The 72089-nt window shown below is 33.9% G+C and overlaps 4 protein-coding genes, 1 long non-coding RNA gene and 1 pseudogene across 8 annotated transcripts in view; 3 read left to right on the top strand and 3 right to left on the bottom strand.

The window, feature by feature from the left end:
* Window positions 1-3073: 3073 nt before the first annotated feature.
* Window positions 3074-3451, bottom strand: LOC132034722 (protein ALP1-like). Its single transcript, XM_059425086.1, has one exon. It carries the CDS (start codon window positions 3449-3451, stop codon window positions 3074-3076), a length of 378 nt encoding a protein of 125 aa, XP_059281069.1.
* Window positions 3452-15424: 11973 nt separating this feature from the next.
* Window positions 15425-17191, bottom strand: LOC132032844 (uncharacterized). Its single transcript, XR_009408608.1, has 2 exons — window positions 16986-17191; window positions 15425-15986 (listed from the first exon to the last, which is right to left on the bottom strand). It is a non-coding gene; the product is annotated as an uncharacterized LOC132032844 (long non-coding RNA).
* Window positions 17192-18166: 975 nt separating this feature from the next.
* On the bottom strand, window positions 18167-40637 carry LOC132034723 (uncharacterized; annotated as a pseudogene).
* Window positions 40638-49426: 8789 nt separating this feature from the next.
* LOC132032840 (transcription repressor MYB5-like) lies at window positions 49427-52195 on the top strand. Its single transcript, XM_059422605.1, has 2 exons — window positions 49427-49912; window positions 50987-52195. Exons 1-2 carry the CDS (start codon window positions 49623-49625, stop codon window positions 51579-51581), a joined length of 885 nt encoding a protein of 294 aa, XP_059278588.1. The 5' UTR covers window positions 49427-49622; the 3' UTR covers window positions 51582-52195.
* Window positions 52196-57157: 4962 nt separating this feature from the next.
* LOC132032841 (BTB/POZ domain-containing protein At3g05675) lies at window positions 57158-63320 on the top strand. 3 transcript variants are annotated; one of them, XR_009408606.1, is made up of 4 exons: window positions 57158-57313; window positions 59241-60282; window positions 61201-62120; window positions 62231-63320. XR_009408606.1 is itself a non-coding variant. In XM_059422606.1 (3 exons), the coding sequence occupies exons 2-3, from the start codon at window positions 59379-59381 to the stop codon at window positions 61203-61205; spliced, it is 909 nt and encodes a 302-aa protein (XP_059278589.1). In that variant the 5' UTR covers window positions 57158-57313; window positions 59241-59378; the 3' UTR covers window positions 61206-63320. The 3 variants fall into 3 exon arrangements, 1 of the variants encoding a protein (XP_059278589.1); XM_059422606.1 differs by having other exon boundaries at window positions 61201-63320; XR_009408607.1 differs by lacking the exon at window positions 57158-57313 and having other exon boundaries at window positions 58281-60282.
* A 7439-nt stretch (window positions 63321-70759) lies between these two features.
* The window catches only part of LOC132032842 (cytokinin riboside 5'-monophosphate phosphoribohydrolase LOG8-like), a 6299-nt gene continuing 4969 nt past the window's right edge, over window positions 70760-72089 (top strand). Inside the window, exons 1-3 of one of the 2 annotated variants that reach the window (XM_059422608.1) lie at window positions 70760-70983; window positions 71144-71241; window positions 71895-71925. In XM_059422608.1, the coding sequence (XP_059278591.1) occupies window positions 70768-70983; window positions 71144-71241; window positions 71895-71925 (345 nt within the window). In that variant the 5' untranslated portion in view covers window positions 70760-70767. The remainder of the gene's footprint in view (window positions 70984-71143; window positions 71242-71894; window positions 71926-72089) is intronic. The other variant, XM_059422609.1, reaches the window with a different exon arrangement.

Genomic DNA, 72089 nt, shown 5'->3' on the forward strand with positions numbered 1-72089 from the left:
ACTGTGCAGAAAAATGCAAAAACTGAAGCCAAAAATGCAGAAACCGTGCAAAAATGATGTAAAATGCGAAGCGTGCGTAAAAATGCAAAATCAAGCCAAAAATGCGTAAACCGGTGGCAAAAATGATGCAAACTGTAAAAATGATGCGTAAAAATGCAAATCGCAAAAATGATGCAGAAAATGCGTAAACTGCGGCAAAAAATGCAAAATCAAGCAAAAAAATACGAAATCAAAAAATGATGCGTAAATGCAAGAACCGCAAAAAATGATGCAGAAACTGTGCAAAAATTGAAGCCAAAAAACGCAGTAAATCTGTGCAAAAAAATGAAAAAATGCAAAGAAAAAATGATGCGAAATCGTAAAAATGCAAAATCAAGCCAAAAATGCGTAAACTGCGGCAAAAATGATGCAAATCGGTAAAAATGAAGCGTAAATGCGTAAATCGTGCGGTAAAAATGATGCGTAAATGCGTAAAATCGTGCAAAAAAATGCAAAATCAAGCAAAAATGCAGAAATCGTGGCAAAAAATGATGCGTAAAATGTAGAATGATGCGTAAACGTAAGAAATGATGCAGAATCGGCAAAAAAATGCAAAATCAAATCAAAAAATGCGAAAATCAGAAAAAAATGATGCGTAAAATGCATAAACAGGTGCAAAAATGATGCAGAAACTGTACAAAAATGAGTGTAGAAACTGAAACTAAGATTTGTAGAAACATACACAAATTACCATACCATAAGAAAAGTTCAAAATACATGATTAGCATTCATATATAATATTTACATTTGCGTCCTTATGCTCTTCTCCGTCACATATCAAGTTTATAGAGCGGAGGCATCAAAATATAATACAACCATTAAACCTTTTGAAGATCATGAATTTAGCAAAAATTATCAACCCATGGCCAGCCCGTACAATCATATTATGTACTTGGAAACCTATCATTGACAACCATCCACACATATAACATTGACATCTACATCCTCATGCTCTTCCCGACTACATATCAAGTTTATAGAAAGCCGAGGCTTCAAAACAGATACAATCATTAACCCTTTTGAAGGTTGTCAATTTAGCAAAAATATCAACCCATGGCCAGCCCCTTACAATCATATTCATATATTTGGAAACATGTCATTGACAATCATCCACACAATGTTTTGACGTTGGAGTTCACCCATTCGTAAGAACAAATCCATTTTTCTAACATCTAAGTAAGCCCTATTGATGCTTTGATTTGTTGATCTGGACTATACAACTCTTGATAGGTGGGATGAAAGGATATCTAAAACTTTTCCACGAATTTCGCATTCATCACGCGCCCCAAACATGTCAATTAAAGCACCCATTGTTTTGCCGTGATTTGTTGTAAATTCCTTCATAACATCAACTAAATCCCTTAAAGCTGTCTCGTTAACATCTTCAACGGTTCTTTTTCTTTTTTTGCTTTTCTCTTTATCATTGACATTAGAAGAGGAGCTTCTAGTATTTTTACCTTGTTGTTGGTTTTGTTGGTGTTCGGAATTTACATTTCGTGCTCTATCTCGCACTTTGAGAAGTTTCACTAGGTCTATGAGCATTTTCCGCTTCTCCGGGGCTACATCGTAGTTCATGTCTAGCATCTTCTTCATCATCTTCATCATCAACTTCAATAAGAAATCCTAATCTCATGTCATTAGAAACTCCTTGACCTTTGCTCCTAACAATTTCCTCAAAAGCATCTTTCGGCCCTTCTGCAAACTCTCCCGTTGCTCTATCTTTTCCAAATATTTCTTCCCAATCCTCGAACAATGGCCATGTCTTGTTTTGCATTCCTTTGACATTTGGATCAGCCTATAATAAAATAGGATAAAGCAATATATACAATCAACATACGTACTTTATAAGTATACAAATTAATACCACAAACCAAAGCAAATTGATGCAAAGAAAAGGAATAAGTCCAAGAATAGACATGATATTATAGTCTTGACATAAAACAATATTACTTCCTTTAGTTAAGTTAGTCAAGTTCACAATCCTAACATAGAGCTAAGGCAGTAGTCTTGACATAAAACAATATTACTTCCTTTAATTAAGTTAGTGACTTTAGAATTTGAGGACAAGCATAGTAAAGAGCCAAACTACTAAAGTCATATCTCTCTTTTACTTGGCATATGCAATAGAAATCACATGTTAAGAAACTTTATTAACAACATATTCGATGGCAGAAAATAAAATTTTCATTACCTTAACAAACTCATCCCATTTGCTTGGATCATCAACTATAATTCTTCCTTCACCATATTGAAAGCCCAAACCACTACGACTTTTTAATAAAGCTATAGTCCCGTAATCCTTCTTCCATGTTTTCATTTTAGAATTAATATGTGGTTGAGATTTCAATCCACGCTAGGATGGATTTTGTTTAAATAAAGCTCCAATTCCGTCATGTATCCGGCCTAAAGGTGCCATTATCCGCTTTCTAACCCTTGACACACAAATCCTTTAAACCATCAATAAGAGTGCGTTCTTCTTCTAGTGTCCATGACCTTCGGCTCGAGGTGTTGCTCGCTCGACCTTTTTGATGCTTGGTCAGAAGATGATGTGTGATTACTCATTCCGTCAATATGATCTTGACCAAAGCTGATCAAATAAACAACATAGCAAGAAATGAGCAAGTATTTTGCTATTTGCAATTAAATAATTAAGAACCTTAACAAGAAGATGTGAAGTCACTTACTAACTTATGACTCACTTATAAATATTTTATCCATCACCAAAAAAAAAATATATATATATATACAACTAAATTGTGCAGGAAAACTAATAATGTGAGACTAACTCATAGATACACTGCTTATATTAAGAAGTAAAAACATACGTGAAGATTCACTACTTGTCTTCAAAAAGATATTGTTAGATATACATTAAGGGGAATTGTCTCCACAAACAGCAATGTAAGACATACAAAAAGATTCACTATTTGTCTTCACAAAATATCACTAGCTACTACATCTTCCAATGGACGAAAACCATACCAAAAGTGTACAAGCACCACAAAATGACAACATAACTTAAAAATTACAAAGACTAATTGCTAGATCTTTCATTCCACATAGACTGAGCTAGCTCATCCCTCCAAGTGGTCCACTCATCGGATGGTTCAACGGTATCAATATTTGCATGTTCAGGTTCGTGTTGATGCTCCATGTTGAATTCTGTTTCCGTGTCTAACGGATCAACTTCCATCTCTCTTCGAATGAAATTGTGTAACAAACAACATGCACTAATGATTCTAGTATGAATCTTAACCGAGTACCACGAAGGACTTCTAAGAATTCCCCAACGTCCTTTCAGTACACCAAATGCTCTTTCAATAACATTGCGCGCCCTAGCATGTTTCATATTAAACAACTCTTCTCGGCATTGAGGTGGTGGATTGTCACCTTGCCAATCCCTTAGCCGCATCTATATCCTCGATAAGGGTATTAAAAAACCATTTCCATTTGTATATCCTCCGTCACATAAATAATAATTGCCTAAAAAATATAAACAATAATATAATTACTTTAAAATACTATTCTATTTTTGAGGTAATAAGAATAGACAAGTCTTTTTGTATAAAGCATACCCTCGGGTACTTTCAAACCATTCCTTCGTACAACAAGATCCTCGCAATACACGACCATCGGCCGATCCCTCCCAACCAGGTAAGACATAAGTAAAGTTAAGATTTCTATCACAAACCCCTAAGACATTAGTTGCTATATCTCCTTTCCGTGTCCTGTATCTTGGCTTATCTATAGTTCGAACTCTAATGGGAATGTAAGTACCATCCAATGCACCTAGACAACCCTATAAAATAAAGTAACAAAATACTTACATGATAATGTTTTAAATCTTTCTATAGTAAATCAAATGTTATATTGAAATTTACCTACCTTAAACCATTTCCATCGATCATCAGTCTCATCTTCGGCCAACCGGATTAGGACTAACAAGTAAAAATGGAGTTAGTTTGAGAATAGCTCTTAGACATTCATTGAAAGCTTGACTTACACTCCACCCCGATCTAATATAATCAACTTTGATAGACTCGTTCTTCTCGTGATGAGCCAAAATATTTAAGAACATTGCTAGCTAATCTAATATAATCAACTTTGATAGACTCGTTTTCTCGTGATGAGCCAAAATATTTAAGAACATTGCTAGCTTTTCGTTTTTTGGACATATTGTTAGTGTCCGTCAATCCTCCAATATTCGTGGCTAAAGAAGCTAAAATGTGAAAGGCATTTCTATCCATCCTAAGCTTATCAATACATACAATATCACTGTCACGAATGATAGAACTTAGATGAGACATGATTTTAGGAATTCTAGCACCTGTGCTATATCGAGTGACCCGTCTATTTCTAGATTGTCTTCTTAAAATTATGTTGTAAATAGCCATAAAAAGACAAATAAAGACAACATATGAATGCACCATAATCTCTCAAGGATGATAAAGCATTCGACATCGCACAATTGTCGAGGATCCATGATGGCTATTTGTCATTTAAAAATTGCAAAATCATTATTAAACTGAGTATATATACTGAAACATAGATATTACATAATATAAAACCGAGTTCTTGTTTTCTTCTCATGTACAAATAAATTTCACCATGGTGTTACTCCTGAGAGAAACTAAAAAATAAGACCTGCTACTTTATTCAATGATCAATAAACATACAAAATTAAAAAAATAAAAATTTACAAGAAGAGGAAAGTAAAAAAAAAAAAAAAAAAAAAGGACAAACTTACAGAGATGGATTTCTTGGAGTATCAATAAGTTGGATTTCTTGGAGTATCAATCTCCCACTCCATTTACACCGAGTGACCAAAGCTCGTGGGAGAAGTGAAGATGAGAAAGAAATTTCTAAACGTACGTATATAAGAAAAGTTAAGGGGCAAGATGGTCATTTGGAAAAGTTATCCCAACATATATTAGTACGGTATTAGTAATACCAACTAGAAAAGGGGATAATATTATCCCAATTTATGGTATAATTTTGTACAAGATTAATTAATGACTCAAACCAAACACGGTACTAATTTAACCAAAAAATTTAGTACCAGCATATCCTATCTAATACCCTCTACTAAACGACCACTTAGAGGATAGTGACAAGATTGTAGTAATGTCGTTTCTATCATTAAGTTCACATGCTCCACTTTAATTAGGGGTTTGATTTTTCAAATTCTTTTTGCTTTTGAAATTGCTTTTGGCAATCAAAAACATGTATGCGCTACAATTTGCTCATTAAGTTTTGTAATAAACTGACGCAATATATACACATATATATATACACACACCCCAACTCCTTTCGTCCCAATTTATTCCAATTTATGTGGCACTATTTGACTTGGCATAAAGTTTAAGAAATAACGAAACACTAAAAAGTAAAGGGTTCCACACATAAACTGGGACAGAGGGAGTATAAATTGACGCAAAACATACTTATATCGCATATATCCAAAAAATTAGACGTTTTGTAAGTTAAGATTATCTAACAGCTTGAAACGGTCAAGTCAGTCGAATAAGCTGATCATGTATTTTACTTTTCCCTTAGAACTTCATGTTATACATCATACACATGTTTAAACAACATTTTGCGATTTTAAAAAAAAATTGAACTTATTGACATGAATACAAGTGCAACGCCAAATAAAGGTCGAAATAGATTTATATTCATCAATTTGAGTTTTTATTTTCCCCTTCAAATTTTGGATAATATATCGAATATATGTTTTAATATTATTTATGTTATTTTAAAATATCTATACTATTAGCATGGGATACACGTGCAACGCACGTGTGCAAAACTAGTGTGGCAGAAATGGACAAAGACATGGCATCTCACTTGAGACTGCGGATCTCAAACGTTTTGCAAGAGATCAAGCCCATTAAGCCCCAAATTGCGAAAATTTATACAGGAGCACTAAGAGGTTTAGTTAAAACTCAAATCCTGTATAACCGAGATGTGATCGAATTTGTTGAAGGTTTTGTTCATTTTCTTCAAGGATCTATCGCAGTTATAAAATGGTGAGGCATCTGATGTTTCCGTCACGCCCCGAACCATGGTTCGGGCGTAACACGGCACTCGGTCTTTATTTGCTCGATCGCATGAAAATAGACCGAGCGAACCACATCTTGCCGAATCATCAGCGAGGCATACTTGAGCGGAATATAACGTGGTTGTACGATGAGCTTTTATAAAACATAGTAAGTCATAATATTAAACATAAGTACTTGATTAAGTCATAAATGCGGCAATATCATAAATGAGCCAAACTCGGCTAACCAACTCCCTGAAGTCTAACATGACACTTGTCTTGTCTATGAAACCTCTAACATGAGTCTGAAACACGTAACATACTTGTTGGGACAAGGCCCCCAGCATACCTTTAGATGCAAAACTAAATAAAGAAAGACAATGCCTAAACCCCGAATGAGATGGGGCTCACCAATAAGCTGGTACGTGCAAATCCTACTGAGCAGAGGCGTTGTCCTGTAAATCCGTACCGCATCGTGGAAATGTGTGCCCCGGCAATAAAAGGGGACGTCGGCCACATTGAATGTACTAGTATGTAAAAACCAAAATAAATAACATACGGGACATGATAATAACATAACAGACCGAGTCGAAACATGATCATGAACATGAGTACATATACATATATAAATACGTGTAAAGTATCTTGAGTAGGGAGAGTAAGAATATAACCGACAACATGAACCGGTACTTGCGTCCTACCGCGAACACTCATACTTTGGGGATACGAGATTTAATAATATTAAAGGATTCAAATATTATGAGAGATTGTCCTAAGCATGGGTGGAGCAATCCTCATCTCTACAAGCTACGTAGTTTCAGTCGTTTGAAGCCTTCTCGTAATTAATGCAACTCCCAAAAATATGAACATGTAAAATAAATGGCACTTGTCGCCACATGGTTTTCATGAATATAACTTCACAGCATGGATATCATAAAACAACTTGTAAACGTGGTTTCATGAAATAACTTGTATTTAGCATTTATGTATCGTATCATAGTACGAAAGTGATTATATAATATAGTTGCATGAAAACTTGTAGACATGTAGGATATTCATGAAATAATCATTTTAGCTAAAACATGCGTACGCAATAACCCATGGAATACAAGATATGGGTTTTCATGGATTACGGATCGATTCTCAATAATCATATGGAGTTATTAAGAACACAAAGGATAGAATAATAGCAATTCATGCATAATATAATCACGGACAGGGGCTCAGTGGTTATCGTGAGCATGGTATAGAAACCCTAGTTTTAGTAGAGAATCATAATTTATGGATTTTGAGGCGTGAGGAAGAACAATGATGTTCCCACACGTAGATAGTAACCCAACATACCCGATAATGCTCCAAACTCTGAATCAAAGATTTTAACTTTGAAGAAGATTTCAAAATCTTGAATTTCGAACCTTCGAGACGGGTTTTCTTGAAACCCTAGGTTAGGAATGATGATTTAATTTCTTGTTTAGATTACAAGGATATATATTAAAATTGACTTGGAATGATTAGAGTAGAGGCTTACCTTGGTGTTCTTGATGATGGGAGAGAATAGAAGGTCGTTCTAGGGCTTGGAGGTGTAAAGAACGAAGTGAAAAAGCCTTAAAACGAAGTTTTATAATTGTCTTTAACCCATTTACGCCCCTATTTTACGTCCCGTAAAAGTTTTACCGACCGTATGTCTCACCTTCAATCCGTCTCCAGTGATTCGTTTTCTCGTCAAACGAATATACGGCCCGTATAATTTTCACGCCCCGTATATTCCACCGTATATCTAACACTATTTTAGTAAAATGTGCATAACTTTTTTGTACGTATGTCCGTTTGACCTCCATAATATACCGTTGGAAAGGTTTTTCAAGGATCTACAACTTTCAAGAAGGAAATGTTCCCAAATTCCTTACATATTTTTCCGTATACTCATTTTAATTGAGACGTGGTGCAAACTCACTTGAAAACGCTCCGTAGGGTAGCTTCCGACTTTCCTTTGCTCAAGGACTCTTCTCATGTCTTGATTGGGTTTCAAACACCATTTATACACTACTCAAATTGGGTTCATTATACCCCCGTCTTATGAGTCAAATCTTAGCCCGAATGCACGAGGTGTTACACTTCCTTTAAAACAAGGTCTACTTGGGAGCTTTCTCCAAGCATCAAAGCAATTGGTAACTTTGCTCGTTTATCCACCTGATGATCTATGTGTCGATCACGGGAAATTGAGTGATACACTTATTTGCGTTGAAGGTCTTATTGCTGAGGTAGCATCAAGTGAACTCAGTATTCCTTGAATTGTTAAAAAAGATTGACCGTGTCATGGAAGATCTAAAAGACATGATTTTGAAAGCGCCACTTCCATCGACATGTAATTTCCCGAGGACAAATGGATTAGGCTTTATTGACTCTCTCTTGCAATATCTGAAAGAGCTGCTGTAAGATGGAAAGTGTGGTTCTATTGTGAATGATCTTATTGAAGAAGCTCAGAAGGATTTTGCTTTCTTGAGATCCTTCTTGGATAAAGTTGAGAAGAAAAAACATGAGTTTGAGGAAGTGAAGAAACAGGATCATTGGACAAAAGTCATATCTCTGGCATATCAGACAGAATGCATAATTGATTGCCTGCTTACCGGAGATTATCCTGTTTGGTATCTACATTTGTTATGTAAGATCACAACAGAAAGTAAGCTTGTCAAAAGGATCATTTGATAGAGTTCCATGCTACGATTGTGCGAGAAGTTGAAGTCCCTATCGAAGAACAAGCACCAAATCCAGTCAGACAAGTAGTTGAGACCACACAACTTGATGAGGTAGTGGTGGGTTTTGATGAAGAGGCTGACTTTCTAATCGACCGGCTCACTAGAGGACCAAAGCACTTGGATATTGTGTCTATTGTAGGGATGCCTGGTCTTGGAAAGACTACACTAGCAAAGAAAGTTTATCATGATGAAAACATAAGGCGCCATTTTGACGTCCAAGCTATGTGTTGTGTTTCCTAAGCTTATGACAGGATAAAGTTGTTGCTCGAGATTTTGAATCAAGTTAAAAGTTCCAATCAAAAGAATGAGAAAATCCAGCAGATGTTTTACGGAAATTTTTAATAAGGAAGAGGTACCTCATCTACATTGATGACATACGGAGTGTTGACAACGGGAAGACTTGAGAGGATGTTTCCCGGAAGATGAAAACAGAAGCAGGATTTTGTTAACCAGCCGACTCAAAGATGTGGCATCAGAAATTAAACCTGATAGAGCACCTCTTCAACTTCGTTTTCTTTACGAAAAAGAAAGTTGGAAATTAATGAAAATCAAGCTGTTCAAGGAACAAAACCTGCCCACCAGACCTATCTAAAGTAGGAGAAAACATCGCAAGAAAGTTTCAAGGATTACCTCTTCTTGTGATTTTGGTAGCTGGAGATTTGTCCGGGATAAGCAAAAATGAGGAAAGTTGGAGAAACATTGCAAAGAGTATAAATTTAGATACCCTCACTACTGCAAAAGAGTGCTTGGATGTAATAGAACTGAGATATAAGCACTTGCCAGATAACCTCATGCCCTGCCTTCTTTATTTTGCATCATTTCGGGAGGATGAAGAAATTTCATTCTCAAACTTGGCATGGTTATGGGCTATTGAAGGATTGGTGCCAAGCATAGAGGCAGAGGCTGTAGAGCTTGTCACCGAAATCTTACTAAATGATCTCATTGGTAGAAGCTTGATTATGGTGAGCAAGAAAAGGTCCACTGGAGGAATCAGCACATGTCACATTAATGATGTTACACCCCGCATCTTCGAAAAAACACTTATTAAATTTGAAACATAAGTACGTTGAGTTATGGTTAAGTAAAACCACTTTGGAATATAAGGAGCAAGCATTATTAAGTATATTTAATGAGTGAAGGATGTATATAAGGTATACCGGAAGGTTTTATAACGAAATGAGCGGAAGAAATAGAGTGGTACGACTTTGGAGAAAGGATGGGTAAAATTTCGTGTGAAAATTTTGGTCCAAATTGAGGGAAGAATATCTCTTAGCGTATGAAGTGTCTTGAAGTGAAACAAAAGCCTAAAATAAAGTTCATCGAGTCTATTTTCCAACGCAACAAACCTCTTGTCGATAGGACATCGGAATAGAGAATTATGGACGTTACAACTTTGGCTGATAGAGCAGAAACGCGTGCTACAGTAACTGCTACATACAGACCCCCCCCCCTACAGTGGCCCCGACTTTTGAACCTTATAAAAGGAGCAAAACCCCATATTTTTCACCCAAAATCAGATTTTAAATCTCAGCAACATAAAGGGCAATTATGTCATAAAAAGTTGAGGGTTTGAGTGATTTTCAAGTGGCAGAGTATTAATCGAAGCTCGGATATCGCATAGATGTGATGGTTTTGCAGTGGATTCAAGGTGGATATTGAAGATATCGCTGTTTTAACAAAAATAAGGTATGAATCTCTCATTACTTTTGGTTTATTTACGAAGATAGAGTGATTAAATGGTTGTATAATAAAGTTGTTGATTGAGAAATTGGACAAACATCGCGTGGGATGTTTTATGGAATATTTTGGTATTGATGATGATGTTGTTGATGTTGGTGCTATTCGTAGTTGTTGTTTTGTTGGTATTGTGATTTCGGGCTAGGGATATAAAGAGGGGAGACGCCGCCTTAATTTCGCAAATTTTAAGAGGATTTAATTTGAAGGCTTAAGACAAGCATATGATAATGAGCCTAACAATAGTATGAATGATCTTATGTAGATTGCAATTTAAAGCAAGTTGGAAAAGTCGAGAAGTAAGCTTCCAGTATGTTAAGGCTACTTCCTTTCTTTCTAAAGGCATGATTCTTTTTTCCTATGGCGAACGCATACATGGATTCCATAATATCCTTATTTCCAAAAAAGCTCGAAGTTCCCGATTCTCAAAGTTCTTAGCGATGATTTAAAGATAGATGTTTCGTGATGGTAATAATGATGATGATTCCATTTCTTAAGATTCTACTATTGAAACCTCTCTTTGACTATTCGCACAAAGACGTGCTTTATTCATGAAGATGATACTTGGGTTACCATAACCCTAGTGTAGTACTCCTCTCTAGTTAAAAGCTAGTATAAGAATAGTTGAGTTATATAAGATGATTGAATGTCAGGAGGTATAATTAGTGTATATGTTCATTATAGGCTATTATGCCGCCTTCGAGTTATCATTATATGTATACGCACCGGTCCACAGGTGTCATGGAATTATCGCACGACCGATGGGTCACGGAGTCGCGCATACCCGCCTCGACCGATGGATCACGCAGTTGATTATACCTGACCTACGGTCACGGAGTTGATTATACCGATCTACGGTTCAGCTAAGTTGATTATACCGATCTACCGGTTCGCCGAAGTTGATTATACCGACCTACGAGTCATGTGAGTGCCGATTATGCCCGACCTACGGGTCATGGAGTTGATTATACCTGACCTACGGGTCATGGAGTTGATTATACCTGGCCTATGAGTCACAGAGTTTATAGAGTTATGTTATCTATGCCTGACCTTCGAGTCACGAAATTAATCTATAGAGTGATGTTATCTTGCTTCGGTAGCGAGAGGCAACCTGCAGAAAGACCCTCCGCATGCTTTCTTAAAATAACCAGAGTGTAGTTTGTTATTTCATTTTAGGTGTTATCTTGCCTTACATATTCAGTACATTACTTGTACTAACGCCCCTTTTTCTGGGGGAGTTGCGTTCATGCCCGTGTTCGGGTAGCTCCGACGAACGATTAAGCTCGATGCCTTCCACTCGGCCGGCCGCCGCACTCCACTGGTCCCGGAGATGCGGTCCCTTTGGTGGTATGCTATTTTGACATATATATATATGGATGTGACGGGGCTTTGTCCCGTCCTTTCTCGCACCTCGTATTCCTGTAGGTATTATGTAGCCACGTTGGCTCTGTAGTTGTTCAGCTTACATAGTAGCCTCGTCGGCTTGCCCAGTAGTGTATATATATTTTGGGTGAGTGTGTGCCCAGTTCAGACGAGATAGACAGCATTTGTTTATATATATCCAGATTACGGCCTCGTGGCTGGTTGATATTGTCGGTGTGCAGGTAGGCCTTAGCAGAGTTTCAGATTTAGAGTGGTTCGCTTAGGGCCTAGTTTGGCACCGAGTACCGGTCATGCCGCTCAAAATTTAGGGCGTGACAAATGATATGTTGCATAATTTTTGTGTGTCAAAAGCTAAGGAAGAGAAGTTTATGCAGATTACAAGCACCGGGAAAACTGATTTGTCTAGTTCCTTTTATGAGCACCGGAGGCTTTGCATTCATCATAGCCTTTATTGGGCAGGGAGGATTGGGAATCTGCAAGTTCGGTCTGCATTTTTCAGACCCCTGAAATCTGGCTGCCAGGATTTTTTTGATCTCGAGAACTTTAGACTTCTAAGAGTTCTACAAATGGAATGTGCTGTGTCGGAAAGTTTATTCCAGAGATCAAAAGAGCTGATTCATCTGAAGTTCTTAGGAATCAAAGGCTATGTGGAATCTATGCCATCATGGATATTGAACCTTTCAAATCTAGAGGTATTGCTTGTAATAACAGTAGGAAGTGGTACAATATTGCCGATGTCCATCTGGAATATGTCAAGGTTAAAACATGTGCATGTACAACCTGTTGCATCTTTTGATGGACGCATTCCTCACAAATCGACAAACATATGTTGCATAGAGACCTTGGCCACTGTGTCTCTCACTAATAAGCTAGCAGCCTATATGATCAAGAAGGCAACCAAACTGCGGAAGCTCAAATGCCACTGTAAAGAACCTCTCCAACTCAAATTAGATGCTCTTCAACTTGAATCACTCAGTGTGAATGGAATGATCTTGGAATTCAGCTTGCCCTCGACGCTAACAAAGCTAACTCTATCAGATGTTTTGTTGCCACAAAGTGAAATATCTAAAATCGGGAGATTACCAAATTTAGTGGTTCTCAAGTTGGAGCATAGAGCATTTGAGGAGAAAAATTGGGATATTGAAGATGACGAGTTTCCGACCCTCAAGGTTCTTAAATTGAGGTCCCTCAAAATCACAGAATGGAATGTCTCCAATGATTCCTTGCCCAACCTCCAACGGCTTCTGGTAGAAAGCTGCTTCCATCTTCAGGAAATCCCTTCTGCTATTGGAGAAAATTTAAACCTAAAGATGATTGAAGTGAAACGATGTGGTGAGTCGCTTGAAAAGTCAGTCAAGGAAATTAAGGAAGAGCAAGAAGGATATGGAAACGAAGAGCTCAAGGTCCTTATATACTCCTTAGATTCATCAACTTGACGTGCATATGGAAACGAAGAGCTCAAGGTCCTTATATACTCCTTAGATTCATCAACTTGACGTGCATATGGAAACGAAGAGCTCAAGGCTCAAGGTCCTTATATACTCCTTAGATTCATCAACTTGACGTGCATATGGAAACGAAGAGCTCAAGGTCCTTATGTATTCCTTAGATTCATCAACTTGACATGCATATGGAAAGCTGAAACAACTGGTTCAACAGGTAAGTGACGCAAGCTTATTTGCATTATCTCCTCAGCTTGTACACTTAACATCTAAGAAGTGCTTCTTTGTTGCGCAGAGGCAAAAAATTGTGATTGAAAGATGAAGGAGACATCGAGCTTCAGCACTGATCTTAAGAACCAGTAGTTCCCTTATGCTGTTTCTTTGTTCATTAAGCACAATAGCATATCCAGCTAGATGGAAGCTGGGGAAGTTGGAGACATTTTTCTTTTTTGAGTTGTTTTTGTACCTCAAAATAATTTCTTTGGATGGATTCACTGCATTGACATATGAATATTATTTCTTTCTATGATATTTTCTATGCTTGCACATTGATTCTTCATGAAGAAGTTACTTTTGTCATAGAAATATGAGATAACTTCAGGCAACTGGATGTTTTATGTGGGAAATGGTAATGAAAACTGTGGTGAATGATTTTGTAAATGGTAAAAATAACATGGCATCATGGGTTAGGAATAGCTAGCTCGAATAATGGCACAACATAATCTCAAGGAAGTTGTATCTATTCTGAATTTTGTTGCGTTATTGATAGGTTTGCCCTATCTGTAGCTTCAAAACATTGATTCTATGTGAAAAGATATCCAAAATGAGTTGGAACTGCTGCACTCTAATACGTCTCAACTGTCTTATTATGTCTAAGAAGATAGCTACCTAACTTCATCATACAATAGCTCAAAACAACAAGGAATGTGTTGTAAAGCATTCAGGAAGAGCCTGTGGATAAATTATAACATAATGTAAGAATTTACCACCAAATGGCAAATAAAAACCTATTGAATTCTATATTGATCATTAGATATGTGAATGAGTCATCAAATCCTATTTACAGTATATAAAAGAAAAAAATAAAAAAGGAAAAAGCTCAAATATGCCATTGAAACTTTCCGAAATGACTCATTCATGTCACTCGTTAATAACGGCAATGGCATAAATGAGCTCAACTATTACAATGATAAGGCAAATTGACAATAACTCATATGTACTACAAGGAACATTTACAAGACTTCAACCCAAGATCACACTGTCTAAACAAATCATGCTAAACCAAATTAATTTCTCTGTTCTAAAATGAATACATCTATCAGGGACCTGAATCACCAGCTACGAGGATTAGACTTGATGCTGAACTGAGCAGACAAAGCAACCCAAGACCAAGTGCAACGACTGCTTTCATATAGCAACTTCATCAGAATGATGGAGGACAATAGCACGGTAGTTATGGCGGGGGAACTGAGAAACAGTAGTGATACTTCTAGCTGGATTCCTTGCTCAACATATCTAATAGAAGCTTTTTCCATGAAAATTAAAGCAAGCTTTCACTATGAATCATAGGCGAATTCAGAATTTGGATAACATAAACAGTTCAGAGCAGTTGTAGTAGTAGCACCATCTATTCATAGGTCCACTGATTTGAGATTCAAGCACAATATCTGGAAGAATATTGGATTATTGCAATACGGAACATATAAGAAAAAAACAACAAGATGACAACCATTTAATCTGTTATATGCGCATAAAAATTAACAATTTAAAGAACAAAATGACTAGAAGAAAACTTCTACAAGGATGAGTCTCCCGAAAAAGAAAAGAAAAAACTGAAACGCTATACATCTGTCTGCTAGGTTGTCACGTGCACCATAATTTTACGTGCTCCTAGTTGTGTTTTGAAGCGAAGATCAACTGTAACAGGCGTATCATTCACGCTTTACACAGAGGACAAAGGGAAGGTTCCACCTTTAGCTTGGAGATTTTCATACGTTGCAACACATATATTTGCAGGAGAAAATTGAGCATGGGTGTAACTTTTTTCATCTACATGAACATTTATGTACCAACAAGAAATTGATAGGAGGGGAAGGCTACAAAATCCTTAATGTCAACTTTCAACGCACTAACTGAAATGCAAGATCTGCAAGAAGCTAGTCTAACTTCAAGCTGTCCGTGCAGCATAAAAGAGTTGTTCACAGTAATTAATGGTTTTCTGCAGTTCATTATATTAAGAATCAATGGTTTCCTGCAATTCATTATATTTGCATTGGCCAGTTCATATATTGGATTCATTGCTACCCCCGTAAACAGCCTTGATGACCAACGCTAAATTAACAAAACCAAGAGTTGAAACAATAAATGAGGATAAAAACTAGAGCAAACCAATCCAGTTCCTCTTGATCATTGAACACAGCTGTTCATGAACATGTTTGGCTTCAATGAAATCAGCTTTTGTAGGCAGGCAATTCATTGGAGGAATATGAGGAAATTATATAGGAGGAATATTGAGTATTGAAATGTTTGATCCAACAATATTACAGTAGTAGTAGTTTCTTCTGTAGCAAGATCCTCTTCAAAACATAGAACCTACAGAAGAAGTAATAGTCAATTACCTAATGTTTACATATAAGTAGCTTTAGTTTGATAAGAGGCTACATTCCACAATATAATGAGACAGTCATATAGACAGATCAGTCAACTATCTCCATGAAATTTTAAACAAAGGGGAGAAAAACATGGGGATGTTAATTTGGCGTTAGCTCCTTGAATAGTATTTCTACATTGTTGGTACTTCTTTACTCTACTTTAATAAATTTTTACCTGATTTCTTATCAGATAAAGATCAGCTAATATTCAAATTGATACTTAAAAAACAGAATACAAACAAGAGATACAGACAGCTGTAATTTTTAAAATTTCACAAGGGTAAAATTCGAGAAAAAAAGAAAAGATTTCTTTGTATCAGTATTATTTCTTCATCTAATGAGAAGTGGTATTTAATATTTATACAATGAATCCTATGACTAATTAAGGAGAGACAATCAATTATAACAAAAGAAAATATTCTATTCTCCCATAATGATGCTAGGAAATAAAGTCTCCTTGAATCAAGCTAATCAATCAAGATAATCAACAATAAGATTTTAATACTTCTCTTACAAAGAATAAATAGAAGAATTGCAGTTTCAAAATCTTTAAATCTATCACAAAATGAACTACTCAATTTAGCATCTAATAGTCTTGATTTCAAACTAACCTCTGCAAAAACTTAAACAACTTTTGGAAGGTTTTGATAGTTGGGACCTAAAAGTTCTCTGTCTGAACTGCAAGTGAGAAAATTTGGTAAGCACTAGAAGATTAAAAAGGCAGATTAATATATGAGATTGCAGATTCACGTTTACAAACTTCATGTTAATGTTTTATTTGCTAACTGGACACCCAATTTCATTTGAACTTGGAACCTCAAGGTCAATGTTGAAACCCCTAAACCACTGAGCCAACAACTAGTCTTGTGTTCAGAGGATTCAAAACCTATATATATACATACACATAAAAAGTAAAAAAAAAAAAAAAAAAAAAAGATACGTTACATACAGTGTATTTTTTTACCGAGGGGTTTCTAGTGAACACCATCCCGCCCCTCTAGATCCACCCCTAAATCCATCTGTACTAAATGGTTTCACCAACTAATGAAATTTTGTTATACCAGAGTATGTCAAAAATGTTCCAGCTGCACTATCATTAACTTGAAAGCTAATTGTCGCACTATTAATATACAGAAAAGGGCCAAAAATGTCTCTGAACTATCTCAAAAGGTCTAAATATACCCTTCATTCACCTATTTTGCTAAAAATACCCCCCACTGGCCCAGTTTTGACCTTAATTTTTTTTTCTCTTTTTCTTTTTAAAGTAGCAATTGAGGCTAAGATCTATCTTATGCTCAGATATTTTTTTTAAAAAAAATTACTACGTGTCATATTCCTATTTGACAAAATAATTTAAACACTATTAAAAAATAAATAAAAAAAAGAGGTCTGCTAGTTTTAAGGGCAAAAGTGAGCCAAAAAGGTGAGAGGAGGGGTATTGCAGCAAAATAGGTGGATGAAGGGTATATTTAGACATTTTGAGATAGTTCATGGGCATTTTTGCCCCTTATCCGATTAATATATTACTTCGAAGGTTTTGTTTGGCAGATGTACATATACATGCTTCGTTAAAGAACAATCAGTTTTATCTGGGGAAAACGTTTCTAATCATATTTTTCCATTTGTGCTGTTCTCATTTTTTGTTTTACAACAACGTAAAGAAGTTCGATAAATCATATTTGATACAGGAACATTATGAAGTAATGAAAAACAAAAGCAAGTGAGCCAACCAATAATTGGCAAAACCAAACGTAATTGTATATCTAAGAATTGAACAGTAACGTAAGAATAAACCTCCAGTACTTCCACCATTGAACATCAACAGTTCTGAACTTTGGGTCCATCCTAATTCTTTTCTAGGCCCTAATTCACCAAGCTGGAATAACCTACCAAAGAATTATGGGGAAATTACATTGGAGGAACATCATTTCATCTATAAAGACTAAAACGATGTGTTTTTACCAAAATTTCATGGGTGAGCATCACATGCACAATGAAACAATACCTTATCAGAACGTATTAACAAACGAGACACACTCAATTCAGTAAATGACTATTTTTGTTCTTTATTTCCATTAATGGACATTACACAAACTTATGAAAGTTCTACAAGTCCTTTTACTAACTGAAACACCTTCAACTATAGTTTAATTAAATAAGTTGGAAGGACAAAAACTCTTAGAAATTTGTACATGCAGGTATTATCTGAAAAAGGAGAAGGAATCTCAACATACATGTATACAAAAGAAATCTATGTGATATTATCCCTTTTCGGATGTGATTAAAAATAAAAAATAAAAAAATAAAAAGGAACTATTCGGGGGATATCTAAGAGTTAGGAAAACAACATCAAAACACGAGAACAAAAAAGTAAGAAAGCATAAATGAATAAAAGAACATACCTGGGCTGAGTCGAAACTTTCCCTATGAAACTGACATATCTTACCAAGTGCAGAAACAGCATTATTATATGCAACTTCATTCTCAGGTTCACGAGCACGTAAATGCATTATCACTTTATTGATCCTCGACAAAGCCTCTGGTTCAGGTCATAAGATCAAGTAAACACAAAAAAAAAATATCACTTCTCGCTGCCTTCTCGAGATGATGAAAAGGGCCTCAATATCACATTCAACAATATCATACCTCCAACAAAAGATTTGAAAGAAGAACAACCATATTCCGCCCAAAGCACAAGTCCATAAAGAGCAGACTGAACATGACATCAGCATCAGCACAAATAGTGAATGCAACTTGACTTAATTAAAGCTTTTACCACTAAGATGTACAAACCTGTCTAACAGGCAGGTTTTCGTCATTGCTTGCGTCCAGAATCAAAGGAAGACATACATCATAGTACCTAATTTTCACAGGAAGTAAATATCACATGTTGGAACCCATTTAAGAAATACCCATAAAAATAGACCTACTTTAGAGCTGCTTCAGGACACTCCTCCACTAGATGATCAAAGATATAAATAGATGTACATCTTTCATTAGGTGTTTCCTCCTTGCCCTTCATAAAAGCAAGAAAAGTTGAATGTTGAAAACAATCATATATAATGAAAAAAAAAAAAAAAAATTAGAAGGTTAAGATGATACTGTTTATAACTTACCTACATAGGTAATAAAATATGATGACAACTCATCAAGGAAAGGCAAGAAAGCAGATTTGAAAGCTTTGATCAATGTGCGCAATATTTCACCAACCTAATAAGAAAAGGTAGTATGATTTGTTAATAATGGTAGATTCCAAGTGAAATTCTTGTAGAAAGACAACATGGTGTGCTTCTGCATTCTTATATAGAACATACACTCTCGAAAACATTTTCTTCTTGCCCGCTTTCCTCCCTCAACAATTCAGCTTCCTCAGCATCGAAATCTTCCATTTTCGCTCTCTCTTTGAGTTCTTGTTTTCTACTTGAACTGTCTGTAATGACATGCTTTATCTCATCCACGATGCTACGAACCTGACCTTCATTGAGAAGTGGTCCACAAATCTGAAAGAAGACACAAAACAAAAGGATCATAATGGTAGCATGATGGACATGATACTGTGAATATTGGAAACATAAATATAGATACTCTAGATATATGAAAATATACTTAGAGATATTTTATATTTATTATAGAATATTGTGTAGCATTAACTATAGAATATTACGTAGAATATTTGGTACGATTTACATTAAGTGTAGGATATTTTGCTTCCTTTTATCTCTTATTCCTCTTGAGTATAAATACCTATGTAGTCTGATGTATTAGATGAACAAATTGAGAGTCATTCTTCAGTTTCTCTCTTGTTCTTCTCTGTTCTTGACACGGTATCGGAGCCTTCTCGCTTTGATTCATAGAGTTCTTGATTTGTGGTTCCTTTCAATCTTTTTTGAAAGTTTTTTTGGTCTTCTTGTTGGTCAACTGTTAGTCCTAAACACTTAGGGCTCTTGGTCTTGGTTATTCAAGCTATTTTTTCGTATCATTGTGTTTTTTTATTTTCAATATTAAAAAAACATGACTTCACATCAGTTTGAGTCCTTTAATGTTCATTTCCTTTGGGAAAAATTATTCTGCTTGGGAATTTCAGTTTCAACTATTTGTTATCGGAAAAGAATTATAGGGTCATATAGATGGAAGTGATCCTGCTCCTACTGATCCTACAAAGTTAAATCAGTGGAAGGTCAAAGATGCTCAGTTGATGACATGGATTTTAGGATCAATTGACCCTCTTATTATTTTAATCTCAGGCCATACAAGATTGCAAAGGCCATGTGGAATTATTTACAAAAGGTGTACAACCAAGACAATAGCGCAAAACGCTTTAAGGTAGAGCATGAAATTGCTAATTATTCTCAAGGAGATCACTCTGTTCAATATTATTATTCTTGATTTCAAAACTTATGGTTTACAAAGCAAGTTGAAGCGGTCATTGTACGGATTGAAACAAGCTCCCAGAGCTTGGTTTGACAAGTTTCGATCTACTTTGCTTCAATTCTCTTTTAAGCAGAGTAAATCCGACTCGTCTTTGTTTCTTTGGAAAACATCTACAAGTTGTGTTCTTCTTTTGGTATATGTAGATGATAATATTATCACAGGAACTGATTCTTCATTAATCACTAGCATCCAGCAGCAACTTAAGGATTCTTTTCATATGAGAGATCTTGGTACTCTTACATATTTTTTGGGGTTAGAAGTTCATTATGATTCTTTAGGTGTGTTCTTAAACCAGCACAAATATACTCAGGATTTAATCGCTTTGGCTAGTCTTCAAGAATCTTCCTCTGTAGATACTCCATTGGAATTGAATGTAAAGTATCATTGCGAGGAAGGAGATCTTCTGCCTGATCTAACTTTGTTTCGACAATTAGTTGGGAGCCTAAATTATCTTACTATTACTCGGCCTGATATCTCTTTTGCAGTTTAACAAGTGAGTCAATTTATAAAGGCTCCCCGCCATATACATTTGGTGGTTGCCTAGCATGTCAAGAAAACTTTTGTTATGCGCTATCTATAGTAAATTTAATTCCACACACAAATTTTAAGCATTTTACTGGTTTAACCATGTTTTAATTTGTAGGTATAAATTAACTATGGAGCAAGCTAATACAAAGTTAATAAGCTGTTTGTCAGACTCGCCAGTCTTGCCTAGTCATGTCAAGAAAACTTTTGTTACTGCGCTATCTATAGTAAATTTAATTCCACACACAAATTTTAAGCATTTTACTGGTTTAACCATGTTTTAATTTGTAGGTATAAATTAACTAAGGAGCTTCCACTTTACTTGATCTCCTCCATATATATTACCATGCAAGTGATTGCTCTTTGTACCCTTCTCCTCTGTACAAGAGCTGGACCAAGCTTTATTCTGCTACTAGTAGAATATAACTGATATGAGTTTGGACGAATATCTTGTTTAGATCTCTAGCGAAGGAAAAGAAATGGGGTCATAGATTTAGAGTGATCTTAAAAGTTGGAATTATTTACTGTGTGGGAATGTAAAGGCAAATATTTTGATCATATTTAAGAAGTTCAACCTCCAAACTTGGATCAACAATATTAAAGAAACCGTCTTAGAAGTAAACAACCTGCAGGCAATCATCCAATTGACCCAACATGATTAGACACATTTCTGCATCATACTCCTGCATGAGATAACATATCAAGCATCACTTTCTCATTATCCAAATACACCGAACTTAAGCATTCTCCCCACCAAAAAAAGGAAGAAAAATAAAAAACATAAGTACTGATGTTAAGAACAAACCTATGCAAAGCTTCTACCGAAGCCAGTATTATATGGTCTGACAACTTCGTGAAATATGACTCACTTTTGTCTTGAGCAATCCCTTTCTCAACAGCCAGTTTAGCAGAACGCAACAGGAAGTGCACGGCTTAAACAGAAAAAAAAAATATTAAATTGCATCAACAACCGGAAAAAATACCTGAAATCATGAGAATTCTCACCTTCAACAGCGGATTTCCTGACTTTTTTGTGGGTAAAGAATTTCAGAAGCGGAACAAGGATTGAAACGGCCTGTTTCATACATTAAGTCATTGATATCACTTGTTAAATTTGACTTCTCTCGAAAGCACATGAGAAAAAGAAAACATGCAGGTGATTATTCACGCCAACCTGGGAAATCCATGGGTAAAAGTCTTCCTTCAATATATCAGCATACAAACATAGCACTCTACAGGCTTTAGCTTTCATCTCTAGTACCTATTTACTGCAAGATTTGAAGCTTCAGGTAAGATCTATTGTACTAGAAAAGCTAGAAATCAATCATATCCAAAAGAAGTAATTGTTTAATGAACTACCCATCTCAAGAAACAAATACAGAGCTTTTGAGTAAAGCAGGAACAGGTGCTCCTAAAGATACAGAAAATGTTCAACTCAATTCAATTCGTAGGTGTCTTTTGCTACTTAACACTCTCGTTCTATTTTGATTCTATATGCTATATATTCATCTATCATGGCATTCTCCCGAAAGACTAAGCCTTGATATATGAAGTGTCTACATTTGACACTGCAAAATCCATCTAACTTCACCTCAACTTCATTCTTTTTATATAGGCTAACCTTGTAATGCATATATCTTACTTACTCTAAAAACCCTTTTCTCTCTAGAGAGATTCTCCAAAGTTCAAGCTTCTGGTAGGTTGTCTTATTAGTTTCGTCAAGTGGCACAACATCTGCAAATAGTATACACCGAGAAATCCTATCATGTATACCAGAGGCGGATCCAGGATTTAAACTTTATGGGTTCAACCTTTTAAGATTCTTAGTTGAACCCATTATATTTTATAAGTTATGGATTCATGTCTCTACTATTTATTGCAATTTTAATAAATTTTTACACATAAATTTATACTCCGCGTCGAAAGTTGGGGTTCAATTGAACCCCCACCTTTAAGGCTACATACGCCTCTGATGTATACTGCTGGTTAACTCATTCGATGTCTATTGGTTAGCATATTATTTATCGTGGGCAATTCTCACTTCTTGAGCTACCTTCTGGAGTTGAGTTAGGTACAAAATTCATTTTCTTATCATAACTCAACACCTCTAGCATGCATAACCGGATTTGCACGAGTCTGAGCATCCAAATGAAAACCTTAAGCAATAGGTGGAGAGGCCCAAGATATTTATAAAACCCTTTGGAGGCCTTTTATACCTGTTACGAAATGAAGAATCGTGTGGCTCTTCACGCGCCACCTACAGTTTCATACTGATTCTCACGCGCCGGCGCGTGTTCCAACGCGCTGTTCATTTTCTACAGGTGCGTTCGATTCTTTATGTGCTTTGGTGGTATTTGAAATTTGTGATTTGGTTCATAGTTCAGATAACTGTGCTTCACTAAATCAGTATCTGAGTGTTTTATTTGGTGAATTGGATTTCAGCAGAGTTTGAGTATTCTTTTTGGTTGAAAGTTTGAAACCGAGAAAATCTTTATTTAATCTTTTCTTTGGCTTCAGAGGTGGTTAATCTTTATTTATTGAAGGGATCTGATTTTTAGTTGAAGGGCTTCAGAGATTTGAAATTGGTAAAGATAAGTTTGCCATTTAAAAGGGAACTTTCCGTTTTTTTTTTTTTTTTTTTTTTTTGACTTTGGTATTCTAACGTTGATATTTGTGGGTACCCCTTACTGGTGAATATCTACTTGTGCTCTTGTTTAGGCCTCGTTTGTCCATAGATATCAAAAAAAAAATTCACTTTTTTTTGGAATTTTGGAGTTGGAGTTGTGTTTGGCCATAGTTCTTAAAATTGTAGTTTTTGGTGAAATGTAGTTGTAAAAAAGTGAAATTTTTTTGAAAAACAAGTTTTTTTTTTTGAGTTTTTGGTATTCGGAATGCAACTTCAAGTTGTATTCGGAATTCATGCTGCCAAACGCCGATTCTGAAAAAAAAGTGAAAAAAATTTCCGGAATAAAGTGAATAATTCTTATGGCCTAACGGGGGCTTAGTCATCTTTAGACTAGATATTTAGAGGAGATGACTGAATTTGTATCTCCTATTTCGTCATTTGATAAAACAGTCCTGGTTTCGGCAGAAGAGTTTGCTAAATTTTTTAAGTATCAGAGATTACATAAAGGAATTTTTGGATATGGGACTCTTAAACCAACCTCCTCTATTACCCTGTCATCTTTATTAAGTCTTCCAATGGCTTTTAATTTGATTTCTGTTAGCAAAATTACCCGAGATCTTAATCGTTATATTTCGTTCTTTTCCGATCCTTGTCTATTCCGTGATCTTAAGAGGAATCAAGTTATTGGTAAAGGACATGTATCTGATGATCTCTACATCCTTGATGAATGGGAGTCTCGGTTTGTTGCCTGCTCTAGTGTCGTGTCTCTATTTGAAGCACATTGTCAATTGGGACATCCTTCTCTACCTCTGTTGAAAAAGCTCTGTCCTCAGTTCCAGAATATTTCTTCATTAGAATGTGAGTCATGTCGATTTGCAAAACATCATCGCAGCTCATTAAGTCCAAGGGTTAATAAGCAGGCTGAGTCGGCTTTTGAGTTAGTTCATTCTGATGTTTTGGGACCATGTCCTGTCGTTTCTAAACTGGGCATAAGTATTTTGTCACCAGGATGATTTCTCTCGGATGACTTGGATTTATTTTATGAAGAGTCGCTCGGAAGTGTTTACTCACTTTTGTGCCTTCTGTGCTGAGGTCAAAACTCAATTCAATTCTTCGGTACGTATTCTAAGAAGTGACAACGCTAAAGAATACCTAGACAACACTAAAGAATATATGTCAAAATTGTTTCAATCATACACGAGACAACATGGTATTCTCCACCAGTCTTCATGTGTTGATACACCCTCTCAAAATGGAGTTTCTGAGAGGAAGAATAGGCATCTACTTTAGACAGCTCGGGCACTGTTGTTTCAAATGAAGGTTCCTAACCAGTTTTGGGCAGATGCGGTCTCTACGGCTTGTTTTCTGTTTAATCGCATGCCATCCACTGCGCTTGTTGGTAATATGCCTTACAGTGTTACGTTCTTTTTCCAAACAAGTCGTTATTTCCGATGGAACCTAAGGTGTTTGGAAGCACAAGTTATGTACGAGATGTTTGACCATCTGTGACCAAGTTAGATCCCAAGGGTTGAAGTGTGTTTTTCTGGGCTATTCTTGTAATAATCCATATTTTTTTTTAGGCTTAGTTGGCAATTTAAATAAAAGAAGGAAACAAAAAGGGAATTAAGTATTATTGAAAAGAAAAGGAAAAGAAAGAAATGGGCCAAGCCCAAAAAAAACAAAAAAAAAAAAAACAAAGGAGTTTAAAATCTGATGGTCAAAACGTGAGAAACAAAAAAATCAGAAAACGAGATAGACGCAAAAAAGGGAAACGCATAGCAAGAAAAGAAAAGAAGCGAAGAAAACGAAGGAGAAAAAAAAAAGGATTTTCAACCCAAATCATCAAGGTAATGCCTCGATCTTTTATTTAATTTTATTATGTAATTATGGGTGAATTTTTATGGTGAAAACATGGGAATATTTTGAGGATTGAGAAAGTTTAGTACTAGGGTTCTTCAACCCTAAAATCATTGATTTGAAAGGGCTTAAACAACTTCGGATTTTAGAATTCTATATATCGTTGGAATCCTCTCATTAAGGCCTTTCCGAAACATAAGTCTTGTCGGGTTTTGAACACATTGACCGCAGGGCGTTTTTCGTCCTTTAAATTTGACTTTAGTTTAAGCCTCTAAGAATATAGAATTATGGTTTACCACTAAGGGTTTTGACCATTATAAATCCGTTTTGTGTAGTTTGAGGCAATCTAGGAGACTCGAGAATGCGTTTTGAATTATTGGGAAGTGTCTTGAATTGTGAATTTGAGGTAAGTGAGACTTTAAGCTTTGGATACTTGCTTTTCAAAGTTCGTTAAAAAAGATATATTTTGTCCTTGCTCGGTCCTACGTGGTTGGGGCGAGCGTGTGTTGCGTAATCGGTGGTTCTTATGCGACCGCATATACTTTATTTTCAAATACTCTAAAACTCTATTTATAAATTGTTTCGTAATGTGATACGAGCCGTGAGCCATGATATTGGGCATTGTGTATGCCCCTTAGCATTGTGTTTTCGATTATATGAGGGCATTGTGTATCTTCCCTCTTAGCATTGTGTACGCTTCCTACATATTTGGTACATTGTGTATACGTTGCCGTGGATTCATAGTGTTGACTAATTCTTTAACTACCACTTATGACGGTTCGTAGTGTAAATTATGTTGAGATATATAATATATTTGATAAACGATAGTTTGGACCTTGGTTGCTATTATATAATGATATATTCGTATAATATAAAGTGCTTGTTTGGTGTTTGTATTTTCTAACACTTGTTCCGGGGGTATTTGAAGTGGCGGTCGAGGATCTCATCGGGTTATATTTATGTATAACTCACTCCTTGCATGTCCGTACGCAGTATCTTGTCGTTGAGAACGATTTTGGTAATTGAAGATTTCGTGAGTGGATTCATTGTCGAGGTAAGCCACCGCATTGTTCGTGGAGCTGACCATTTCGGCTTTATCTAGTTTAGTTCTAGTTATTTCTTTTAATTTGGGTTTACGTCGACACCAAACTGTTCAATTACTTTGTTATGCTCCACGGTCTTAGCGTGGGATGTGGGCTAGATTCTTTTTACCTTAGCGTTGATTGGTTTTCATAAATCGATTATGGATTTGGTTGGCGACTATTTCGCATTTTATCATTAATAACGTTGTTGGACATCGCACTTATTTTCTTTTAGTTCTTTTGTAAATAGTTAAAGTATGATATATGGTTCGCACAGTGCGGTGTGTTCTTGGGTGCCAATCACGTCTAGCGGGTGTTTTGGGACGTGACAATTCTCGCCTTCAGAAAGGATATCAGTGTTATTCAACTGAACTTGGCAAATATCTTGAGTCAACTGATGTGGTATTTTTAGAGACTACACCATTCTTCTATGCACCTCCCATTTCTACAAGCCGGGGGGAGAAAGATGAGTGGTTAGTCTATCAAGTCACCCGTGTTTTGACAGAACCATCAGATGTTGGTCCTCCATCACTTAGTTCTTCTGTTGATCACCGCCCGACTACTGTACCTTCAGAACTTGCTTCATTTGTGGTTGAAAGACCGCCAATTGTTCAAGTTTACTCAAGGAGGCGAGAGGCCGATGATACTTATCATGCACCAGTTTTGGCGTCATTTGATCCTCCTCCGGACAATTTGACCAAAATAGTGTCCTTTGAGGGACAAATCCAACAAATGGGTTTGTCAGAATTTTGTTAATCAAAATGGTGAAAACGCACCCCTAGTGGAGCACCTTCGGTGTGCGGTTTTCACGTCTAAAAATAGACGGTCCGTTAAAAATATTTACACTGAAGGTGCTTTGCAAACCATGGGCCTTCAGTGGATATTTTAAACTCTTTGAGAAAGGCACCTTCAGTGTAAATTTGAAAAATCATAGAATCTGAAAAAGAAATTTTTTTTTTGCAGTGATGTGACACCGGGGATGTACTCTTTTCAAACCTAAAGGCTCATAGTTCAAGGCACCTTCGACGAACTTACAAAACGCCCTTAGCCAAGAAAGCCTTCTCAATAAATGATGCTATATCTCTCTCTTCCCCACCACTTTTCTGTAGTCCCCCTTTCCCATTGCTGTCAAGAGCTTCTCCATAAACAAAACCAAAAAAAAAAAAAAAAAAGACTTTCAAAACATTAGTTGGATGGTGGAGATCAGTAGGGATCATAGTAGCTAGTTTCACCTGGTTGGTGAGGATTCGAATCCCCACGTTGTAATCCCGTTCCCCATTTCCCCTTCCCCTAATGTAATAAAAAATAAAAAAAGAAGGTGGAGATCAATTCTATCTGAAAAATTTGTGCATTAATCAACCGTTCAAATCAGAAAGCGCATCTTCAAGAGGTAACTTTTTGCTTTTATTTTACTTTTTTTTGTACTTAATTACTTTTCAAATTGGTGTATTAAATTTTTACCACATTTATTTATTCATTGTTATGTTTATTTGTATTATATTCTTTGATTTTATCTTATAGAATTTTAATATTATTAACCATTATATCCATTTGTTACCCCTACATTTGCTTCCAATTTGCACCATTTCCACCATTCCATCTCTTCGACATTGATTTCCATCTTTATTTCCCACTCAGTTGCCTCATAAATGAATTCAAACTCGTCGGCATTTTCTTATTTTTTCTGCTAGTTTTTCAACTCTACAAGTCTCAAAGCATGTAGTAGTATTTTTTTATTTTTCCATTCAACACAAGAGTGTTGCAGAGTAGAATAATGGAAGGCTAGTATAAATTTAAATTTTTGTAGACTACGAAAAATTGAATCTTAATTTAAAAAAGAACAAAATAACCGGGAAAAACCCGATGAAAACGAAGCGGTAAAGACCGATTTAATTGGTTTGGTTTAGCTTAACGATTTGAATAACTGACTTAATTGGTATGATTTGGTTTAACAATTTGAATAACTAGCTTAATTGGTTTGGATTTTTTTTTATATATAGAAATCGAGCCATGAACACCCATACCTTTGGATGCTTACACTAAGAATTTATCTTATATAATCTTTATTTAATCTTTATCTACCAATAACTAATAAATTATTATGAGAGAAAATAATATTTGAAAAAAAATGAAAAAAAAATCATCTTGATATTATCATTAAACTTGACTTTTTAGGTCTTATGGCGTAGCCTATGGTGCATCCGTATCCATTTGATCCGAGTGTCCTTGTAGGACAAGTTGCTCATCGCAGCAAGCACATCTGGAACAATGGTACATGTAACACACTGATGTGTCGCCGGTATGATGGTGAATTTTGGGACCACATAATGAAACATCCACTGCATGAGCGCGTGTGTCGTTACTTGCTCGATTGTGGATTTTATGGTATATATGTAGCCGGACACACATCCTTAGGCTCTCTTGGCTAAGGTCGCTTTTGCAAGTTCACTGAAGGTGTCTTGAACACTATGAGCCTTTAGGTTTGGAAAAGTTGTCCCAATTGTCACATTACTACGAAAATTTTACTTTTTCACATTCTTTGATTTTTCAAATTTACACTGAAGGTGCTTTCCAATAGATGAGCCTTTCTCCAAAGTTTGAAATATCCACTGAAAGCTCATAGTTTGCAGAGCACCTTCAGTATAAATATTATTAACGGACCGTCTGTTTTTAGATATGAAAACCTTACACTGGAGGTGCTCCACTAGGGGTGCGTTTTCACCATTTTGGTTAACAAAACTCTGACAAACTCATTTGTTGGATTTGTCCCTCAAAGGACACCATTTTGGTCAAAAATTCCCTCCTCCGTCTAATCCTCCAGAAAACCTTGCCCTCTCTATTTCTCTTCGCAAAGGTACACGTACTTGCAAATCCATAAATTCCATTGCTATTTTTGTTTCATATGACCGTTTATCCTCTACGTCTAGATCTTTGATTGCTTCTCTAGATTCTATTTCTGTACCCAAAACAGTGGAGGCTTTGAATCATCTTGGATGGTCAGATGCAATGATTGATGAATTACATGCCTTAGAGGAGAACCACACATGGGATTTGGTGGACTTACCCAAGGGAAAGAAACTAGTGGGACGTAAGTGGGTCTTTACAGTTAAAGTTAATCCAGATGGTTCCGTAGCAAGACTTAAGTCCAGACTTGTGGCTAAAGGGTATGCACCTACATATGGAGTAGATTATTTAGACACCTCTCTCCGATTGCCAAACTCATTTCTGTCCGCTTGTTTATTTCTCTAGTTGCTTCCGAGAATTGGCCTTTGCATTGCATCAGTTGGATATCAAGAATGCGCTCCTTCATGGTGATCTTCAAGAGGAAGTGTATATGGAGCAACCACCCGGGTTTGCTACTCGGGGGGAGTATGGGACTTGAAGAAGTCTTTGTATGGCTTGAAGCAAAGTCCCTGGGCTTGGTTTGAAAAATTTAGTGAGATAGTTCAGGATTTTGGATTAAGAATGAGCAAATGTGATCATTCAGTCTTCTACCAGCGATCAACAGCTGACACTATCCTCCTAGTTGTATATGTTGATGACATCGTCATTACAGGAAGTGATTATGCAGGGATCTCCTCCCTCAAGTCTTTCTTGCATAAGAGGTTTCATACGAAAGACCTAGGCCAGTTGAAATATTTTTTGGGAGTAGAAATAAACAGAAGCAAGAAGGGTATTTTCTATCTCAGAGAAAGTATATTCTTGACCTGCTTGCAGACACTGGAAAGTTGGTAGCCAAACCTTGCAGTACTCCAATGGTTCCCAATATGCATCTTAGGAAAGATGATGGCGATCCTTTTGATGATCCCGAGAGATATAGAAGGTTAGTTGGAAAGTTAAATTACCTTAATGTGACTCGTCCTGATATTGCTTTTGCAGTGAGTGTTGTTAGCTAGTTCATGTCAGCACCTATGGTAAAACATTGGGAAGCTTTGGAACAAATTAAATTCTATGTTACTTCGAAGGAGTTCCGGGACTTGGCAGATTGTATAGCAATCATGGTCATACCCGTATTGAGTGTTTTGCAGATGCAGATATGATGGATCCAAAATTGATAGAAGATTTACTACAGGCTATTGTGCCTTTGTTGGAGGAAACCTAGTATCATGGAGGAGTAAGAAGCAAGGAGTCGTGTCTCTATTGAGTGCAGAATCCGAGTGCAGTGCTATGTCACAGTCTACGTGTGAGATTATGTGGAAATTGGGTCGAAGCATCATACACCAGCAAAACTCTGGTGTGATAATCAAGCTGCTCTTCATATTGCCTCAAATACGGTGTATCATGAAAGAACTAACCATATTGAGGTTGCTTGTCATTTTATTTGTGAAAAGATTCAGGAAAACTTGATTTCTACCGGCTACGTGAAGACCGGAGAGCAACTAGCTGATTTGTTCACAAAAGCGTTGAATGGAACTCGAGTTGATTACCTTTGTAACAAGCTGGGCATGATCAATATCTATGCTCCAGCTTGAGGGGGAGTGTTACGAAATGAACATAGACACCTTTAGATGTAGTGTACATAGTTCAGCAGATATGTAGAGATACAATAGGATATCTTTTGATTCTTTCCTTAAATAGCTTCCTTATTTTGAGCTCATTGTATTTGTATATAAACTTCTTACGTAATGGAACAATACACAAGTTATTCTACATACCTTGTCTCGATTACAATACCCAATGTAAGTCAACTATATAACTCAATAAAAAGAACTGAAGAAATCTAAATGAACTTCACGAATTACAAAAAAAAAAAAAAAAAAAAGTCAAACTTCAATGATAAAAGCTTACCTATCAGCATCTAATTTATAATTTTCACTGTACTGCTCCATAGAGATGGTCTTAAGTTGAGCACATTGAATTAAGCTGGACATGACTGCATTCATATAAGGAAGAAAATCCTGTTCCACGCACTCGCAAATTCTATAACTTGCCTGAGATGAAATAATGAAAATAAAGAGAGGCCCATATAGAAAGCAATTATGATCTTAAAATTAAGTGATTAACACATACCTTTAACATGTATATAGTAGTAGGACCATCCACCTTCGCTTGTAATGATATAAGCATTTCCATAACCTTTAATGACAACAACAACAACAACAACAAAGGAAACAAATGAAAAGTAAGCTCCAGGTTGAGAAATGGCCAAATGCAAAGAAGCTCACGCCGGTGAAACAAAATGGCAAGGGAGGCAAAAAGGAGGGAAACCAAAATGGAATTGGTATGACTATGGGAAACCTATTTACGGAACTAAAGAAGATGTACTGGATCCACCGGGAATAACTATTAGTAGAAGACCTGTTTTTCATCATCTCTAAATTTCTCTTTGCCAACAGCTCTGACAACACTGCTTATGCACTCCATTGCATGGGAAAGAACAATAAGATTAGATTTAATATCTGTGTTTCTCAGGAGAGTTTTCAAGTGCGGCATAACAGTGTCATAGCAGGTTTGGAAGTGCTCCTGCTGACACATAATATATTAATAACCTTCATGATTCATAATATAAGCAGAAACTGAAATGCGTCAAGAATAAATACACCAGTTAATAATTTAGCAGATTCAGCTATAGAAGCCAGTGAGTGTAATGCTTCTAGTTGGACAATTTGTCTGTCATTATGCATTTCAACGAACAAAAAAGCAAAAATAAAATAAAGTCTCTTGCACACTTGTCAGCAGTGAAATACCCCTGTAATTTGGTGGCCTCTATATTTGCACACCTTTATAAGTACAAGCAGTTTGTTAACTAATCCATCTAGATGAGGTATCAAAGTTTCTGGCTTGACGGGCACACCGAAGTTGCTCAGAGCTGCTGCGGCACATGCCTATGAAAATGCGAAAGAGTAAAAGGAGCAAATTAATTGGCATCAATAACTGAATGGAGAAGTAATTTGGTTACAATTGTTCAACGTTCTTGGAAGTCAGCAAAAGAGCTCTTATTGCAACGAAAACAAAGACATAAAATAAATTCTTCCAAAAGCACACTACTGGAAGCTAATAAAATTGCACGAATTTCTAGAAGGGATGTTACAGAACACATCCTTAATGGCCTCATGTTGCAGAAAAGCACAAGCGAGGACCAATTGGGAACAAGTGTTATGACTAAGCAAATGAAGTCATATATATCAACGAGACTTCATGGAGTATCTCAAAGATTTCATCAAGATATGAAGCATAATGCAATAAGTTGAGTGATCCGATAGAGAGCCAACTCCCACAACCAATATTTAGGTTAATGTGGTTGTGTGTTAAACCCGAGATTCTTAGGAGCCAGATATACTAGAATATACAAAGAAAATTAATCGATTATTATTCTCTCCGTGGATAAAAGAACATTTTTTTCTTTTTAAATTAAATTGGTATTACACCCAGCAAAGTTAAAGATATTCAGTTGTATGGTATAGCAAACCCCTTGTAAAGGCACAGTTAAAATATAAAATGGCGCTGGTTGTTTCATGTATCAATGATAATCTAATCTTCTTTTAGCTTGCAATTGTTTTCTTGGGAAACTTCCAGCATCCATAGACAATAGATATCACACCGGACAAACCTGCACTCGTGGATGAAAATCATCCATGGCTGCAGCTAATGCAAGAAGTAATTGGTTATGGTATTTTTCTTGCAAATGTGGAGAGAAGTACAACAACTGGTGAGTTGCATAGCAAGCTGCCCATCTAACTCGAGGATGAGGATCTTGGAAACAATTGAGAACCATAGGCACCACCTGCTCCAAATTCTTAATCATCACCTATAAGAGGAAAGAATCCATTAATACAAGGTAATCACCAAAACCCAAAAACAAAAAAATCAAAGAGATAAACATTAAAGAAATAGGGGCATATGGGCAAACTATCTATAAAATTAGGCAGTTTGCCAGCAAAAAGCACCTCTTAAATGCATGCTACAAGTTGAAATAACATGTGTTATAACCAAACAATAGACATAATTAATCCACAAGTAAGACAAATGTTGTACCTTTGAGCAACCTTCAGCAATATGAATAAATGCAATGAGAGTTGCATAGCGCTTCTCCCATTCTGGCACATCCGAGTAAGCAGACAGTTGCTCTATGGCAACATGAGCAATAGACTTACCTCCTAATGCAAGAGAAAACCGGTCTAAACCCATCCAGCCAACATCGAAGCTACTTGTTGTTCCTGAATCATCAACATTGGTCTCGGCACTATACCAAGAAGGGTCATCCGTAATATCTAGTAATAACTTCAATAACATTGCGAAACATCTGCTAATAAAAAAGGGGGACCCTCTTTATCATGCCAGGGGCCCTCTTCTTCGCCTCAACCAAAGTTAGAATAAATTCAAATGCCAAGTGCCTCGTGTTCTCTTCCAAACTCCCAGCCTCTGTTATCTCAAACATGGTGGCGACCACATCCACTAGCTGCCTTTTCAAGAACCGAGGTTCATCCTTGGCCAACTCTATAAAAAGTTTCAGGGCCTTCTCGTCTGCAACCTCACGTTTGCTCAAATATGTGTCAGTCCACTTCTTCATCAACCACGGCAACAAATCCTAAAAGCGCTCCTTTTCATTTGAACTCGGCATACGCTGAATAAATCTGATCAGAGCCCACATGACTGCGATCCTCAGTTCTGGATCAAGGGTATCATCATCCAGTGTATTACGGAATAATGAGTGCAAAGTCTTTGCGGAAGTGACTACTATTGTTTCACCTATTTTCCAAGCTAGGTCAGCAAATATAAAGAAAGCTGACGCTTTGAAGTAATTGTTTGAATCAGTGAGGCATTGGTACAAGAATGGCAATAATTCAGGCCAGTTGTTGTCTGGGAGAAGTGAAGCAGCCAACCTGTAAATGGTATCACGGCGCACTTTGATGATGAATTTTGATTCTTCCAAATTGATGATAGGATTAAGAAGGAAAGATTTGATGGAAGATTGAATGGAGATGCTTAGATTGTGCCAAGTGCATAAGTCATCATCATTGAGCAACTTGAAAAGGAGGTCAGCACACTTCCTGAGAGAACGGGCGTCATCATCATGTTAAGAGCTGAGAAAGTTAACAATTTTAAGAGCAAGGGCGTTCGGATCCTTCTGTTTCATCATGTCCACCAATGACTTAGCCTCATCGTGCTAACGGAGATCGGAGAGAAAGATTTCAAATGGCTCATAGTCCGGCCCCAGAATCGCCTCCATCCGAAACTGAATCAACTCGTTATCCACTACAGTATAGTAGTATTGAGAATGACGACTATGGAGTTATATGAGAATGAGTTTCTCTTATGCTAAGCGAAAGAAATCAATGTAAAAGTTTGGAATTGTACCTATACTATGGTCAAATTCCCTTTTGTTTTCCAATAATTGTACAAGTAATATGAAACTAGCCAAGCACTCTTCTGCTGGTTTAAATGGTGAAAATCACAAAGAGCAAAGTCTGTTCATAATCCAAGTGTACTTAATAAATTGATTAAAACTAGAATAAAACAAGAATAAATCTAGCTGTTGCATGTGAATAACATATAGGTATGTATTTCTAAAGTCTTGATTAAAAGCGGCGCCCACAGTTAAAGCTCCCGTATCTTTCGGGATCGGAGAAGGCCGGACAACAACTTCTATAGTCTTGATTATGACAAACAATTCAGCAATAAAAAAATATTATTTTTTCTATACTTCTTTTGAGACGAATAGCAATTTGGAAAACTGTTTAGCCAAAATGTTCCAAAGTGGGAATGAAAAAGAAGTTCACATTCTTCTTTAATTATATCTTTCCTCCTTTCAGTTTTCTTTCTTGTCTCCTACTTTTTCCTTTTCCCCCAAAATAAATATGAAAGGGATAAAAAAGAAAAATGTGGCAAGGTGTTGATTATGGTAGGGCTGATTCTGAATAGACAATTAGTTGTTATGTGGGCGTCAAAGTATTAGTCTGTCTCAAAAAGAATGTTAACTTTCTATATATAGAAATAATTTAATTTTATGATATGATTTACGGCCACACAAATATGTACCGCTTGTTTTGAACCATTAAGTTTCAAAAGTATTCATTTTTTTCTCAAACTCCGTTTCAAAAGTATTCATTTCTTTCTTAAACTCCGTACCAAGTCAAATGGTGCCACATAAAATTGAGACGGAGGGAATACATTATTAGCACAATACTAATAAATGGTGTTTTATGTTTTTTACAATGTTTCAAAATAAGTGATGCTTTAGGATTTCAAGAAGATTATCTTATTTACATAATCAAGAATCATTAAGTAGCTTTTTTTTTTCTAGATATATAATTAGGTGTAAGTTAGTAAAAATACTCCTAATTTTCTAAGAGTAAGCACTTTCTTTATCGGTGCATATAAGCTTACAAAAAACCACTTATTACAAAACAGACAGAGTATATAGTTTTTCAAAAAAAAAAAAAAAATTGAGGAAGCATACCTTTGATAAACTAGTCGCCCCAAGTCAGGCATTTTTTCAGTAAGTTGATGGGCATAGCTCGAAATTCAATTTTTCGGGATCATTTTGCTTGATGAAGTTGAAGATTTGACTCAGAATTGTAGCTAATTGAGTGGACTAGGAAGCCAGTGGTGTCAGCAAAACTGAACTCCACTCACAATTGCTTCACAAAGATTAAGCCAAGTTAAAAGAACAAGCTTTTATGGTGGTTTTGGCACAGACTTTCAGAAATGGTGGCAGGGGTTTAAGGTTTTGGAAATATTTTAAGGTTGGAATAATTATACAAGGAACAAGTTGGATAAACTGATAAAAATGGTCCCTTAAAAGTTTGATACGTCTGATAATCTGCTAATACCTGGATAATTAGTATTAGCGATGGGTTTTACTGTTTAACTACACAATTTGTTCGCGGCCGATTCTTTTTTTTTTTTTTTAGCAGTTATGGTGAATGCAACGTAATTTATGTGCTTTATAAGTCCACTCAAATGTGACTATAACTTTTTTTTCGTGTTTGGTATCGCAGTCTGATTATATCTGAATTTGCGCTTGAAAGTCCCGCATTAGGAAAAAGCGCTTCTTAAGAAAGGTGACTCTGTATCCAGGGGAGTTGAATCCGAAACTTCTGATTAAAGATGAAAGGGTATTTGTCACTCCATCACAATTTTTGACGGTGACGTGATTATAAGTCACTCTCGCTAAATGCAATTTACAAGTGCTTTGCTAAATGCAATTTTTTTACCCTCCAAAATCAGGCAGATTTTAGATAATTCTTAACCAATTAATTTATTTCTTTCATGATTTGCACGAATGAATAGCTTTCTTTCTTATAAGTATTAATTTTTTTATAAAATAACTCCTTAAAAAAAAAATTGTCTGCCAATGTGCAAAACCTTGATTGTTGCCAAGGTTGTTGCTCGTCCTGTTAAAAAAGAGTGTCCACTTAACCTTTAATTTTTTGTTCAAAAAAAGTATTTACTTACCAAATCAAGAAAGTATTAACCTTTTTTTTCTTTTCAGATTTACCTTTATTAATTGTTAAATAACCAAATCCCATCCTTAACTAATTAGGGGTAATTGAGTCAAATTAACTTTTTTTGGCCTAGAATTTAGTATTTTTCTTAAGATGTGTGCAAATGACTAAGAGCCCGTTTGGAATTTTAGGTGTTTTTATGCCAAAATAACTTTTAAGCACTTTTGTAGTGTTTGGATAAAATAAAAAAGTATTTTTAAACACTTATTTTTAAACCACAATGACAAAAATAAGCCAAACGTCATAAGCTAGAATTTCTAACTTATGACTTTTGGCTTATAGGTCAAACAAAAAATTGCGCGGATTGCCCTTCTTTGGGGTGGTCTTGAAAAATGGCCATAAGGTTCTAGGTTCGAACCCCCCGCTCAGGCATAAATTAAAAAAAAATCGCAAGGCAATGCTTGGGTCGCATGTATGCCGGACCCGGCATACAATTGTTAAGGAATAACCAAAGTTATGCCATATCCTGCATAACTTTGGTGTTTGGTAACCTGAGAAATCTCATTTTGGGGTAAAACACTCTCTATTAAAAAGACAGTCTATTTCTAAGATTCAACTCCAAGATCTCTGATTAGGAATATAGAAGTGCATATCACGCCACCATGATCTTTGGTCATTTGTTCTCGTAATATTTCTGCGATAACAACTTCATTAAATGTCTATATTTCAAGTTGTTTTTATCTATTTACAAAAGTTTATATACTCTGTTAGCTGGAAAATTAGAATAGAGTACCATGCTAATTAAATTATAAAATTGGAAAAGAAGGCCAGATGAGATTTATTAGCCTCAATGCTTTGAGAATCCAATAGTCTTTTGCAACAATGTACAAGCTACAGCAAGAGATGAAATTTGGAGAACTACGAGTTACGATAATGTCTTAAATTAATAAATCTATACCTCAAGGAAACTTTTGCACACTTCTGTTATCTTTTGGGAGGCCTACGTTCCATATAGAAATTGTTTACTGGCTAGACTATCTCAACCAATGGCGAAGGCAGGATTTTCCCTAAGGGAATTGAAAAAAATAAAAAAAAAAAAAAAAAAACACGCTAAGAAGCCAACAGAATTCAACATCTAATATGTATACATAAAAAAATATTGACCTTATATACACAGTGTAATTTTCAGGCGAAGGGGGTTCGAATGAACTCCTCCCACCCTCTGGCTCCGCCCATGGTCCCTACTTTCTTGGCCCATATTTCCTGACACAAATTTAGAATTCTAGCTCTTCCAGAGTGATATGTCACTAACGGCGGCTCGGACCCGACTTGAAAATCTTTCTCATAATTGGTATACTTACACAGCCCGTACGCCCCCTCACTATATTTACATATGTAAAAGTTTCTGGCCTTTGGAAAACATCAATGAATCCTCTTTACTACTGGTTAGGGTAATGGATTATCATTTTAACAAAACAGATGACTGAACCAAAACTGAGAAACAATGTAAATTTTTTCAGAAAATGTATATGCCATCAGCAAGAAGTCAATCAATCAGGTTAATGTCTTTTTGTCTATGAAGATCATTTCAAGTCTTGTTATAAAAAAACAAATTAAAAAAAAAAAAAAAAAAAGGAACAATCTATAAAGTATCATACGATTCGAAATTGTGAAATTATATGAATAATGCACTTGTTTTTCTACCCTAATTTTCTTCACTTAAATTAAATATCAGGCTATCATTTGCCGCACGATTCGTGCAACAAAACCATGGAATTTCCAACACAATCCTAAAAAGAATCAATGAGCTTTTTTATGAGAAATACAAGCTTGATCAAAAAGCAGCCTGAGATTAGAAATTAAACAAACAAAATCTGACAAACTGATAACTGAAAACAAATGAAATTAAATAAAAACAAATTCTGCACACAAGAAATTAAGAAAAACCCAAGCTTTATAAATTTATCATACTAAATAATCTATAGTCTTTAATTTCACCCAATTTTCTACGCAAAAATAAAATAAAAAAATATCTCTTCTAAATTCAGTGAACTAAATTTGCTTCATTAATGACCAAAGCACATTTGACAAATTGTGTCAAAATCTTCATTCAAGAATGTGCACCTAGCACACTTCCACATAATACCTTCTTCAACATGATGATTGTTGTTGCTACTCATTGGTGCTTCCCTTTTTCTAGTGAATTCTCTTGAAGTATTCACATCTTTGATTCCATTTTCTAGTGCCATAACCAACTTGTCAAAGTAATTTCCAGTAACTTTAGTCAGGCCAATGACTTTCGAACGAAAATTTTCGAACTTCTTGTAAGACCCTTGCTCTGTATAATCCAATTCCTTGGTCGATCCAAGATGGTCCATCAATTCTTTCTCCACACAATGCTGAAGTCGCTCTAGACCTGCCTCAGCTTCCCCTTGTAAGTACTCGAAAAATCGTGTTTTTGCCACCTCCTCTTTTGGTAAATAAAATCCATAAACATAAGTCCATTTCAACACCCTCCTGCATTTAACAATTTGTTTCCAAGCTTCTATAATAAATTCAAATTCAGTCTCAGCTAAAGAGTGCAATTCACTAAAATTCTTCAATCCTTCATCTCTCATTTTTTTCAAATCCACTATGGCCTTTTGTTTTGACTTCTCATTAGATAACCATCTCTCATAGAAATGCATGTACCTTTGAACACATTGTTTGGCTTCTTTTATCTCTTTTTTTTCCTCATACCTATTACATCTACTATAACAAGTACCCCAGTTTTCAAAACAAAGCCAACAAAATTGGTAACCACACCTACAAGTCATATGCATACACCCCATATTTTTCTCAATTGAGTTGTCACACTTAGGACATTTTTTAGTAAAAGCCAAAATCCAATTCGTATTCGCGGCTTCTTCGTGATTCCTAGAAATCCACTTAGCTATAGTGTCACAATCAATCGGGCGATGAATTTCCTCCACGCAATTCCAACAAAAACCATTAGAACAATCACAAATCACATCGTAATTCTCGCTCCCTATCTCAAATTCAACAGCACATTCACATCCCGGAGAAGGACACCACTTGATCTTCCTATTTTCTTCGACATAAGATCGAAATAAACAATCATAATACTTCAATCTATCTTTCTCAGAAGCTAATGTAACGATCATACTTTCACCTACCATAGCGTCACAACGTGGTTCGGGACAACGTAAACCGAGACACTTATTAGAACCATCATCAATCGACGCGCTAATGTAACCTTCCCAACATAGCTTACAAAAAGGATGTTTATTACAAGTAGCAAAAGCAACCTTATCAAAAGAATATTCCTCAAAACAAATCCCACAATTCACATGATTACTACTTCTTTTCAAAGGGTTTTTATTTTCTGAGACAGAGATGTAGTTGTTTTCAGATAACATACCTATAGACTTACGAACTTCGTGTTCATTAGCAAACCACTCTTCATTAGCTCGAGTGACATTCCAATTATAACGTCGTAGAAGTGCTAACGAAACGTCTTGTGGGACAGAGAGAATGTTTGAAGTTTTCACGACATCTTCTTTCACGAGTTGACGAATATCAGTATCCTTCAAGATTTTGTAATTTTTCTGATTGTCAGAGTGCATGGATTCATCAATGTTGTCGCCAGCACTGAGAACTACCTCATCTTCGTCTGAATACATATCGTAAATTTCATGATCGGAATCCATAAGCAAAAATTTTGATAAGTGAAACGTAGAAATTATGAGGAAGAGATAATAATAGCAAAAATTTAATAGTGAAACTAGAAATTATGAGGAAGAGATAATTAATATTAATAATAAACCCTAGATATATCCTACGACTTTTGGAATTTGGAGGACTTTAGAAGAAGAAACCTAATGGAACTTGAAGGCCTTTTTTTAATCAGTTTATATTTAGATACAATGTTAAAAGGAAATAAAATACATTTTTTTTGCGCAGAGTGACCTTCTTTTGGGGTGGTCTTTAATTTTTTTCCCCTCAAATTGGTGGTCTTTAATATTGCCCTCCGTTTAACACCCAGAAGTTCTAGGTTCGAATTCAGGCTCAGTTAAAAAAAAAAATTGCAGAGGTTTTGTTCAAAATTAGGCCTTAAGGCAAACATCTGCTAAGGACTAACTTTTGCCCGATTAAGGTAAGCCTTAAGGCAAAGGTTTGCGAAAATTCTAGCAAAATATTTTTTTTTTGTCTTAAGGCAGAGTTTGAAACCCAACTTATGCCCTGCGAATCCCAACTTATGCCTTGTAAAACTTTTTTTAATTTTTAACTGAGCAGGGATTCGAACCCGGAACCAAGAGGCTTTTAGTGAAAGACAAAAATTAAAGATCACTGATTTGAGGGCCAAAAATTAAAGGCCACCCCCAGCGAAGGACAATCCTGCAAATTGCCCAATAAAATATGCATTTAAGCCCAATAGAAACCTAACGCAGAGCCACAAGTCTGTTTACGAGTTCGGGTTTGACCCAAATTATGTACTTATTTTCAATTTGTCTAAATGGAAAATTACGTGACTTAATGATTTAGGCCCACTAGTTCCCGTTTTAGCAATACTTTTAAATTATTACAAAAAATAGCTAGATTTTTATTTTTATAGTATATCTTTACTATATGTATGTATGTATGACGGTCAATGTATGCATGCACGCATGCATGCATGTATGTATGTATGTATGACAATCAACGTACATGGGCGACTATTGTATGTATGTATGTATAGGGCTGTTCGCAGTTTTGGTTAAAACCAAAATCAAATCGAAAATTTAACCAAACCGAATAAAAAAATCGACATTTGGTTTGGTTTGGTTTTAAATTTGAAAAACCGATAATATTTGGGTTTGGTTATGGTTATAGTAAAAAATAACCGAATAAATAACCGAACCAAACCGATAATTATATACATAAAAATTATAATTATTTATATGTATAATATTAACTTTTCATAAATAAGTAAAGATATTTTATACCTTTTAATTATTAATTTAATTTTGGTCTACTTATTTTTAAGGCCCATGTCTTAAAAAAAGAATATATCCAAGTCCAACAATCAAGCCATTCAACTCTAATAAGTCGTAAGCATAAGGGTAAAAAGTAAAAATTCTACTATCTCTTTTCATTTTACATTCATCGCATGGCTTTCCCTCAATACGAAGAAAGTTCGCCCTTGTGGGTGGTGAGTTAAAAAAAGCTTTATAATTAAATTTGTTTAATGAGAGAGAATATTTGAATTGTCACTAGTATAAATTGAAAAACCAAACCAAACCGACAATAACCAAACCGGTGGTTATTATTTTACTTGGTTTGGTTATGGTTTTAGACATTTAAAAACCGACTAAATTGGTTTGGTTATGGTTTTAACCAATAACCGACCTAAACCGAACCATGAACAATATGACAATTAGTGAAGGTACGTATGCATACGTATGATCGTATGTATGGTGACTAAAATTTAGATAAGTGTATGCATGATATGTTTTGAAAACTCGTTTTCTATATTTTGAAAACTCAATAATATCGCCATAATTTGTTATTAGGGGCATAAATAGTGTTGTTAATTATGAAAGTCCCCATTTAAAAATCCACTTAATATGAATAAATAATTTATCAAGAACTTATATTTTTTTTATTTTTTTTTTGAGAAAATACATCTTTTCACCCCTAAATTTGGTCGCACAACTCACTTTAACAACTAAACTTTACTAACAATTATTTATCCCCCCCCCCCTTTCTCCCCCTCACATTCTTGTCGATAGTGTATTAAATATCCCCCAAATAGAGAAATTGTTCTCACCTTCCTGGATGCAAGTGAGAAGGAAATAAAAAATTAAAAAAACTAATAAAATAATACACATGTCGTCTTTTTAATGGCCAATACATAATTAATACTCTTAATATTTTTTCTTGATATATTAGTTTTTTTTTAATTATATAAACTTTTTTAGACAAATAAAATATGTGGGTCCCACTTTTCCTTTTTAGTTTTTTAATTTCTCTTCTGTTTATTTATTGTCTACTCCATTGCCTCCACGATGCGGTGACGCCACCCATTTTCCTTAACAGAATAAAACGATGTCCAAAGTTGAGTCACCAAGCACTCCGTCGGCGTTCATGGCTAAATTATCTAATTTTTTTATTTGACTCAACCAACGGAATCACCGCTGGAAGTAGTAAATTTTGGAAAATCTGGGTATTCTATGGATTATGAGCTTCAGCTTCATTCTGATTGCCAAAAATTGGGTTTCCCTGCCAGGAAGAAGAAGGGTTTATTTAATTAATTTTTAGTTTAATTTTGATGAATTTATTTTAAAATAATAATTAAATGATGTGGATTAATCAAAAAGCGAGTGGTGTAACAACACCCAGATCTCAATTGGTCTGGACAAAGTAAGGTTGATTTTAATTCACCCATAAGTTGTTTAGGGGGTATATAATTACAGGTTAAGTTTAGTTGCTAAAGTGAATTGTGCGGCCAAATTTAGGAGGGAAAAGATGAATTTTCTCTAAATTTTTTAGAATTTAGAACTCCTAAAAAACTTCATGAGTACCTTATTTGGACAATGTTATTTAACTTGTACCATCATTATTAGAATTTTTGCATATATACCACTTCAGAACAACGCTAAATATGTAATGTCAAAAGTTAGGCTTGACAATTAGTGAAAGTATATATGACTGAAGTTCAGACATTTCTGCTTTAACTTCAAGCAAATATGACTAAACCTCAAGCAGAATAATGACTGAAATTTAGATAAATATGACTGAATTCTATTTCCTTAAATATTGTTTAAGTCATTTATTTTAATTATTGAGCGTAGTTTTTAATTATTATAAATAATATGATGAATAGAAAATATTGTGAGTTGGAAAGTAGTTCAAATATAATATATATAGTTTTCATTATATATAAGTGCGGTGGAGTACGAACACAGCTACCCCACTTGTACAATGAGCTTCACAAATTGTACACGCAATGAATACATTTGTATTCCTTTGAATGTGCGAGTTATATAACTTGTACACTTTATTCAACTATTTTTATATCCCACGTAGACATACGTCATAATACTTAATATTTATTCCCTTCAACGGCATGTATCGTACGTATACACTTCAAATTTAATTCTCTCGACACATTTATTTCCTCCGTGCACTTTTACTTGTTCACTTTTGACTTTTCGTATTCTACCGAAATATTTATTCTCTTCTAGCGTATAGACATACGTTAGCTCAATTTTAATTCTCCTACACAAATTTATTTCGTCCTTGCACTTTAATATGTTAACGCACTTTTGACTTTTCACATTCTTTAAGAATTAATAAATCTTGGAGATGGCAACACTTCAAGTACTTCCACGTGGATATATGGCATCCCTACCGAATATTTATTCTCTCTGCATTAATGGGCACGTGTACACGTGTGCACTTCTATTTTAATTCTCTGACACATTTATTTCCTCCGTGCACTTTTACTTGTTCGCTTTTGACTTATCACATTTTTGCTGAATATTTATTTTCTTCCCATGAGCTTCATAAATTGTACACGCAATGAATACTTGTACCATGAACTATATAACTTGTACACTTTATCCAACTATTTTTATATCCCACGTAGACATATGTCATAGTACTTACTATTTATTCCCTTCTCATGTATAGACGTATGCACTTCAAATTTTAATTCTCCTACACAAATTTATTTCGTCCATGCACTTTAATATGTTCACTTTTGACTTTTCACATTCTTTAAGAATTAATAAATCCCGCGTGGATATATGCCACAAGATCGAATATTTATTCTCTTCTCACGTATACGTGTGCACTTCTATTTTAATTCTCGTACACATATTTATTTCGTCCGTGCACTTTTACTTGTTTACTTTTGACTTTCCACGTTTTTGCTAATATTTATTTTCTTCCCATGTTTCTAATATATATAAGTGAATTGGGGCTACGAACACAACTGCTCAAACTTGTACTAAAAGCTTCACAAATTGTACACTTTTGACTTTTCACATTCTTTAAGAATTAATAAATCCCACATGGATATACGTCAAGATCGAATATTTATTCTCTTCTCATGTGTACACGTGTGCACTTCTATTTTAATTCTCCGACACATTTATTTCCTCCGTGCAATTTTACTTGTTCACTTTTGACTTTTCACGTTTTTGCTGAATAATTATTTTCTTCCCATGAGCTTCACAAATTGTACACGCAATGAATGCTTGTATGCCATGAGCTATATAACTTCAGACACTTTATCCAACTATTTTTATATCCCACGTAGACATATGTCTAGACTTAATATTTATTCTCTTCTCATGTATAGACGTATGCACTTCAATTTTAATTCTCCGACACATTTAGTTCCTCCGTGCACTTTTACTTGTTCACTCTTAACTTTTCGCGTTCTTGAAAAATATAATATTTGTGTGTCCAAATTACTTGTTCATTTATAAAACCAAAATAAAATTAACCCTTTCTAATAAATATTCTTGAAAATAGTCTATTGGAGAGAGACTATGACAAATGTCTAAGCGGGATAAAAAAGTAGTTGGTTAAAGTGTGCAATTTATATAACTTTCGGTACAAATTTGCATTGCTATTGTTCGTCCTCTTTTTACTTTTAAAGTATTAGGAAAGAAGGAAAACCCATTTTCCTTCTTTCAATATTTTACTTATCTTACTCTCTTTTGCATTATCTGATTATTGTTTCTTTACATTTATAAAATGTATTACTTTATATTTTCATTTTGGAATTAAAATTTGGTGATTTACGATATAACATATCACATTTCTAATATGTCATAATACTTAATATTTATTCCATAAACGTATGCACTTCAATTTTAATTATTCGACACATTTATTTCCTCATATTTTTTAATTATTTTAATAAAAATATTTTATTAGTTTTGCTTTTAAAAAATCCAATATATACAACAATGGTTCTTATGTTTGAATTTGAACAGTTAATTGATTGAGATGGATATCAACTTGTCGGTATACATATAAGATATTAAACAATTTAAAAGAAAAAAATATAAAATCAAAATATTAATTTTCCCTCACCTTCTTACTAATTTTCTTTTTCACATTGATGAACAACTTTCATTATCATGACTATGACAAATTTTTAAAAACTATTTACAAAATACAAACCTTAAAGATAGGCCAATTAAAATGAATAAACGTTATTCACAGTTGCATCAATTTTGCATATATGGCTAGTTCATATATAAGTCAAAAATGATATGGAAGGAATTACAATTATTTTACATTATTTAAATAAGGATATGATTTAAGTAAGGTAATTAAAATCGTAATTGATTTTAAAGCGCTAAATATTACTACAACAATTTAGTTTAAGGGAGAAAGTTGCCTACTAACATATCAAAATTTTAAGAATCTCTAACGCACATCACTCGGTTTTCACAATAATTTACTAACCGTTGTTAAGAAAGAATAATTGCTTCCTACTTCTTTTAATTTTTTTTTTTTTTTTTTTTTTTTTTTTGGAGACCATATAGGTTTAGGTTGTCTATTGGGGTTTATATTTTTTTTTTTCAATTGATGTACTACGATTATTTGTTTCAATCTCATGTCCAAGAAAATAGGAAAATCAAGCGGTACAGTTTGCTCTAGTTTTGTTCGATTGGGTGTTAGATTTTTGCCAAGTTTCCCACCTACCTATTAATGGACAAGATTTATTGAATAAAAAATACTTGTTCAAACATATTGCTTTGTTACTTTTGCAAATAAATAAATTAATAAAACTACACGTTTCTGCTCATACAAAAAGATGTTTCCTAAATATAATTAAAACTACGTATTAAATTGATCATAATAATAAGAACTATATATATCAAAGTTAATAAAACTCATTAAGAAACATAACTTGAAGAACTGAAAATTATAGATCTTAGCTAGGCTAAAACGGGGACTTCTAAATTCTCCTACGTACTAAATAGTATTAGTAATTAAAGAACTAACACTATACGTATGATGAGGTTTTCAGCAATACTGAATTATCAATTAAGTAGTAGAATGAAAAATCACCCCTAAATACTTAAATCTACAATTTACCCTCCTATTATACTAGTGAATGGTTGTTCATTCCAGTCTTTAATTTACCACCTCCACAGTTTACACAAATTAAAACAGTACTTTTTCTCAATAAATCTTGTCCATTGATACGTAGGTGGGACACGTGGCAAAAATTTAATACCCTATTAAACAAAACTGGAGCAAATTGTACTGGAGGGGATCTTAACGATGTGATTTGTGCGCGATTGCTAAATGGTTTTTGTTGAAATTGCTTGGAGCCTTGGAGGAAATTTATCGACTTTGTGAGACTATAGTGAAAAGAGCAGAGAAAAACAAGAAAAAATTAACGCACAACCCTTAAAAGTTATGTATAAAAGTATGCAATTTTGCTTTTATTTTCTTTTCAAATAGGGAGTATTTATTAGGATTTAATATTGAGTTGGTAATGTCATTGATCAAAGTAATTTTGGGTGGGCAAATGTCATTGTTCTTTGCTGCTTTGAAAGTGAGTAATTCCTACTGTGGAATTGTTTGATTGAAATTAATTATGTGACAAATAGAGTAAAAGCTTATCTGTTTTTCAAGCCCAATAAATTTAGATCCCCCAAAACTTGCTCTATTTACGTGTAAAAATTCATTTTTATACGTTTTGCCATTTTAATAAGAATAAATACACAATATTCTGTAATGTATCTTGAGTCTTCAGTATAATAATAATTAAAAAAAAAAGGTCAGCAATTTATGTCGCTTATACAGCAAAGATCCTTCACTAATCCAATTCAATGACGAAAAATGTAAACATAGGCAATAGAGACAGTTTGCCCCAAGATTGATGAATTGTCATGATAGCTTGAGGCGGGTTAAAAAAATCAGCTATATAAAGTTTTTGTTGTCTATTATCATTGATGGATTTCCGCAAATAATAAGAGATTTTATAAAAGATTACGTACAAAAGAATATGAAGACGTTCTCTGGCATGAAGGGAATTATGCATATAGAGATACAAGAAAGAATCGATCTGATTCAGGTCTAAACCTTTACGGTATTTCCACAATTATCAATATATAGAAAATAGACCGTGCGTAATCGAAGAACTACGAATGACCTTAGATTATTAAAAAATTCTGTTAGCGACGAACTATTTTGTGACTAATTAACGACGAGTTTCATAACTAATTTCGATCTTTTTGGTAGTATTTAATGTTCCCATTGAAAAATTCTTTTTGTCTTGGACAAATCCATTTATTTCTGTGTTGTACAGAATTTAATTCATTAACGACATACTTTCTGGACCAGTGTAAGATCATTTTTTTCAATGTTCAACCCCTTTAAAACTTCTTGACCAATTTTTTATATTTATATATTTTGCTTATAAAAGAAAAAAAGTAAAAAATAAACAATTTCAAAATGTATTAAATTTCATGATCATAAGATCTAATAATCAATAGCTTTTTTGTTTTTCGCTCGGTGTTTGGTACCCACTTTAGGTCTGATCTTAATCCAGACTCGCGCCAGAAAATCTTACTTTGAAGGTAAAACGTTTTTTATTAAAGACGACTTCATTCTACAAGGCTCGAATCCGTCGAAGTCGAGACCTCTTATTAATTAAGGATGAAGGGATATACTTACTGTCGGACCACAACCATTTGTTACATAAATGTGTTACACAAGATTTTAATTAGCTTTATCATTTTTATGTTGAATAATCAATATATATTAAAAAAAGATTCAAAATTCAAATGAATAAATGTACCCTATGACGGAAACAACCTTTCTATCTCCTTGAGGTAGGAATAGGGTCTGCGTACACTATCCTTCCCAGACCACACTTGTGAAAATATATTGGGTATGTTGTTAAATGTACTTTGTAAATATAAATTGTTAAAATATGGTCATCGATCAAATTCAAAAATATTTAAATTACTTTTCCTTGTATATTTTAATATCTAAGTATAATGAATGCGTGAGCCCCATTCATATGCATATCGTTACCATTTGTCTAAAAGAGGTAAATAATGCATCTAATGAAGTCTTCTATATTTGGTCACAACATTATATGAAGAAAACCAAGTGCAGCTTCCACCAAATTGTAGGTGACCTGTTTTTCGATAATACAAATAAAGACTTTATGTTTTGTACACTTGACAATATAAAAAAAAAATTTACACTCTCAAGTAAAGTTGACGTATATAGATAAACTTCCTCTATCAGTAAAATTTACGTGCACCCGATATTTATACCAAACTGATGAAGATAAATCATGGTCAATGAAGTGGACATGTCGAGGTCTCGGGTTCAAATTACTTCTGCAACACGCTAGCTAGATGACTTCTTCTAATCTCTCTCAAGTCCTTGTGGACAGAGTTATCAAATACTCATGCTAGCGGGTCACCAAATTAAAACCAAAATGGCAAAATCAATCTAGCAAAAAACGTGTTCCAAATGCAAGCGTTAACTACGTAGAGAACACACTCCCTTCCCCCCTCCTAAATTTAGTACTAAGACATTATCACACTCACCCAACTTAACATGCAAACCAAAACTCCACAATCCCATCTCCATTTCTCTCCCAAAAAAATCACAAAAAATAGAGAAAAAAGAAAATGAGAACCCCATCATCATCAAGAAAAAAAGTAGTAACACCATGTTGTAACAAAATAGGGTTAAAAAGAGGGCCATGGACACCCGAAGAAGACGAAATACTGACTAATTACGTCAGTAAAGAAGGTGAAGGGCGGTGGCGTACGTTGCCAAGGAAGGCGGGGCTCCTCCGTTGTGGGAAGAGCTGCCGCCTTAGATGGATGAACTACCTCCGCCCTTCCGTTAAACGGGGACATATTTCGTCAGATGAAGAAGATCTCATACTTCGTCTTCATCGACTACTTGGCAACAGGTAATTCAAAAAAAAAAAAAAAAAAAAAAAAAACTTCTTGATTATATATATCGAGTGTTGTTTTGATATTATTTATGGGGTTATTGATTTTTATGAGCAATAAAAAGAAAAGAATTGAAAGTGCAAAAGAAAACCCTTTTCTTGGAGTAATTTTCTTGATCTGCTGATTATATAGGGTTTATTTTCTCCAGCTTTGCTGCATATCTTAATCACTTTTTTTAAGTTATATATCTTTCTGTCATTTTTCTTTTGGCTTCTATCTAGGATTTTTGTTAGATCTGTTAGTTATTTAGGGTTTTGTATCCTCTACTCTGATCTATACTTTTCCTTTTTTGGTTCTGTCCCGTGACCCGTACTCGCTTTAAGGCCTGATTAATTCGGACTCGTGCTTAAAATGCTCCCTATGAAAGGAAATTTCATTTCCCAGGCTCGAAACTCGAGAACTTTGATTAAAGATGGAGGAGTACGACCACTACATATTTGGGGCCATTTTGTTCAAGAGGGGTTATTCCGGTAAATTTTGGAATTAAATTTATCCAAGTGTGTGGTTGGAGGTCTGTGTATTAGCTGAAATCAAGAGTATTATTTTTATACCAAAATCTTGATATATTACTTATCCCATATAGAAGATGCAGGTTATACCCCGCCTGGTTATAATTCAAGGATTATAATCTTAGGATATCCTCGTTTTGATCCAGACGAACCTTTAGTGGTATATATCAGCTTAGTTATATGTTTTTACCTCATTAATTGTGTTCTTATCTTAGTTTTGCTATGGTTTGCAGTATTTTGAGTTTAATTTGTTGTTTGATTTGGTTTTGATTAATAAAAAACTAAAGTATTTCTTGGTGGATTTTGATCAAAAGAACAAAAGAAGTATTTATCCTTTAATGAAACAGTTGTTTATTTATTTTCTTTGGAATAAATCAAACTAGGACTGAATTCAGGTATTCAACTCCGATATATATGTTTTTTTCCCCTTCTGCTGTATTTTATTTAGGTGTCTCTAATATTTCTCTAATTAATTAAATGTTTTCCTTTCTTATAATTTTTTTTATTTTGGAAATATTGTAGGTGGTCATTGATAGCAGGGAGAATTCCAGGGAGAACGGATAATGAGATAAAAAATTATTGGAATACTCGCCTTAGCAAGAAATTAATCAGCCAAGGAATAGATCCAAGAACCCACAAACCATTAATACTAAACCCTAATGCCTCTAGTGATGATAATCATATTATTACCAACAATAAAGCTAATTCTACTTCTCCTTCTTCATCTTCAAAATTAGCACATAATGATCCCGACATAATTATTCCAAACCCCATTAATTACATTCCTTTCCAAATGGAAGATCAACCCTTAAGGAGCATGAATAATAATCTCCCAAGAGAAATAATGTGTTTGGATGATTATCAATATCAGAGCAGTCAAGCAATGCTCGCCAAATATTGCGATGATGATATGAATATTGAGGTCCGTGATAAGGGAGACGATGAAATGAATTGTTGCATGGACGATGTATTCTCCTCCTTCTTGAATTCTTTGATCAATGAAGACATGTTCAGATGCCAAAATCAACAAATCAATGGTACATTGCAAGATTTTGATCCTTTGATCATAGCTTCATCTACACCTTCATCTGCTCAAAATAAATCCAAGAGAATATAATGGATAAACAATGATGAATGTTTGATTATTATATGCCTTGTTAATTACCTTCATATGTTTATATAAGAAAAACATGGATTCTTATATTGATATTTGTAAGTAAACAATTCTTTCCCCTGGTGATTTTCTAGCTAGATTATTAATGTCTTAAATTTTTATATATGTAAATCTTACTGATCATATTGTAATAGAGTATGTATGTTTGTGAGGGTTGCACATATAGGAATGCTATAAGTTATATATTTGAGTTTATTTTCTTGCTATCTAAGGTCTTTAAATTTACAGAATACGGGGTCGCGATGAACCAATAGTTCATGCGTTACATTAAGTTATAGGACTATAAATACATCTGATAATAAATGTCAGACAAAAAGTAATTCCTAATTTATCTGCTGATATCAATGCTTCACTACGCTAAAGTAGCGGTTGATTAACACATGATATCTAAAAAAACAAGAGAAAAAGAAGCACAAGAAACAAACAAAATTAAAGAAAGAAATGCAACATGTTATTAACGTACGATCGAGTATAAGCCAAGTGTTTAATCTTTTGCATCTCATAAAGCATTCATATATGGACATCTAGTTTACCAAAATGAAATAGCTATATATATATATATATATAACGTACGATCGAGTATAAGCCAAGTGTTTAATCTTTTGCATCTCATAAAGCATTCATATATGGACATCTAGTTTACCAAAATGAAATAGTTATATATATATATATATATATATATATATATAGTTATTCAAATGTATATTCAAATGAATCGTGAAAGTACTAGAGGTTTGGACTTCGAATGCTGGAAATTAATTGGAAAAAAAAAGTGGTAAGTAACACTTTTCTCATTAATGAATCTTAATCGACGCAAATACGGATTAGTCGAGCCATATCAATTGATACAAGATGGCTAAACAATAAAAGAAAACATAGTGAAAAATAAATGAAAGAATACTAAAACAAAAGTACTCAGAATTAAAAACATCTTGATTCTCTTAATATATATTTATGTGAAAGTAATAACTTGTTCATGTCTTCAATTGTCAAGCTACTGTCTACATCCTCATTTATATTTGACAACATGATATACCATATATATTTCGACCAAATATTCACATCTTCAACTCAAAGACAACTACCAGTCTGTTGTATTTAATATATGTTGTATTTAATATATATGATTGGTAGGTAGCTCTACATATGCATTCATGATTTTACTTTTCTTGTACAATTTTAGAGTAAAAATGATTCTTAATTCACAGGTGGAACTAAGATTTTGAGTTTATGAGTTTCGGATTTTAGAACGGGAAAGTTACATAGTCGGCCGGTCGGCCAAAATATTAACAGTCGGCTACACAATACACATATACATATATTATACATTTTCCGACTAACTTTTTTTTGTTAGTAGGGCGACTATATTGTGTAAGAGATTCGGGATTCTGAATACAGGGTCTGATCTAAAGTTACCAAGCTCGGCAGAACTTGCAACCAGAACATAGCTCTCTTCACATGATTATTATCCTCACTTTTGTAGATTTATTAAAGAATGTTGGTAAGTTTATCTGACTACATAAGGGTATGCGTATGTATGAAAACTTTTTATTTGCTCCTCTTTTAATGGAGTTACAATCAAACTATTAGCATTTAAAAGTCAAAAAAAAAAAAGTGTGTGAGAGAGAAGAACAAGAGAATGTTACATAATTTTATACTCCTATAACTTTTGTTATCAGATAAGAGTTCATTTTACTTCTCGAACATTTTATAATTATAAGGTCCCATAGAATGAGACTGGAAATTACAAAGGTGGTCTATCCTAACCATTCAAAAAAAATAACTGAACTAAAAAAATAAATCAACGACCAAGTTGGAAATATTTCTAGTTCCTTTTTCAATTACTAAAAAGTAAAAACTTGAATTTTCGAGGGACGTTCTCATCGAAAATATGAAATTTCGGATGGGAAATCCGGCGAAAATTTTCCGACAAGCCAATTCCATAGGAAATTCTCGTTTTTTAGTAGTGAATACTTCTCATCAAACTAATGACTCCTCTTCTGCATGTTATCTTGTTCTTTGTTTTAAGTTTTAACCACAACGGGAAATGATATAATATTGGCCTGAAAGAATTTATCGACAACCCTAACTTATTTGGAACTAACGCGTATAGTAATATATCATACCGGAAAATGTTTTTACTTAAATGGTTTTAACATTCATAGAACTCCTAACGGTCTGAAAATATAATTGTGTAGAACTGCACTTCTAGTGCATGATATGATCATATAACTAGTCAAATCTACAAGTCGAAATTTAGTAGCTAAGTTAACAATGCATTTGGCTATTTTATTTAATCTATCAACCCGAAAATTTTAAAAGTTAAAAAAATAATTTTAAAACATTACGAGGCAGTGCATTAAAAAAAGGTACCTTGCAAAAAGAAATATAGAATATGTATTCAACAAGAACAGAATTTAGAACTATATGTACATGAGAATATGTATCCCAAAGTACCAAAAATATATGAAAACAAAGACATGCGAACTTTGTTTTTGAATAATACCATTTACTAGCTCTGGGATTAAACAGGAATTAGCAACATACAATTTCTATCGATAAATATAAATCTTTAATCTTATTTAATTAACTATAGATTATAAAAAAATGTTAGCTACGGGTTATTTAACAATAGATTAGCGATGAATTTTGTAGCTAATTCTTATTTTATTTTCTTGTAGTGAGAATTTATCGAGATGACTTTGCATATAATATATCCTTAGTCACATTGAGAAGAATACATAAAAATAAATAAAGAAGAAAAATAAATTCTAGAGGTTAAAACATTTGACTCACCAGGAAAATTCGCAGCCATTGCCATGTTGGAGCTAGAAAATATTAATTCCTTTTCAACATTTTCCAGAGAGTACAACTTGCGAAATAAAATTGAAAAATTGTTTGTGGACAAAATGAAATTGTAGGAGAAAAATAAAGAATTAGGTTTCAATTTGAAACTAACTGGTATTAGAAGAGAGATAGAATAGAAGAGCTTCCAACATCTAAACTGCTATTTATACCCCATAGTTGCATGGTAGTAAGATAACAATAAAATGACACCCAAAAATAAAAAAAAATAAATAAAAAAAAAGGATGCGTCAATGACATGAGGATTCCAAGTTGAATATTAGTTGAAAAGAAAAGATATTTTGGCTATTCATGACCAAGAATATTAACGGTGCATTGCAAAAATAGTTCTTTTTTCCCCTAGAAAAGAGAATATGTGCTTTTAAAAAATTTATAATTGAAGGAAAATATGTGTCTAAACTAATTAGATTACGCATAAATCATAAAACGAGAACTTATAGGTTTTTCATATACGGAAGCGGAGGACTTGTAGCTGGAGTCACATTATATATGTTGGAGCATGTGGTAAAACATCGTCTTCAATTCGGTATGTATTAATCCTACACTATACGTGTACTTTTATAAGGAAATATTAGGATAAATAATAATTACTAAACTTTATGTATTTACCCTAATGAATCTTTTAGAGCACTCCTTGTAGATGGATTCTTATTTCCAACAAAATAATATAATCGAAGTGTTTTTTTTTTCCCCTTTCCAAATTATTGTTTGCTTTTGTAAGATTGACCGGTAGTTCTTGTTTATAAATGTGGAGATCTTGGCTACAAATAAATTGAACGAAACAAACATTCCAACTAATTGACAAGCAGGCTATTGACCTATTGACATGGTTTGTTACCATAAAGAATAAACTCTGAGATATAATGTATATCTAGTTTCTTAAAATAATTGTTTAACTGATAGTCAATATTGACAAACTTTAGATAAAAATTTGCATAGCGTGGTCTGAAGTTTTTGACACACGTTTGAAGTCCATTTTTATATCAGGTAAGGGTTGTTAGAAAAAATTGAAAATATTGAAGAGATGGAAATTAGCTATATAAACCACTCAGAGTTTCCTATATACATATTCTAAGTTGGTAGAGTGTCAAGCTAAACTCTAGTCACGTCTGAAGTGTGGCTTTGACAAGGCAAATTACTCAAGACACATATATTGGAAGTTTGGCCTTTGCAAGCAAACTTCTTGCGCATATCTCGAAAGTGTGCTTGCACAAATTACAAGTAATATGGCAAACTTCAGATAAAATTTATAACTTCGAACACATATATTTACAACTTCAGTCGCGTACTCTTTAAATTATTCTTGAAGTGGCTTAAACATACAAAAATTAATGAACTTAGGTAGTAGCTTAAATGAGATCACAAAATCAGTTGTCCCCTCAAATAGATGGAAGAAAGGAAAATCATAGCCAAGTACCATTCGCCCATCTAGTTTACAAAATATGTACACAGTGTATAGATAAGGTATAAAGTATACTAAATATACACATATTATACATACCTATATATGTAACATACATAACAACACACTACATAATACAATCGAAGAGTAATAGGTAGTGTATACTTCCACCATATTTTGTAAACTAGATGGCTGAAGTGTACATTTAGGAAATTTTCCCAATAGAAAGGAAAAATTACAGCCAAATACCATTCGTCAATCTAATTTACAAAATATGTACGTAGTGTATAGGTAGTGTATAACGTATACTAAATATACATATACTATACATACCTAAAAATAAGCATAAGATAAAGAATCTAACAAATAAGAGAGGAACTTTTTTAGGTAAGAATGTTTGCAGAATTGGAACCAAAATGCATTTTAGAGAAGAAAGGAGATCTATATGTCTGTGTATATACATTTTTGTCGTTTAGGGTTCTGATCTTAGTAAAAGCACATCTTATGATGTGCGGGTTAGCTGACTAGACACTACATATACAATCAAAGTATATATCAAAGTATATTGGCAGTGTATACTTCAATCATGTTTAGTAGGTGTTTGGACAAGCGATTTGAAACCTTGGTTTGAAACCATGAGATAAAATCAGCGTTTAGACATGCATTTCATTTCATGGTTTTAAATCATGATTTGAAATCCCAAATCATCCAAAAAGGCATGATTTGGGGTTTCAAACCATGGTTTCACAATTTTTAAATATAAAACTTGACTCATAAGTTTATATTTTATAAAAGATATCCATAAGTTGGTAGATATTTTTAACAATTACTCCCACCAACCATTATTTATGTCTATCATGTGGGAGGATTATAGTAAAGAGTATTTACATTACTATTCATATTAAATTTTCTTTTTTGAACTAAAGTTTGATCAATTGATGTTATATTTTTTAGAAAGGCCTTCTAGTAGCGTATTAATTTTGTTATAACTATGACTTTTTCATTCTAAGAAGATTGTATAAGAATTGAGAATATTTTGATAGTTGTCACAACTTGTGAGTTTTTTATGTTTATAAGAAAAAATACAACTTAAAAAAAATTTAAATTGCATGTATAAACATAATTTCATCTCATGGTTTCAAACCATATCCAAACGACTCCTTAGTAAACCAAACACCGAAGTGTACATTCAGATAAGTTTCCCTAATAGAAATATTGAGGCCCAATTTTCAAGCCCAAATCATGTAGTAACAGACTCAAATTTAGACCCGAAAAACAAGACCCAATTTCAAATCACAACCATAGTTTTCTTCTTCAACTAAGCTCTATTTTAACTCCCCAAAAAAAAAAAAAAAAAAAAATCCTTCATTTCCACCTCTCTTTCTCCATAGAAAATCAAATTTTTTAGGTACTTCTCTTTCCCTCTCTCTAAAACCCTAAAAACCCTTTTTATTTATAATTTTTAATCAAAGGAAATAGTCAACTGCGTAAAAAAAGCTTTAATTTTTTTTTCCAGTTCTTGATTTTTTTTATCTTAAATATGATAAAGTTGAGTTTTTTTGGTTATGATATAAAAATTACTCTTAAATATGATAAAGTTGAGTTCTTTAAAATTTTATTGTTTGGGTATGATATAAAAATTTATCTTAAATATGATAAAGCTGATTTTTTTTTTTTTTAACATTTTATTGTTTGGGTATGATATAAAAATTAAATCTTGATATCTTGGTACTCTAAAACCCTTTTTACCAAGAAATTTAATCAAAGAAAATACTCAACTGCATAAAAAAAGCTTAATTTTTTAACAATTAAAGTTGAGTTTTTTAACATTATTTTGTTTGGGTATGATATAAAAATTTAACTTAAATATGATAAAGTTGAGTTTTTTATTTTTTATCATTTTATTTTTCCGGTATGCTATAAAAATTAAATCTTGGTACTCTAAAACCCTTTTTTACTAATAAATTTTTATCAAAAAAAATACTCAACTGCATGTTCTTCTTGATTGTAACAAGTTAACAACTAAATTTGATTACTGTATAGCTGCTAAAGAGCATCTTTTTTTGCTTTATAGAGTTACATTGTACTTGTGCTGGTGGGAGGTAGTAGGTACCCTGTGTAGAATTAGTCGAGGTACGGGAAAGCTGGTTCAGATACAAAAATAGAGAGTCTTTTTTTAGCTTTAGGGTGTGTTTGGTACTAAGGGAAGTGTTTTCCATGGAAAATATTTTTTTAGAAAATGTTTTCCAAGTTTTGCTGTGTTTGGTAAGTAAACAAAAGGATATTATCCTAAGAGCATTTATATGTAATCTAGAAGAAAAACACTAATGGGGTGGGGGTTCAGGGGTTGGGGGGGGGTGGTCAAAGGGTAATAAACTTATTAGGCGTTTGGCCATGAAAACCAAATATTTTTCACTTTATTTGGTATTTTGGAGTTGGAGTTGGAGTTTAAGATGGAGTTGTGTTTGGTTATAGTTTTTGCAAAGAATATTTGGTTGTTTGAATGTATTAAAAATGAAAAAAATGGGAAAAAAACGTGAAAAACAAGTTTTGGTTGTTTTTCAAATTCCAAATACAACTTCAAGTTGTATTTAGAATTTTTATGGCCAAACACCATAAAGTGAAAAAATATTCCGGAATAAAGTGAATAATTCTCATGGACAAACGGGCCTTAGAATGTCACTTATGGAACTTGTTTTCCCTACTTCCATTTTGGGAATTATTTTCCTACAGAAAAACATTTTCCATAAAATGTTTTCGTCCATACCAAACACACCCTTAGAGGTGATAGTTTTTATTTTGGTTGCATAGGTGATTTATGTCACCAGTGTCTAGTATATGTTAAGCAGATGATTTGGTCCTTTTCTCCAGTTTATTCCTGATTACACTTGAAGAGTGCAATGTAGTGAACTGGTTATGTTTTAGCTTGTTAGAGATTACTCCTCGTATGCACCAGAATTAACCAGTGTTTTTAATTTTGAGTTTATGGGTTTTGAATTCTAAAAAAAAGGCAACTTATTGGGTTCTGGATAAATTGTTGATACATATTAAGTGAATTTCTTAAAACAAATACAAGTTCTTGACCAAAGCTATTGGATTTTGTTGAACCCCTAGCTTTCTCTCTAGCTCCGCCCCTGCAAGTAACATGGTACAAAGTTTAACTCATTGTGGAAGAATGAGAAGGATGTTTACTCAGATATGCATTCATTTGCTTCTTTGCTAGCTATTACTGTCTTTGCAATCTGCATGTTGTTTCCCTATTTGAAACTCCTTATGATTCTTGTTTCTTTCAAATCCTTCTTTTATTCCTCAAGATTAACCCTTTTCTGCTTCAGGTGGACTCTCTTGGATGTAAATTTCATATTCTTGAAGTCCGTGCTTCTTCAAATTAGGGGGATTCTTCATAGCTGCATTCAGTCGTTTGGCTTTTCCTCGGATAATAAAGAGGGAGAGATAATAGGACTTCCTAAACCATGTCCATATTCTCCAATGTACAAGAAACAGAATTAAGTTGTACAAAAGAAGTTTTCTTGTCTGCCATCCGCTTTGCCACTTCCACCGCTGATTCTTTCCCTCAATTCGAGGATGATCTAAGAACCTCAGCCCAGGAACAAGTCGAGTTCATGCTCGAGGATGATGAAAATATTCCCCTGGTCATGGGTGATGATGAAATAAAAGTGGAGACTAGAATTTTGGTGTCTAAAATCTTTAGTTCTTTTGAAAATGAATTATTCTCCTTGATATTGGAGCCCGATTTTGCAAATGAAGAGATGGAAAAGAAAATAATGCGGAGTCTATCTGACCTTGAATGGATCCATAACACTCTTTTGAAGATGGATCTCGTGAAGGATTTTGTCTCCAACTGGGTTAATATATCGAGCAATTTACTGAAGGTCATCGAAGATAAAAGACTTGATTCTATCATGTGGGGTTTGAAGATAAAGTTAATAGAAGTGACATCAAAAGTATTGGAAGCGGTAGGTTATGGAACCGTAGTTCTTCCAGCAGAAAGTCGAGTAGAATTGCTCAAGAAATGGATACCCTACATAAGAAAAATGAAGTCCCTTTCCGATAAAACGGAGCCCGCATTTCCATACAAGATGAGCGAAGACCTTTGCCAAGGCGTCGAGGGAGCAATAGTTTCATTGGTTTCAGCATTACCATCAAATGATCAAGCTGAAATTCTATCAGATTGGATAAGTGCTGAGCAGGTTAAATATCCAGACCTTAGTGAAGCTTTTGAGATATGGTGTTATAGAACCAAGTCCGCGAAAAGAAGATTGGACGAGGCTTTGACCGAGTCAGCAATGCCATTGTCACCCTTAATTTCCGAAGAGGAAACTTCACCACTTAGTAGAGTGCCCAACATATTTCCTGGTGAGTTGGCGCTTTGAGAAGATGTGCTGTTTTTGTATCTATCTGATTAATTTTAGTAATTTGATGTGTAATTGTAACCTGCTTATTTAATCGTAACTGGAAACTTCTTTCATCTAATAGACATCTAAAGATAAGAAATGATGCACCACAAATAAAACAAGCATACATTAAAAAGGAACCTCTAGTCAAACAAATAATTAAGTTTACATAAGTTTAGGAATTAGTACCATTGAACTACTCATTGTGCTAGGCAAATGTCCCTTGATATGTTACTCATGTGTCGGTAAATGAATGATTTGCAATGAAGATAAATAGATTGGGCCGGTTTGGAAATGATTGGACTTCTGTCTTCTGGTGGTTCAAACTCCAAAGCCCAAATTGAGAAATATGCTTTATTATGCATATTTGTGTGTGAGAAATCGAAGTTCTAGGTACTCTTCTCCCTAGGAAAGTCTAAATATTTTAATGCCTCCTCCATATTTTTAATAATTTTGAAGAACTATGCTTTTTACAAGCTTATAAATTGATGTGCTTTATGGAAGAATACAGGGATCATGTAAAATTTGATTGAGTTCTGGAAACTTTACATAGTTATAGTTGTGCTTGTTTTACAACTCCTCTGGAAAATACAGAAGAAATAGAGAAATAGGTTAAGTTTTCAATACTAGACTTAATTTCTTTTGACTCAAATAACAACACTCAATTTTACATTTTATGTTCTATCATGTACCTCCGAAGAGGCCTTTATTTTGGAAAGGGGGCATGTGAAGTCATAAGCTAGCAAAGATCACACAAAAGTTGAATCCATGCTATTGTGATTTGTCAGTACCTATGTCCCTTCATCTTTACTTAATGAACTGCGTCAGCTATTTGATTTTTGTGCTTGGTAATTTTCTAAAGATTGAGCTTGTTCTACAGGGTGATATCTATAATCCTTTCTATTGTTGATTTAGAAGCCGATGCCGATTTCGAGTATATTACTGTATTTGCTGATGATGAAGAAAAACATGGATACAAAAGCTTGAAATTTAACAAGTCGCTGAGGCCAAGAGCTAAAACTAAGATTTATAAGCTTAAAGTAGTGATTGAAGATGATCTTGTTAAGACCTTTAGTCCTCGGAAACCGAAATGTGTGACTCCAGAAAGAGCAAGAGAAGACCTCTTAAGAGAAAGGGAAAATTTTAAGCTAACTAGTCTATTGGTAGACACTCTAAGATGGACGGACAAAGTATTTATGAAGATCGAGAACCATTGAGAAGATCCTGCAAGCGAGCATTGGATTTTGATACTAGGAATGTTGAGAATGATGATCCCAGTTGTTGAAGGTGTTAATATACTCGTTTGCAAGATCCAAAGTGCTGATTATTTTCCATGTGGCCGGACATTTTCGGAGGATCTAAACTCCTCAAAGAAGCTTGGTTCATCATCAGTGCCTTCCTGGAATCTCCATGCTTTCCCATATTTCTTCCACCGTCAATCTAGCAGATGTTGTTTTACTGTCATCTCCTTTATTTCCGATCCAAAGTATGCTACTAGTATCCGTTGCAGGTGTACCATAGAAGATATGAGAAGAATCAGAGACATAATAAGGGCGAAAGAGTTCATCCATTGTTTCAGAAGGCATAACAAGACTCTCCAAACTTGTCCCTTCTTCAACTTTTATTGCTACATTTTACTATCAGCTTCTCCGTTTCTAATCTAAAGTATGCTATTCTTATCCATTGCAGGCACACCATCGACGATTTAAGAAGAATCATATACAAAAAGTATAGAACAATTCAACCACTTTTTAGGAAAAGAAAAAAGGAAGTGGAAAGCATCAATATGTGCTATGAAAGGTTATAGAGAAGGTGGTTTGCATTGGTTATACACATAGTTGGATTCATAAACATGTTTGGCATGCCATTTAACAATCAATTCTGTATTTCCTTTGATGTAACTTTATAAGGTTTTAAGGACATCCGGAGCAAGAATGCCCCCCATTCAATTCTCAAGAATACAAGGCTTCAAGTAGCTAGCAGTGAAAGTGGAGCCGTAGTGAAATATAGTGAAAATTCAGAGTTGACATTGGCACAAGAAATAGGGGGAAAGTTTTGCCTGGAGAGTCTTGTTATGCATTCTCTGAGAGAATGGATCAACTCTTTCTCACTTTTTATATCTGAGATTCTTCTCTTATATCTGCTAATGGTAAACCTGCAATGGATAGCATACTCTGGTTCAGAAATAGAAGAGTTGATGGTGAAACAACATTTGCTGGACTGACAATTGAAGAAATGTGGGAAAATATTTGCCTGAAGATTCTTGGAAGGCACTGATGATGAACCATGCTTCTTTGAGGAGTTTGCGTCCGTTGATAATGTCCTGCAACATGTGAAATTATCAGCACTTTGGGTCTCATGTACATGTATATTAACGACTTCAACAACTGGATCATCATTCTCAACATTCCTAGTATCAAAACTCAATGCTTGCTGCAGGATCTTTTCAAAGGTTCTTGATCTCCATGAATACTTTATTCATCCATCTCATAGCGTCTACCGATAGACTTGCCAGCTTGTAGAAATTCATCTCCGCTTGGCTTATAGAAAATTTTCCTTTCTCCTGAGAGGTTTTATCTTGCTCTTTCTGGAGTAGCACATTTCGGTGTCCCAAGACTAAAGGTCTTAACAAGATCATCTTCAATCACTACTTTAGGCTTATAAAGCTTAGTTTCAGCTTTGGGGCCTCAGCGTCTCATTAAATTTTTTGTCGTGGCCATGTTTTTCTTCATCAGCTGAAACATAATTCAGTGATATTTTGTAACTTGGCATCGGCTCGCTTATAAAAAGGATTATAGATATCACTGAATTGTTTCATAAAGCAAATATGAAGGGGTCATGGCTATTGAAAATCACAACAGCATGGAGGTTATTTTTGTGTGATCTATGTATTTTCTAGAATGAACCTTGTAACATTATCAGTTTTTATGTGATCTATGGCTAAGGACTTCTCATGCTTTCCTTTTCCAGAATAAAGCCACTTTCATGTTGTTATTTGTGTTAAAAGACATTAAGTCTAGTGCTGAAAATTGGATCTATGTATCTGTTTTTTTAGTTTATTTTGAATAGGAATTGCAAAGTACAATTATGACTGTAAAGTTTCTTGAATTCATTAAATTTTACCTAATCCGTGTGTTCTGCAATAAAGCACATTACACATATGCATAGCATAGTCCACAAGCATTAATCTTTAGTAATGAGCTTGTAAAAGCATAGTTTATTCAAATTTATAAAGATATGGAGGAGTCTGCTCTTTTGACGGTCATTATCGTCTGTCAATAACGCATTGGTGTGGTGTTGGAATTGAATAGGGAGATACATCTAACTGAAATCCCAACTATGAAAGTAAAAAAAGAAAAACTTTGTTGTCCAAGTGTGTTATCAACTTAAGTGCATATCTGCCTTACTGTTGAGTTTATATAATTTTTTTTTTTTTTTTTAATTTCTCGCTCTATGTTTGTGTTCAGTATCCGTTTTGAGGTTCCGATTAATCTAGACTTGTGCTGCATAAGGTTCATTAAAGGGGGAAACGTTCCTTACAATGATTTTCTCCATTTCTAGAACTCGAAGCGAAACATTTGATTAAGGGGCAGGAATTTTATTCTTTATTTTACCCCAACCGCTTTATGTACTTACACGAGTCGCCCTTGTTCTGTATATGAATTCTTAAAAGTTTCTCGTATCATTTTTCGTGGATTAGCATGACCTCCATTTCAAGTAGGCCCTTTCAAACTAGTAGTATCACTCTTGAATACTTCAAATTTATGTTTTAGTACCCGTCACTTATAGTTGAAGGGCATCCTGATTATTTTCTCTCATTTAAGAAAGGCCAAGTAGAACAAATATGGAAAACTTTTAATGGCCCTTCAATGCGCAAATTCAAAGGGCCAGTGAGTTTCAGATACCATATATATATATATATATATATATATATATATTTTTGTATCTCTTAAATTTTGTATTAAAACGAAAGCGAAAAGAATTGTAGGTAGGAACTACATTTCTAGAATACTCTATATTATTATTTTAGTTTCTCATATGTTGTCTAGTACCCATTTTAGAGCTCCATCAATACGAATTTGCGTCAGAAATTTTATTTCAAAACTAAATTATTTTCTATCAAGACAACTTTATTTTTGGAGTTCAAATTTGAAATCGTTAGATAAGTAGGGACATTCCATCACAATATTTGGTGGTAGAATGGTCTAAACTGACTTTATTGACTCAATGCTAAGGATTTGAGTGAAACAACGTTTGATTGAACACCTTAGCGTCATAATTAATTGTGGTATACATAGCAATAAAGCATTATTAGATTGGAATGATGAAAGGCTGTGGCTGCACGAGTATCTAGTCATTATCGCTATAAATAATAAGTTTGGTCAAAAAGCACATTAGTCACCATTTTATTGATTGCATGTTTTTTTAAAATATTCTTTTTGTTTGTTTAATTTTATCCTTCAAGAATCAAGAAGAGTACAGGATTATCTTTAGCCCGCGAATTTAATTAAATGGAGATGTATTGGATTAATGGTTTTGGATTAATTTGTTCATAGATTATAATTAGTTGTTAATACTTTTAAATATAGTGTTTAGGAAAATTGATAAGGTGTCCCTTAATTATAATTTCCTTTAAAAACTTTCAATCCTGATTTTAAGTTATAGTAGAAAAATATCGGAATGGATAGGAAGCACCAAAAGGAATGGAGTTTGGTTTAGTCTTATGATCAATTTTATCTCCATTCTATCATATATTTGCTTTGATTCCCTTCAATAGTAGGTGATACATCGTCCAGCGTTCGGTGCTTGCTTTTGAACTCGCCAATTAAAAATAAGAGCTTCAAGTGTTCCAAAGACAAGTTTTAAGATACGTTACAAATATTGTGAGTTAAGTTTATTGTTATATCATTCGCGTTAAAAAGTCTCATCTAGGATGATACGCTCCCAATCAAGGACAACGGCATTCCTAAGACTAAACCCTAGACTTCCAACTTGAGATGGATGAGTACGTATCACTCCACTGCAATCTTTGGTTGTTAGTACAAGTTCCTTATTTTCTTTTACCCTCTAACAAAATTAAGAATTTATAAACATTCTTCTTTTTAAGAATTTCCATAGATTAAACTATTATTTTCGTAGATCCATAAATATAAAGGTTTAATGACGCTTGAAAGATCAAGAAAACTATAGTTTAATTTACTTTATTGTGAGCAGGTTTGTTTTGTTAACGAATTTGGTATTAGGTTTACTTGTTCTTGCTACTAAAGGTGAAAGACTATCTTTAAAATGCATGATTAAATCCAAATTACTTAATTAATTAACCTAAGCTTGAATATTAAGAAATTTTGCAAACCACTTTTTTTCTTTCTAGAATGCATGATTTTGCAACATAGCAAATCAGTCCACGTGTTTCCCAAAAGAAAAAATATATATATAAAAACAAGAAATAGTCATCTCATCATTTCATTGGTGGATGGTGGTGGTTTGTGGATATCAATTTGTTTCTTTTTGATTAATAATTATTAATAATTGCTCAACAAGAAGAAAAGTAACATGATTATATTTGCAACTAACTGAATAAATCATGGAAGTTCTTTCTTTTCATAAAAAAAATGGGATAAGATTTAATTAGTGGTTGTTGAAGTGGATGATAGGCCCCTTCTTATCATCATAACATTGATTGCACGCTTGGAAATTATATAACACATTGATTTTGTCAGTTGAATCCTTCATAGAAGAATTATTTAAAGACTACCAAAGTACATTGATATGTGAGAGATAAAGAGGGCTATTAAGGATCATGGCGGGATAAATAGAATTCTTCTCTGCTTAATATGAGATTTCAGATTTGAATTCTGATGATGCGAATCCAAATTAATTGGCGCGAATTCAAATTAATGGAAGCTTCAATAGAACATACATCATATGAAAAATCAAAAACAATTATGGGCATAGATTCTTCACCATTGTTATGTTTGTATGTCATAGAAAATCATAAGGATTATGTTGCCTAAAGAATCAGAGTAAAAAAATTATCGAACCTCGTGTCAAGGCTAGCTTGCGTAGTTCATGAGATATTTGTTAACTTTCACCAACATATATATCGAGTAATTTCATTCATCAATGCTTAAATAAATGAGAAGAAATCACCTAATTAATTATATTCTTATTTTCGTTTATAACTATTGAAATTAAATAGTTTGATTTATCAATGTAACCATCTAGTGCAAGTGTTTTCTGAATTGTAGGGTGCTAGCTCTTGTCGGTAATATAATATTAGTGGACAATGAGCATTGATTGTCTCTGATTACAAAAGGGATAATTTATATGCCCTTAATTATTAGTGAGGACTAGTCAAACAAAGCTTAAATCCTTTAATTTGTGATTTGGAGAGTGGAAAACTATATGCAAAGCCATACATATATAACAATAACATCACAAAAAAGATTGAAGAGCCCACCCCTCCCTCTACCCTATCCCAAGGAAAAAAAAAAAAAAAAAACATTAAAAAAAAAAAAAAAAAAGGGATGATTTTGCCTTCCTTATATACTTTTCTTTCTGAGGTATCATTAATAAAAATCCACCCTAGTACCATAAAAATTATCAAAAAATAAAAATGATGAAGATACAATTATTTTTATTGGATTTCTCAATCTAGGCAGGAAATTGATGATATTATGTATTACTCTTTCATCGAAAGCATAAGAATCACTAAAAGACCAGAATTAAATAATTGTACAAACAAGATTTTTGGTAATTTATCGCTAATTTATTGTTAAATAAGATTAATAATAATTTTTTGTTGTTTAACAACAGAAGTTATGTGATGCTAATTATTATTTGTAGTGACAGGAGTATTATAAAATTAAATAGATATTGAGTTTCGTTTGCTTAATCAAAAGCAAACAATGACAGATAGATTGAGTCATATATTGCCCTTAGGAATCAACTTCTTTCTCAATGTTTCATATCTCCATAATAATTGTATATTTGTAATTTTGTATGGAGAAGAGCAAACATGATTTGCTGTTATTGGTACATGTACATCTAATAATTCTATGCAAAAAAACAAATATCTCTTGGTTTTAATCAAAAGCATATGATAAGCTGAAGACCACTGATACAAAGCTGATAGTTAAGAAACATTTGTTGACGTAAATAGACGTTTTTGCCATCGATATTCAGTGAAAAATTTGTGCGGTAAAATATGATTTTTTTCATTTTATTCCCATCGAACAAGCTCATTGGGAAAACGCATGGTGCAAAACAGGTTCCCCTTGAAACGCTGAAAAACTTCCTAATTTTTCTGTGTGAAAACACTATTATTTAAGATTTTACCACCGACATTTGGAGAGAAATAGGCACTGAACATTTTTCAGTGGGAAAATCAGTTAGAAAATAGAGATTTTTTAATAGTGGTTGAGTATACAATAAGTTGCATTTTATTGTTATCATCCGGTATTCGGTACCCGCTTTAAATCTCAATTAATTTGTATTCACGTTGGGAAGCCCCACTCTGAGGGTAAAACATTCTCAATCTAAGACGATTTCATTCCCATGATCACTCAAACTTGAGACCTCTGGTTAAAATTAGATTTGCTTTTACCACCTCACTATAACATTGGCGGTATAAATTAAACTTCAATTTCTTTGTTACCCTCTCGGTATCCAGTACTCGCTTTGAGTCCCGCTGATCCGTATTCATACCGAAAAGCTACATATGCTTTCTATTAAAACAGCAGTTTCATTATTAGGGCCGGTGAAATGCTTTGTACCAACTCTGATTAAAGATAGAGGATTATTTACTATCACACAATCACCTCTTGTTGTATATATTGCATTTATTTGTTATGAATTATTGTAATTCATTTTTTTTTTTGTTACCCACCCTGTATCCGCTATCTTCTTTGAGTCCCGACTAAATTTTGAGAAGTCACACTTTGAAGGTAAAAAATTCCTTACAAGAGCGACTTCATTCCCAGAATTTGAACATGAAACTTTTGCTGAGAGATAGAAGGGTACTTATTGCGCACCATAACCTTTAGTGGTATAAAATGCATTTATTTGTGATGGATGATGCAATTCTTTTTGTTTTTATGACTTGTAATTAATTCAATAGTTGTTAGCACTTGGTATCAACTGGATTCTCGAATCCCAAATAAATTTCTGAATAATCCTCTATGATTCTAGTGGTGATATTGATGAAGACGTAAATCTCAATGAATCTCAACAATAAATTAAGTATTGTACCTATTCTTAGACTATAGAAAATTATAAAGTAGCTACTTTGGTCAAAATAATTAATTAAATTAATAATGCTTGAAAACAATGTTGTCTTTCCTACTTGCAGGAGTAGATTAAACAGCTTTAATAATCAGGAATTTTTTTAATTATATGCAATTAAACATTACAGTACAGTTTTTAAATAAAAGTACATTGACTTTCTTATAAGTAAATGACAAACGTTTTGTTCAACTTGGATTTATTAAAGTGAAGAAAATTAAACAAATAAGTCTAAAATGAGTATATAGCCACCTCAATAGAGTTCTAAAGGACATTATAAGACTAGTTTGAAAAGAACTAAAAAGAATAGAGGAGATGAATTTGATCCCAAATTCCAAGATGGTGCACCCAACAAAACAAATGGTTGAGTTTGAAAGGGGAAAGAAGTGACTAATTATTTTCTTTGACTTTTCCAAAAAAAAAAAATTCCCAAATAATCACTTTCAGCCCTTGTATTGAAAAATAATCAATGTCATAGAGTTTCAAAGTTTAATAATAAAATTTCAGGACAAAATTTAAAATTTCATAACGGTGGCTATTTTTCAAAATAAAATTGAAAAATGACTAGTTAGCGCTATGTCGACATAAAAAGGTTAAATAATTAGGACTCCTATTACAAAAATGGGCCATGGACCTTGGCTTACCTATATGTCATGCAAGCCTATCATAATCATGCTATTTAACTTCAATTTTTTGCACGGATTGCCCTTCTTTTGGGGTGGTCTTTAAATTTTAAATATACTGAGTTCTTTAAAATTGGTTTTTGGATACAAGAGGTTCTAGGTTCGAACCACTGTTCGGGCATAAAATAAAAAAATAATTTCGCAATTTTGACGAGGGGGGAGAGTGTATGCGGATCCGGCGAATCGATCGCTTAGGCCGAGGAAAAACCAAAGTTATGCGGAGGGCGGACTTTGCCTTGAGACATTTTTTTTTTAACTTTTCAAGGCACACTTTTAGTTAAGGCATACTTTTGGTTATGCTTGCTTAATTAAAAATATACCCCATACAAACAGGCATAGTTCAGTAAGGAAAAATTTTGCGACTACTATTTAGGAAAGTGAAAACTAGCCCCAATTATGCCTTGAGGAAAAGTTATGCCTTATGGAGCGGCATAACTTTAGTTTTCCATTATTAAGGAAGTTATCTTGGGAGGGCGATGCAGACTTTGCCTTGAGACTTTTTTTTTTTTTTTTTTTTAACTTTTAAAGGCAACTTTTAGTTAAAGCATACTTTTGGTTATCTTAGTTAAAGTATGCCCATGTGTTAGTTAGTTAACTTTAAGGAAAAATTTTGATATCAATAAGGCAAAACTAAATTATACCTTGAGGAAAAGTTATGCCTATCAAAGCATAACTTTAGTTTTCCTTAAGGAAGTTATGCGGAGCGGACTTTGCCTTGAGACTTTTTTTTTTTTTTTTTTTTTTTAACTTTTCAAGGCACACTTTTAGTTAAGGCATATTTTGGTTACGTAATTAATGAATATCCTCTATTCGATAATTCAACAAGGAAAAGTTTTGCCTATTCTTATTAGACTATAGAAAATTATAAATTATGCTACTTTGGTCAAAATAATTTTAAATTTTCCTTAAACAATGTTGTTATCTTGCAGGAGAGATTAAACAGCTTTAATAATCAGAATTTTTTTTTTTTTAAACTTTTCAAGGCACACTTTTAATTAAGTACATTGACTTTTGGTTATGCCTTAATGACAAACGTTTTGTTCAACTTGGATTTATTAAAGTGAAGTTAAACAAATAAGTCTAAAATGAAAAGTTTTCAATAGAGTTCTAAAGGACATTATAACTAGTTTGTCTTGAGGAATGAATTTGATGCCCAAATTCCAAGATGGTGCACCCAACAAAAACAAATTGAGTTTTCCTTAAGGAAGTTATTCTTTGACTTTTCCAAAAAAAAAAAATTCCCAAATAATCATTCTTTATTTTAATCTTGATAGGGGTTCGAAAGTTTAATAATAAAATTTCAGGACAAAATTCATCATAACGTTGGCTATTTTGAAAACAAATTTAAAAATGACTAGTTAGCGCTAACATAAAAAGATTAAATAATTAGGACTCCTATTACAAAAAGAAGGCTTACCTATATGTCCCATGCTATTTAACTTTTCAATATTTATTTAGTTTATTATTTTATTTGCTTATTCATGTGTCTAATCATGTGGTTGACCACTTCAAGTGAAACTCCATCAAAGTACTCAAATAAAATCTCTAGTTGTTTCTTTTTGAAGTTTGAAGGAAAAATTAAGCATCATATTGTTATTAGTATGGGTAACTTCAAGAAAATTTGTGTATTTTGTGGAAGCAATTCAGGAAATAGGAAAATTTTCAGTGATGCTGCTCTTGATCTTGGAACAGAATTGGTATTTTCCTCTTCTTTTTTCCTACTCTTTTTCTCTTTATATGTGTATTTATAAATACTTGTTTCAAATTAGTTATCTCTTTTGTTTGTTTTGGTGAAAAATTACTGGGTTTTTAAAGGTTGTTATAATAATAATAAATTATAAAAACTCTTCTAATTAGGTGGAGAGAAAGATTGATCTTGTTTATGGAGGAGGAAGTATTGGACTTATGGGATTGGTTTCTCAAGCTGTTTATGACGGTGGATGCAATGTTCTTGGGTAAGTAAGAATTAGTTCCCACCACCCACCCCACCCCACCCAACCCCCGCCAAAAAACAAAAAAAAAAAAACAAAACACACAGACACACACAAAATCCATCTTTTTTTCCACTATTTAAAAAACGCAAATTTCCATTTAGACGGAATATGGATTGTGGGAAATTCCATATTTTTCAAAGACGTTCTGATGAAAACATAACGTCCATCAGGAGTTCGTGTGTTTTTTACTAGTGTTTCTTCTATTTTTTTTTTTTGTTTTGTGTAACTTGTGGAATGATTGGAGGGAGAGGAAAAAACTTACAGATACCTCATGATGTTTACATCAAATTATAATAATTTACTGCGGTATGTAGCTGATAAAATTGAGGTGAAAATACATATTATTTGACATATCACGATTAACTAATAATAGTACATGCAAAAAAATAAATGTCATGTGTTCATTAGATTGATGTAAATATCGGGGGAGAATACTTTTCCTTCTTTGGAAGAAGGATTTTATTGGGGTTGAGAAAAGTGAAAAAAAACTTCTTTTTTTTTAAATGATATGGGATTTTGTTTGCATTAATACAAGTAGGAACCAAATTTCTGAATACATGTATGATTGACTTTTATCCTTTCTTTTCTCCTTTTTTTCTTTTTCAATTGAACAGAATTATCCCAAGAGCTCTTGTTTCAGTAGAGGTATTATTATGGATTATTAAAATCTCAAACACTCTCCTCCAATTCCTTTCCCTTTTAATTTTCCTTTTAATGATTTCTTTTTTATTTTAAACATGAGATGTATGGATAAATGCTTTTTATGTATGTAAAATTTTTATATATCATTTCCAATAATTTTTTTTGCA

This window comes from Lycium ferocissimum, chromosome 10 (assembly GCF_029784015.1).
Source record: "Lycium ferocissimum isolate CSIRO_LF1 chromosome 10, AGI_CSIRO_Lferr_CH_V1, whole genome shotgun sequence".
Classification (NCBI taxonomy): domain Eukaryota; kingdom Viridiplantae; phylum Streptophyta; class Magnoliopsida; order Solanales; family Solanaceae; genus Lycium; species Lycium ferocissimum.

What these genes read in the sequence shown, in the direction of transcription:
- LOC132034722 (XM_059425086.1), bottom strand. Translation starts at nt 3,451, where the DNA reads ATGCGGCTAAGGGATTGGCAAGGTGACAATCCACCACCTCAATGCCGA.
- LOC132032840 (XM_059422605.1), top strand. Translation starts at nt 49,623, where the DNA reads ATGAGAACCCCATCATCATCAAGAAAAAAAGTAGTAACACCATGTTGT. An exon ending in CATCGACTACTTGGCAACAG is followed by an intron (nt 49,913 to 50,986) that starts GTAATTCAAAAA and finishes GAAATATTGTAG; the next exon opens with GTGGTCATTGATAGCAGGGA.
- LOC132032841 (XM_059422606.1), top strand. Translation starts at nt 59,379, where the DNA reads ATGTCCATATTCTCCAATGTACAAGAAACAGAATTAAGTTGTACAAAA.